Source organism: Coptis chinensis, chromosome 3 (assembly GCF_015680905.1).
Source record: "Coptis chinensis isolate HL-2020 chromosome 3, ASM1568090v1, whole genome shotgun sequence".
Classification (NCBI taxonomy): Eukaryota; Viridiplantae; Streptophyta; class Magnoliopsida; order Ranunculales; family Ranunculaceae; genus Coptis; species Coptis chinensis.
The window spans coordinates 10,946,997-11,019,085 of record NC_141458.1 but is presented as its reverse complement, the minus strand read 5'-3'; the positions used below and the strand labels follow the sequence as shown (position 1 = coordinate 11,019,085).

The following is a 72,089-nucleotide window of genomic DNA, read 5'->3' as shown; positions in this document are numbered from 1 at the left end:
GTTGGCAGTTGCCAAGAAAAGATTCCCTAAAATGATAGGAACAGAGTCGTTAGCGACTTTTATATCGAGGATAACGGAATCAGCCGGATAATAGAAATCCTGAACCTTAACAAGCACATTTTCAACCACACCCTTAGGATACTTAATAGACCGATCAGCTAGTTGCAACATCATTTTAGTAGGTTGCATTTTCTGTAGATATATTTGTTTATATAAATAATAAGGGAGTATGTTAACACTCACCCCCAGGTCTAATAGCACGGTCGTCGTATGGGTATCCCCTAAAGTGCATTGTACAGTAAGACGACCAGGGTCCTTGTACTTAATGATTCTATTATATTCGGATAAAGTTGGAAACTGTTTAGTTAGAAATGCGTCTTTAGGAATATTTATCTTACGCCTAGTAGTACGCAACTCTTTGAGAAACTTAGTATGGTGAGGTAACTTTTTAATCGCTTCAAGAAAGAGTGGGTTTATCGTTAGATTTTTGAAAACTTTCCTAATCTCATCAAAATTCGTATCCTTGGTTAACATTGCTAATCTTTGGGGAAACGGTGGTTTCTCTCTATATTTAGCATATGGATCAACAAGATGTTTAACCTTGGCATTTTGTTTCTTAGGTTGTGGTTTAACTGGTAGGATCTTCAGTTTCTAGTTCGGTATCTAGTAAGTTTTCATTTGTTATGACCACTGGTGGTGTAACAACGGGCATATTTACGGCGTTATCAACCACTTTGCTAGAACGGAGAATGGTGATAGCATTTAACTCATCTACGTTTCCATTTTCATTACTAGTATTACCATTTACCTCAAAGGCTGTGTTTGTTGTTTTAGGATTAGGTATCGCTTGACCTGGAAACACACCTTTTGGTTGTACTTTCTCTTGGGTTAACTGCTGTAGGAAAAGTTGGATAGACTGTAAAATCTGTTGTTGGGTTTGCATAAAGGCGTCGAAACAATCCGGTTGTGGAGGAGTGGTTGTTACAGGTTGTGTGATAGAAACTATGTCACGTTGATTATTAATGGGTGGGTTGTGATAGTTATTATTTACCGGAATGATACCTCTATTAATATTATAATTATTATTGTTATAATTATTATAATTACCTTGTCCTTGTCCTTGTCGTGGTGGAGCTTGGTTGTAATTGTTTGCTGGCCTAACATTTTGATTATTATACCCTAGAGGTGTAACTTGTTGATTATTTCTCCAACTGAAGTTGAGATTTTGTCTCCAAGGGGCGTTAGGAATAGGATAGCTATTAATAGAGCAAACATTATCTGGTTGTGATGGCTGTTGTTCATAGGCGAGAGGACAATAGGAGTCGGCATGCTCAGGACTCAAACAGAAATTACATGGAATAGAGTTGACATTCATGACAGGGGTAGGCTTTTGTTGAACAGAAATAGCTTCTACCTTTTTAGTGAGAGATTCGATTAAAGTTTTAAGCTCAGGATCAGATTTAATCTCAAACATACTGGCAGCCTTAATTGTTGAAGAAGAACTAGCAGAACGGGAAATATCGTCACTACCCCCGCTATTATTATTACGCTTTGTTTGATCTTCTAAAAACCTATAAGCCTCTGAGGCTCCTTTACTGAGGAAACTACCCCCATTCATTATATCAAGGATCTCTTTGTGATGGTGTAAAAGCCCCTTGAAAAAGGCACGAACTAACGTGTATTTCGCAAGGTTATGATGTTGACACTCTATAAGAAGATCAGTGAAACAATTCCAGGCCTCTAAAAAGAATTCATGAGGATTCTAGCAGAAAATATGAATTTTGTAAAGCATTTCATCTGTCTTTAGTGGTGAGTAAAATTATTCCATAAACAATTGAACAAGTTTGGCCCATGAGTCCACAGAATTAGGTGCTTAGGCAGTTAACCAAGACACCGCCTTATCAGCTAGGGTGAAAGGAAACGCCCTCAGTTTAATTTGTTCCATGCCTACCGTAGGATGATGGAATGTGGTAAGAACTTGTTCAATCCTACGTATATGCTGATAAGGCTTCTCATGGTCTAACCCATGAAAAACTGGCAACAAATTAAATATATTCGGGGGGATTTAGAAATCCCCCACTGGATCTACAAGAACGATGCAAGATTTTGAGCTATCGTTCAGGGCTTTGTAAAAGTCAGAGAGAGGAGTCTCTTTTTCTTCAGCCATTGATTCAGGTGTAGTGTGTGGTATACTAGATAGGTGTGTGTTTGTTAACGTTCACGATAGATCACGTTAGTCGTTTTTTCCTTACCTGACCTTAATCTCATACAAGGCTAAGTCCAAAGTTAAAGAAACACGACAACAGTCAAAACAACCCTGATATGCTAGAATAAATCCTCTAACAGGAGAGGCGAGGAGTGGAAGAAGGAGTACCTGAATGTCTCCTTGCTACGTGTTTGAATAGCGTCTTGTATACGCGATTTTAGTGTATTCAAGCAGATAGAAACACTGAATAACTTGAACAAATGAAAATTTGAAATAACTTGTGAAATCGGGCTTATTCAAAAGAGGGCGTGGGACGCGCTTGGAATTAGCCTAAACAGGGCGCGGGGCGCGCTCTTGCCTTGGACGATGTCCAGGCACTTTAGCGTGGGGGCGCGCTTCTTTTTTGTATGAAATAGGCGCGGGGCGCGCTCTTGCCGTGGACGATGTCCAGGCACTTTAGCGCGGGGCGTGCTTAGAATTTGGCTAAAAAGGGCGCGTGGCGCGCTCTTTGTATTTCTGCAGAAAAAAAAAAATTAGTTTATGAGCCAAACAAACACATTTAGAGCCAAACAAAGGTGAGTGGGTTTAATGGGATTTTGGTAGGATTAACAATACTAAAGGAAATTAATTTAAACAAAACTAAGATGGCAACGGTACTACTTGATAATCATAAAAAACTATAATTTTACCTAGACTTAACTAATTAAACTCAGGAATAAGTAAAACGATTAAATTTTACTCTAATGTATCAAAATTCTACTCTCGTTATCAATGCAATATGTGGAGTAGAGAATTCATTCCACTTCTAGTTCGTTTAAGCGTAAGATTTCCTAGTTAATTAATTCTAACAAAATCGATATGAGAGTAATGAAATGAAATTATGCTAAGACGGTGATTTAACTAATTTAAATGTTATGATTTAAAATACGACAATTCAAAACTACGATGTGAATATGCGAATGAACTAGGGGAATTTGATTCCACTTAATAAACTAGCATAGAATTTGATGTAATCCTAATCTTTATGTTTTCATGTAAATGTTGGGTATTTTAATTCCTAATTATTCATGGCAATTTCTACCAACTAATAATTACCATGTGAAGCAATTAAACTCATTCTCATGGTGAACTAATTACTTTCTAGAGTGGAATAGATTATTACAATCATTTCTACGCTAACAAAATCAAGTTTTCATCAAAACTTCATCAAACCCCTTTAATAGAGATTTTAGCCTTGATTCATCAAAGCATCATTCATAGAATAAGAACAATAAGAACAAGATATTATTGAAAGAATAATAATTGCTTTATTAATCTAATTGAAAGAGTCTAAGAATTCAAACTGTAAAAAACTGAATTAAAACTAACTTAAAACTAAGTTTATGGATAACTAACTATATTGTGGATCTAATCTATATTATCTATCCAATCTAAGATGTCTTAAGAGTTTGGCCTTAGTCTTCATTATATAGAAGAGGCTAGGTCTACAAATTCGTGCATGGGCTTTGGAGCCATGTTTTAGGCCATAAAATTGAGCTCAAAACTTCATTACTTCAGTCCACAAAGGGGTTTTCTGCTGGAAAATGCTTTAACAGTCTTTTCTTTCACTTTTACTCCTCCAATTGGATCAAGGCCTAGAAAATTAGAAAGATCTTTCCGAGCCGGTCGTTTTGACATATGGTAGGCCCAATTCTGAGATCTGAGTCCAAAGATACGGCCTGTGGAAGTTCTATTGACTTTTGTGCGCTATTTGTGCCCACGTTGACTTTGACTTTTCAGCTTTGACCGGACTTTAAAAAGGGTTTTTCTCCTTGAATCTTGGCCTTTAATCATAGAACTTCTTAGCAACCAACATTTGCTCCTTTATCTCACAAAAGGGACACATTTTGCCTATAATTGACTCCTGAAATACATAAAAGCACGTAAACAGCACTAACTCTTATTTATTAATCACATAATCGGTCTAAAAGTAATAATGTTAAGGGGTTAAAACTACAATTTTGAGCTCTTATCACCTTCGTCACTCTCTTTAGTCTTGCCCGTGAACTCATTCACAAAAAAAGAAAGTTCAATACCCCCTTTAAACCAATGCTCCGGTCTTATATTGGGCCAACACTCCTATGCGTAATCAAAAGTCGAGTACCAACTTTCTCTAAATGTGACTGCCTGTAACGACCCTACTACTTACACTGTCTTTCCTTTTTTTACGCTCATTCCCGTGACCATAGTGACATCCATTAGAGTGATGTCTATCTCGCATTGCGGAAAGTGTGAGTTGTGTCCCATCATTGCTTGATCAAAGCATATATTAAACCACGGTTGGCATTTTGATAACCGTACCACATCGAAACAATAACCCAAATGGAGATTGCAAAATTTTATTTCGTATGTCTACAAAACAATCTCCTTTGGCAACTATTATTTTCCCCTAAGTGGTCATGGATGCCCAACAACACTGCAATTTCATCTCTCCCACCGCCTAACTATTTATTCAAAATATTTTATTAAAATTAAATAAAATACAAATTAAGATGTTAAAAAAAATCAAATTTAATGATGAAATGTTTACCATGTTTACACTAACACGATGAGAGATGTGTGTTTCCGGGTTTCTAGCCAATGTAGAATGTGTTAATGGATCAATTGGATCCGGAAATGGAAGTATTTGATGATTTTGCAAATTATAGACTTCGTTTTCATTATCATCGTCGTTTAGCGTTGACATACGTTGACTCTTTTGTCAATCTACTAACTGGTTTTCGATTGAAAAATCATTTACCATTGTTACTCATTTTGAGTGGCACCTACAATTCAAACATGATCAAACCCATTACCACCAATTAACCATGATCAACCAACCAATTAACCATGATCAACCAACCAATTTGATATCTAGTTAACTCGTTACCACCACATAATGCACAATCAATTTATTACCACCAAATAATGCCCAATCAACAAATTAATGGAATCACAAACAATTCACCAACCAAATAATTTGAATTTCATATTAAATAGACTATTCTTAAAAAAAAAAAAGTAACCTCAATAAAATCGAATTTCTAAATTATAAAGTCATGCATTGTTGCTATATGATTCGCCCAAGCAAAAATCATCGAGATTCGATGTGGGAACGAAAATTCAAGGAGAGAGAGAGAGAGGGGGAAGAGAAACCGATGAAGGGGAAGAAGAAAATTCGTGTTTTCTATCCGCCGTAGGTGTAATATCTGGCGGGCGGTCAACCGCTGGTCAAATAGTGATGGGGCGGGCGGGAGGGTCTAGGGATACAAATCCAGTGGTCTCCGACGGGGCGGGTTGAAGTAGGGGTGTAATACGGGGAGGGTCGGGTCAACTACGGGTCAAATAGTGATGGGGCGGGGCGGGGAGGGTCTAGGGGATACAAATCCAGTGGTCTCCGACGGGGCGGGGCGGGGCGGGTTGAAGTGTCATGTCTTAGTATCATCACCCGGCCTGTTGGGTCAGCTTACGGGGCGGGTCATCCGGGTCATGTAGAAATTATCATTTTATCCCAATTTCACCTAAAAAAAACTTTCTAATTCTGCAAGTAATATATTTTTAATTCACAATATAGAGAAAAAGATGGAATCAATCAATAAAAAATAAACAAAAATAAAAAAACTTGAACTTGAATCCAAAACCATATCTGCAAATTTGAAACTTCTTTCTCGTGATTTATTTGTAAATTGATTATTTTCCATAGCATGATAAAATGAAGATGAGAGCAAGGATCTATAGTACAAAACAATAAAATATAAACTAAAAGAATTCGAAATTAATACAAGGATGAATAATTCATCTTCTCCAAAATTCGAAAGTTGAATTTGAACTTTTGATATTTGCCCAATGTTCAAACTTGAATATTTGAAATTGATGTTGAATTCATAAGTTTGTGTTCATATCTCCCAAATTTCTACAAAAGTTAAAAGAAAATATAAACAAAATACAAAAATATTAGAGTTAGAGTTTTGAAATTATGCGGGTCAACGGGGTTAGGTCAATAACTTTTGACATGGTGCGGGTCGGGCGGCTTGACGGGTCGGGTTTGAGCATAGAACCTACACCCATAGCCCGACCGCGTAAAAATGGTGGCGGGGCAGGGCGGGTCTGTTTTTGGGTCGGTGCGAGTTTGGGTGGCGGGTGAAGACCGGGTACCCTACCGGATGATGGGTCAACGGTTTTTTTTTACACTCCTACTGCCAGGTACATACAACAAAGTTTATGTCGTTTGTTGCAACTTAAAAGACAGCTTTGCCGTCCGTCCGTCCGTTTCCCGATATTAACAGCTGCTAAAAAGTGACTATTGGAATAGTTTTTTTTGTGTTTGGCCACCCAGCATGCTAAAAGAAAGAGCTAAAACATCCTATGTCGAACCTTTTAGCACCCCTCCATTGTACTTGCTCTAAGGCCCATATATAATGGAATGCACATGGATTTTTATTTAATTTTTTCTTTTATTTTCCTTTGGTACTTCTAAAAGGTATACAAGCCATGAAGCCAATTACCTTTAGCAAATAATAAAGGCTACGCTTTTGAATTCTCACTAGTAACCTGTTGTCTTCAGCCAAAATATCGCCGAGATATCCGATATCTCACTGCCATCTCGATAAATTGGTACCATATTTCCGAGATATATCCAATCAATATTAAACCCCTTTTTTTCGAGATATATCGAATTTCCTTTATATTATATAATCGATATTTCCGATATAATCGATATATATCGGTTGACTTTTTGACAAATAATTTAATATTGAAATTTCTATCCGCTTTTGAATATCCGATATTTTAGAAACTTTGGAGTAACCTGTTGTCTTAAACGAGAACCTTGGTCTTCAGAACCTCGCACCGAAAACGTACTAACTCCCCAACTTTTTAATATGAACTGAGTATGATCGTGTACATAAAAACAAGATTTGGTTAAGTCATAACTCATAAGTGTGGGAACTAGTCAAAAGGGGGAGGGAATAAATTCAATTGGCTAATAATATTCATAAACTTTTCAAACGTCTCTTGCCGACATTAGCAACTAATGAAATTTATACGACACCTATGTTCAACAACACGATCTGTAATGTTGAATGATTGAAATAATGCCAAGCATAACCCTTTCGAATAGGAATAGTCCTGCAACCGGGCGTAGCATTTTATCTAGGATCATTGTTTTTGTAAGACTTTCAATTTGTTATATGGCTAAAAGTTAAAAATTCTAGTATAGAGAAACAATAAGAGGGATCTCTTTTTTGCAAGCAACTCTGATTAAAATGCTAGTTAGCTTCAAAATAATAATAAGAAAAAAAAATGATTTGCAATTCAAAAGGAACTTACAGTGCAGTTTGTAGAGTTCTTGTCCGATGCTACTTTGTATAATTTTATTTTTCTTTTCTTTTTTTTTTTAATAAAATGGACAGTTACCAAAAAAAATAACATATATTTTTGTTTAGAGAAAGAGACTATCGTGGACTCGTGGTATCCAATGTACTATGTTATTTTCTTCAATCTTGCAACGCAATAAAAAATAAAAAATAAAAAATGGTCATAAATTACTATTAATGTTCTCTTCAAGCGTGTATAATTGCAGCACATTCAAGATTCTAATGCAAAACTGAAAACAACTTCAAATTATATAGTTTGCCAACAGGTAACAGCTATATTACTCATAATAATGCAGTTAGAGTATTTTAGTGCTTGGTTAGGTACACCTGCAAGGATTTCGATTTCTCACGCGCAAATTGCTCGAGGACAATGAGCCTTCCATGTGGTGAGAAAGCGGGAAAACACTGTTTTTAAAAGCCAAATATATTATGGAAGAATATTGCCTCTGACTCTCTGAGAATAATATTATACAATTCTCACAACGAGTTTGTCTACTCCGAGGATATCCTTATAGGGACGCCAGCCGAGACCGTTGGATCCGAGATCCAATGGTCCGAAAATAAAAAACAAACTCATATTCTCTCTCTTCCTTTTTGTTTTTGATTTTCGGACCGTTAGATCTCGGATCCAACGGTCTCAGAACACTCATCCCTATAGGGATATCCTCGTGGTAACCCAGATCTTCTCACAACTCAAATTCTTTGCTTTGCTTGCAAACTCATGAACATTTCAAAATATTTACAAGTCACAATCATTGCAATTGTAGCAGTTCCTAGTTGTTACAATGTTAAATTGCAAATAACAATAGTTTAGAACTGTTGCATTAAATTAAAACCTATTTTTTTTTATCTAGGCCTGCTTTGAACTTGTTTTTACATTTGACCATTTGAGGCCTAATTGGAAACTGATTTCTTGATGAAGATATACTTACCTGCTGTATTCCAATCTTCGCTTAGAACTAAAAGATGTTTCGAATACTTCTTCAAGATGATGAAGGATCAATCCCTATATGTAAATACCATTATATTGATCCTTTAGACTCCTTTTGTCTTGAGGAAAATTTTCATGATGGGAACAATATTTTCCAGAAAATAATGTTAAATGTGTTTCGTTAGTATATAAAATGAAAAGTTCGTACCACAAAGACAAAGTCTCAATATCAGAAAAATGTTCTGTTTTTTGGTAACTAATATCAGAAAAATGTTTTTCAAAAACGGAATTCATAGAGTGTATCCAAATTCTCTTGCCATTTGTCGGAATTCGAGAATTCATTGGTTCTATAGCATATCCATGGTATGGTATCTTCAGATACATAACATGTAATTATCGAAAAAAAAAGATACATAACATAACATAGACACTAACAACAAAACTAAAACTTTTCCTCTTTATCAAAGGATGGAAACTAGAATTGACTATAGGGCCCTATCTTGATATAAGAATTAAAAAGTTTGTAATATGGCCGACAAATCCGACAATTATAAGATACTCCATTAATTAACATAACGCAAGCAAATTTGTATTTAGTTTGGGACATTTAACCGTATTTGATCAACTTTCACGCAATTTCTTTTGAGCACAAGATATTTTAGTGGTTGAAATTGCATCCACTTCGTTTGCATCTTATTATTTATTTGTGGTGGAGTTGAACTTGTATTAGCACATAAGCAATATATTGGATAAGCCTAATTAAATCTGTACTTCAACCTAAGGCCAATCTATGAACTCATCAACCTCAATTTGGCCTATATTTTGGGATTTCAGAATTTTCGGAATTCCAATAAATCTAAAAACTGAAATTTATCAAATTTTGATCTCTATTATATTCAGAATTTCAATTGATTTCAGAATAATCAATATTTTAACTTTACATTTGGAATTTTGGTTTTTTGAAAAACAGAAATATTACGAGATTTCGTTTGGAATCACGAATACTGGCCCGGGCAACAGATTGAAGTGACCATACGAGAGGCTTGGCAAGTGAAGCGTGTATTGATCACTTTTCGTTATTTATTTTTGTTTTTTGGTTAAATAAAATCTTGATAATTGCCGGAATATTGTAAAGGAATGGGATTTCTCTTTATACATGTTTCATCTTTATTTATGCATCACTATAATCAAATTGGAGTTCAGGAACTCCAGATGACGAGAAGGCTTATATATCTGGATTTCGGATTCATGTAAAAAGAAAGGTAAACTTCATTGTCCAGTGTCATACTGACATCCTTACCAACTTTTGATGACGGAAAAACCCTGAGAAAACCCTCTGTCCAAAACTCCAAAGTCCAAACTCCAAACCAGTTGAGAGGATCAGAGGCTCAGAGCAATGTCCCTTTCAGAAATCCAAATCCATCCCAAGAATTACAAACAGCTCCTACGCTACAAAAAATGATTTTGATGAGTGCCTAAATTCCAAATACAAGATGTCATGTAGGCCACACAAGATGTCATGAACGTTGCTGATCGCTGATGTGGTGGCGTGGTGCTAGTCCGGGCATACACCTATTAGGCCACATACCCTCGGTTAGGCTGTCCGCTATCCTCACTCCCCACCACGAGTACGGAGTCCCAGAATATGTGCAAATTCAGCCACAAACTCCGTTCTTTGTCAGATGCTAGAAAATTTAAAACTTCCTACACGGTTATGGTCGATCTCATGAACAGTCTACATCTTATATTAAAACTTTGAGATCAGTCTAATCTTAATGCATAAAATCAACTAAACCATCATATGATTATGAAGTTCAATACAAAGGTCACCTATTCGTCACATCACCTAATTTGAATTTTGTCCAAAAAGAGACATTATCCATGTGTCCAAACCTAAATGAAGCTATCTCACATTCTCACCAAATGAATAGGTAAAAATGTAAGATCTACCTTCACCAACTAAACCGGTATATCATTGACACTTGCTTCGATTTCAAAACATTAAACACCACATTTCTAGGACAACATAAATCCCAATCGAACCTACATTCACTCTTGAAAATTGTATTGTTTTCCATTTCCAACTAAAAAAGTACTAAACCATACCACACACACTACACGATCTTAACATAAAAGGGTACGCGTAATACTAAAGTCCATTAATTTCCTAAGGTCAATTACGTCTTAAAAATAATTAGCAGTTTCACTTTCCAGCTTCAAGGACGGTTTACCACGTAGCACGTACTAAAAGAACTGACAAGTTTCTAAACATATTTTTTCTCAAAAAACATTTCACCACCTCCTTGTCTTTCAATCTTCTTTGCAGTTTACTTCACTTGTTTTTTTTTTAATATAGTTTGAGAATCATAGAAGAGAAACAAAAAGACATTATGTTATTTTCAAAAACAGTATCTCTTCTCTTACTTCCAAGTCTTCTTCTTCTACTCATTTTTTCACTTGTTTGCACCTCTTGTAATGGAGTTTCTCAGCAAACTCATCAGTTTGGATTCAAACATGAACAAGGTACAATCTTTTTCGTTTTTAAGAAAAAGGGTCTTTTTATTTTCTCATTTTGGACTTGTTTGCACCGTGCATTGTGTGTTTTACTGTACTTTTTTGGCTTTTTTGAACAGGTTTTATTGATGGGGAAGAGTATGGTGAAGTGGGTATGAGAAGGTTTCTTGCTGAAGGAAATGAAACTACAGAAAATGGATCTGGTTTTAATTCAACGCTTATATTAGCAGCTAAGAGAACATATAGAAGAGACCCTCTTGATAATTTTAAGCGTTACACTGGTGGATGGAATATCAGTGAACTCCATTACTGGGCTGTAAGTTGTAGTTCTTTTTTCATTGAATTATTATTATATTTGGCTTGTGAATTTTTTATATCTGAACAACAGTTTTATTTATATATATGTATATTTTTTTCATCTGGGTTTTGTTAGTCTTTAATGGAGTTGTAAGTTTTTGGAATTTGGGGTTTGGTTCCTTTCAATGATTTGCAGCTTTTAGTCCTAAGTTAGTTTTGTTTATCTTCCTAGTTTGTATCTATTATCCTGAATCAACTTTCGAAGTATGGCCTGTTATTTGTTGTTTTCTGTAAATCCATTTTAGTGTTATATTTTTGTTTTCTCCATGATCTCTGATATGTATTTTGCATCAGTTTTTTTTATTATCATGTTTTGTTTTTTGGGATTTGAGTTCTAGAGTTTAATTTATTTGCTGTTCTTGGTTCTGCATATTATTATATGGTTTATAAAAACATGAAAACAGAAATCCCAAACTTTTACTTGTTTCTAGGATGTGTACTTGGAATGGTTTTGGTAATTCAGCTATTTGTGTTGAATGCAGTCTGTAGGTTTTACAGCTGCTCCGTTCTTCGTAATTGCTTTGGCTTGGTTCGCCATTTTTGGACTGTCTTTATTTTGTATCTGTTGCTGTTATTGCTGTTGCCGACGTGAGCCTTATGGCTATTCTCGAACGGCTTATGCCCTCTCACTTATATTCCTTATACTCTTCACTATTGCTGCTATGTAAGATCTCCCTCACTTTTTTTTCCCTTGTTGATGTATGCTTGGTTGTTTATGATGCACTGCTAATGTTTGATTTTGTTGTTGTAGTGTTGGATGCATCGTTTTGTACACTGGACAGGGTAAATTTCATGGGAGCACAGGAGACACTTTGGAATATATTGTGAAGCAATCAAATGTTACTGTGGATAACCTAAGGAATGTATCAGACTATCTCTCTGCAGCTAAGCGTGTTGGAGTGGTTCGCTTTTTCTTGGGTCCTGATGTCCAGACCAGCATTGATGTAATTGACGCAAAGATTAATTCCTCTTCTAGTAAACTTGCAGATAAAACGAAGGAGAATTCGCAGAACATAAAAGATGTGTTGAATACTGTGTAAGAAAAAGTTTTAAAGGTTTATCTTTGCAGTGATTTCCATTGAGATATATGCAGATTGTTAAATTATATGTGTTCGCGCAGGAGACTATGCCTTATCCCGATTGCTGCTGTAATGCTCCTCTTGACATTTCTTGGATTCTGTAAGTATTTTGAAACCTTGACTTCTTACTGATAGTTTTGGATCAGTCATTATTTAAATAATATATGCCTCTGTTTTTTAAACTGTTTGATTTTGGGGTTTGCAGTATTTTCTATTTTTGGTATGCAATTCCTTGTGAGCATGTGAGTCAAATAACACGCCTCAATTTCATTAATTCTCTCCGATATTTTGTAGAGCACTCTCTGCTCTTTATATGTTTCTTTAAGCCATTGTGATTTTTCTGACCATATGCTTGGTTGCAGCTTGGTGGTTATCGGCTGGGTCCTTGTAGCAGGCACATTTATCTTGTGCGGAGTATTTCTCCTTCTCCATAAGTAAGTCTGATGCTTTAGCTCTTTGGCTTACATTTATAGGAAAAAGGAACAAAAATTGGAATATTGGAGTGTAGCCTACCTATGTATTTGACTATGGTTCTTAATCAATTTTAGTCTAGAATCAATGTTACAAGTTAAACAGTATTTTTTTTTCTATATACCCAAGGTGCTTTCTTTTACGTATGCTTCAGATGGCTAGTTTAACTGTTTAAGTAAAGTATTTGATAGTCACAGTGATCTATGCAGACATTGTACTAGAAGACACTACTTTCTTTCCTCCGAAGCTTATGAGCTTCACACTAAACTATTAATATGTAAAATGTATAGTAGATTGCTGGTTTAGAGGATGATGATGTTGTCACAAATAATTTTGTGATGTATAGTGTTTAATTCAAATGATTAAGTGTTCAGCTCAGTTAGAATGTCTTAAATTTATGATATTATTCCTCTAGGTTGATCGAATGTCTGAACTAGAATTTGTAGTTACACTGTGACACAATTTCTGTCTTTTTGTTTTGTTTTGTTTTTTTTTATAGTTTTTCTGTCCTTTTGTTACTGCCCAAGGTTGTCCTATCATTTTCCTAGTTCTCTTTATCTGTATCCTTATTTTGCTGAAGAAATCCATTTTCTGGAACATTTTATCTTTCAAGCATCAGAAACTTGTTACTATTTTCTAGTACTTCTTGTTGTTTGTTTTGCAACTCCATTCCTTTTGTAAATGTTTTAATGGAAATGATTTTTCTTTGATCACATGGAGCTTTACCTGCTTGCTGATATCGTATTTCTCTTTATGTGAGTAAATGCTACGTTCATAACTTTTTTTAACTTGGAACCTCGTATTGGGTGATCACCTAAGATGCCTGTATAATAACACCGAAATAGACAGACAAAAGGCGGTGATTCAATTGGTCGTTTTGACAAATTCATATTTAACTTTAAAGTCCTTGAAGCAGAATTCTTAAACAGTGGAGCTGTAATATTCATTCATTTCAGCCAGGGTGTTGCTTGAGAAAACCATTCCAAGTTTCTCTTGATGCTCCCAGGAGCAGGGATCTGATTTTCTGGAATTATCTGATTCAAAATATTATTGTGCTTACATTTTTTTTTCTTTACCAGAAAGTCCATAAGTTCAACTAGCATTTAGATGCATCTCACCGGAAACAGGAAAACAGAGGCTTAACATTCCAAAGAATTATCTAGATAGTGCTCTATCCAAGTTGTGCGTATAACTAAACTAGTTAAACTTGATTTTTCTTCCCCAGTGTAGTCGGAGATACTTGTGTTGCAATGGATCAGTGGGTCCAGAACCCAACTTCTCATACGGCTCTTGATGATATACTTCCCTGTGTGGATAACACAACTGCAAATGAAACTTTGTTGCGGAGCAAGCAAGTTTCGTTCCAATTGGTCAACGTAGTCAACCAAGTCATCACCAACTTATCTAATAACAACCTTCCGCCTATAGTAGGACCTCCTCTTTATTACAATCAGTCTGGTCCTCTGGTTCCCATACTCTGCAACCCTTTTCATGCGGACTTGACTGATCGAAGTTGTGCATCTGGTGAGGTGGAATTTAGCAATGCAACACAGGTAAACCTAGAAACCCTCAGAACTCTGAGAGGAAAGTGGAGACCATCTATTGAGACATTGTTTGCTTTCTTGCAGGTCTGGCGAAACTTTGTTTGTCAGGTTTCATCAGCTGGGATGTGTACGACAGTGGGTCACCTTACACCCGATTATTATGACCAGATGGGTGGTGCTGTTAATGTGAGCTATGGGTTGTATAATTATGGTCCATTCCTTGTTCACCTTGAAGACTGTGATTTTGTGAGGGACGCATTCACAGAAATCTCAAAGGATTATTGCCCTAAGCTGAAGCGTTATTCAAAATGGATCTACACGGGATTGGTGATGGTTTCAGCTGCAGTGATGCTCTCTTTGATCTTCTGGGTAATTTATGCAAGAGAGCGACGACACCGTGTGTATACCAAACATCTCATGCGCGGTTATGGTCAGGGTCCTGAAGAAAACAAGGGGATGTAGGAAATATCAAGTTCAGTTATATTGTCTTAGGTAAGGTTTGTCTGTTATTTAGATTTGCATTGAGGTCATGTACAATTTGGTACTTCACTTTTGTAAAATATGCTAGTTTTTTCCCCTCCATTAACCCAGAGTGCACTAACTTATCCAATGACATCATTTAAGACGAGACAATGTAATGGATTTGTGATTAGATATTACTGAAAGGAACATCTGTATGGTGGTTTGCTTTTTAATAGACAATGGCGTTAACGTATCTGGGCTTTGTTTGGCATTGCTGAATGTAATTTGCTCTTTCCTTTATTTTGTACCTTACTAAATTGCATACCATCTATAACTGAACGCAAGTGTGTAAGTTCCATTGAACAAAATAAATGAAGAAGCTTGAATATTAATCTTTCGGCTTATCAATTTGAAAACAACATTTCAGACATGTTTGGTATGTTAAATGGAAATGGTGATTGTATTGCAAGCTCAAGTATTCCAGAGACTAATTACCAATTTGGTTGAGACAATAGGTAGTGTGGCACTGTGGCAAGAATATATATGATGCTTTGCTTACCAGTAGACAAAGACATTAGCTGATGTGGTTATTAGTGACTAGTGAAACTTTATTAGAGAAGAGTAAAATACAGTATATTTATTTCTGACAAGGAAACAAGGGTCACTCCAGAACTGGATTCTATTTCAGTTACTGTCAACAATGAAAATTTAGTCATTTTCGTTGTTGGTCAGTGTTGAAATTTTGTTCTCACTAATAATTATAAAGGTCGTAGTAATATGCTATTAACCTGCTATCCTGTTACTCTTCATCTCTTGGAATGAGAAACCTCTTTTTCATTTACAGTGTAATTTCACTAATTTGTAGCGGTAACTGACTAACTGTTTCTTTTATAAATGTCGTTTTAGTTTAATCCATTAGAGACTTTTATTGATAATAATAAAGAATTTTATAAATAATTAGGACAAGCGTGCAACAAGTTGCACTGTAAGTCATTTCTGAATAGCAAATCCTATTCTTCTAAAAACAAACTCGTTAGAACCAGCTGTCATAACGTTATTGTCCATAACTTTTTGAAGTCTCTTGAGAAGTTCAACAGATTGTTGTTCAAAGAAACCGAAAGTGTCGAAACTAAACAGAATGAAACAATGTTGGTTAGCCGTGCAAGTTTCGTTATGCTTCTCCATCTTTTCTGTCGCTGCTTTTTTAGCTGTTTCTCCCACCTCAAAGACTCCATTCCCAAGCCCTACCAATGGAGAGGCTCCAGTTACATCAACACATGCATGTTTCCCCTCAGACCAATCAGAATCAATACATCCGCAGTCGGCGTAGATCTTCCCTCATTCGGATCGATTGAGAAAATTCACGGGAGCCTCCTCCTTTTCACTTGTACCCCAGTCCTCCAAAATGCATCACATAAAATATCTCTACATTATCATGTCGATGTCGATATTTGAAACCTGAAAAATGTCGACAATGTGCTGTATGGTCCCTAAAAGCATCTAGTCTACTATTTTTGCAAACAGGGCATAAACCACCATCAGAGTACAAAGAAATCATGAGACGGTACCGGAGAATAGAACGATACTCTACCGGCGACATACGCTGTCCAAGTCCCTCCATCGGAATAGCAAGTAGAAAATCATTTGCGTGTTCTGACTGCAAGTATCCAATGACTGCTTTCTAGCGAGCAGATAACTCAAACTCCCTCTCAAGACCAACAACAATCTTACCATAGAACGCTTCCGCCAAAAAAATTTGTGGTTTTGAAGGGACGGTAGCATTCACAACCAGAGAATTAAGGTCAAGATCAGGTAGATAGAGACTCAATGCACTGCTAGTAACATCAAGAATCGCATAAACAGGCACTGGCCCACAACTCCTAATAATGTGGTTCTAAAGCTCAGAAGTCTAACAACGGGAGGCCACGAAAACAAAAGTAGAGATATCATAGGCACAATAGATACCTAACCCACAAAGACGTAATGGGAGTGTCGATAAACGCCACTACAGATCACCGAAGTCAGGACCATCAGAAACCACAATACCCTGGAGAACATTGCAGAGATGTCGATCAAAAGTCTTAGCTGTCTCTCTGAAAAGCGATGGTGGACAAGTACTAATCGCAAAAACCAACTTAGAGAGCCTAACACAAGCTCGTAAAAACGCTAACTCACACTGAGGATCTTCCAACACAGCTACAGGGTCCATCAAAGTCATAACCTTTGCAACATGCTTTCGAGCAAGGCCCCTGACAAAGGATGGATCAGTGCTAGCCGCACCTCCATGCAACCTGACCACTGTTGAGGACGGGACAGATCTGAAGGAAAGAGACCGGGAGTGGAGCAACGTGGATCCAGTGATGGCCAAAATACCTCAATTTTAGCCACATTAAGAACCAGCCCATAAGAAGGTCCTTCTTCCTGAATCATACCCAAAGATGTCGCCACTGCTTCAGATCTCCGACGAGTCCCCATCATCTAGGTACCAACTCAGTAGCAATAACTCGACAACCGGATCGATCAAGAATCGAGAGAATGCAAACACCGGCAAAGAGAAGGGGACCCAAATAGTCGCCTTGTTGGACCCAGTAGCAAACCATATGTAGCCATCTCCCAAATATAACCTTGCAGGTTGACAATACAAATACTCAACCCAAGGGGCAATAACTTGGCACCATATACGAACCTCTCTTAACATGGTAGTCCGATCAACCATGTTAAAGACATTCTGAAAATCTATAAGCAGCATCAAAAGAGAGGTATTGTCCCTATTAGCATACATTATACGGTTAACAGCGTGTAAAAGTGCTTCTGCTCCACCAGAAACACCAAACCCATATTGAAAATCTTTTAAGTACTCTACCACGTCTTTGGAAACTCCTTTCATTGCAATCTTGGAGACCAGACGGTGCCAAACCATACCCACAACTATAAGATGAATACTATTATCCGGCTTAAGAAGTGGAGTAAGCGGAGCACTCGCAATGAACTTTGCTAACGGCTGTGGACGTCGTCCTTGTAACCAAAGATTCACCACAGAGTCAATGCATCTAGTAAATCAGACAATATAGCTGCTGCAGCACCACTCATAGCATCCAACAAGTGTTGAGCTCGAAGACCATCATGACCACAAGAAGTACCTTTTGAAAACGACCTAATACATGATAATAAGGCGTCTCTCTTTACCACTAAACGGGGATAAGCAAAAGGAACAGTTGGTCTTACAGGTGGTTGTCGCATCGGGTGCTTCTCCTCTAATGCACATATGGTCTTCGCAGTATTGGAGGCAACTCCTAATGAAGTCAACACTTTTACCGCTGCAACAAAATGTCCATCAACAACTTTCTGCAAGCATCAACGCACATTCTGAATGGGGACAGATCTTGGGGGTGGCTGGATTGAAGGAGACTCTATTACAGACTCTAAGAGACAAAATATTCCACCAGGCTCATTCTGTGTCATCAAAGCATGGAGAATCTGTTTCTGCTTAAGGTTTTTTCTAGTACCAGAACGACGTTCCTGACGATTCTGTGGTTGAAAAACTTACAGAGTACAACGCGGTAGAAGAAAGAGACAAACCCAGGGCATAACTGAACTAGGATCAGCCGTAATATCCCAGAGGGTAGATTTCAGTGCACCAGGAAAAACCAAATGACAAGTACGTGGTATACTTTTCACAGTACGAAAAGGTATACGGAATGCACTATCAAGTAACGTCTCATCAAGATGCGAAACATTACCAAGCTGATTAGGGGTATCACCGTCACCCTTGTGTGTCATGAGTGTAAGATCCGTAGTGTTGGGCTTAGAGGGCGGCTGTGGTATGCCCACAATAGCACATGCGGGTTCTCCACTCTCCATCAAAGTAGGCGGTTCTATGGTATCATCTGGATAACGACACGGTATCCCAAGTGCATGGATGCAAAGACAAATGCCACAAACCAATTTGTCTAATGACCTTAAGGAGTTCTCTAGTGACAAATACAGTTCACGATCATCCTTAATTTTATCTCGTACTCTATCGATACTCAACTGGCAATCCAAATATCGTTTAACGAAATGTGTGAAAATGTAGGGAACAGTAAACCCACTACCGTTCACTCCATTGATGCATCCATGATGATCCCGGAAAGGCCAATGGACACGTTTCTTAGGGGGTGAGGCACAGACTCCCGAAGAAATAACTGAGAGGGCGAGACCTTTCTTCCCTCTCATAGCCAAATCCCGCAGTCAGGTTAATAAATCATTTGCGTGTTCTGAATGCATTATTATTTTATTATTATTATTATTATTATTATTATTATTTTAGCAAAAGGGAAAGTTCGGTTGTTAAGTTGTTTAGGCATGTAACATTTTTCGACTGGTCCAATGAACAGCACAGTGTAACCGGATCAGTATAGCACATAGATCAGACACTAGATCGACTAGTTGAGTTGTACTCTCACTGGGAGTGAAGCAAAAATGTTTGAGCGAGCATAACATTTGTTGACACATGTCGTATTACAAATGATGAATGAGTAGTACGGTCTTGCCAACATATAGGATCTGTAATTTGCTGATGTCGGAGTTCCAGACTTCTAGCATTCTAGATATACACGACAGAAATCTAAGATTGGCAAACCGTCGAGCAATGACAAACATTAAGTAAGTAACAACAGAACAATTCAGAATGTTCGTGGAGACCCTTTTTTTTTTTGTTCGATAATTTGTGGAGACAATCATAACTATAAATTTTTTTTGCCTTGCTAATTAAAGTTGCATCAATTCACAATCCAAGTTATCTAAGTTTGCAATCTAACTTGCATCACATTGGAAGAGGATCCATCGTCTGTGCCTAGCTAGCAAGCTCATGAGCCTCCGAACGTCACTGAAAGAGTGAAAGACCTACTAATCCAATGAAAGAGAGAAAATATATGACAGACGACTCAGTCTTAATCCTACAAATAGCAAGTCTTTATATGAAAGCTTATTCTAAGTGCCAATGCAAGTGCCAAGTGTCAAGGATGGCTTGAATAGCTCTTTCATGATCTCATTCTGTGAGGAAACTGTTTGTTGCTAGTCGCCCACCCAACTGCACAGTCGTCTCTACTGTCAGGAATTCAGCTTCTACATCGTACAGCATCACTAGCTTTATAAGTTATGAATTCAGCAGCAACAGTTTGACCCTCCATATTCAAGCTATAACACTTGGTGTTCCTCTATCTAGACCATTTTAGAATATTGATATAATCCATATCATCCATTTCTCCAATAATACTTAACGCAATCATCATTAACTGTAGACGAATTCTCAAGCAGCTATGTTAGGAGAGAGAGAGTTTGAATTAGAATTTCAAGGCTTGTCCTTTACTCGAATGCCTCAATGCATTTCAATCGTAGCCAATGCTCGACATTCCTGTTTGGGACTCTCTGAGTAAGGCCCCCTACCCATTACCAAGTCAAGACCAAAGGCCCGACTAGCGACGGGCACGGTTCGATCCTAAATGATTCAACCACAATCAAACCCAATCGGCTTAACTTAAAATTAAAGCATTAAAGCCTAATAGCTCGGATCCATTGACAAATAGGTTCAACCTTGATTATATGGACAAACATGGAATAGCCCAAACCTAAGTCTAGGTGCATTAGGCTAAGTCCAATGGTGCAACAAAACACCAAATATGTCGGAAATTGTGATCCAATGGTGCGTCAAAATGCTAACCCGTCAACGCTATCGGTATAAGTTTACCTATCTATATTGCCAGTTTTAACGATATAGCGTATGGTCTACATGCCAGTAAGAACGGCGACTAGAAATTTTTTTGTACACTAAAGAAAAAGGGTAAAATGGGAAGGAAATAAAAAATTATTTCACATACGCCTTTGGGAGTGGCGGCTAGAGAGTTGTGATTTGTTATTTTTATTATAATTATTTTTTTGTATGCCATTGTCAAAGGCGGCTAGGGAGTTGATTGATTTTTGGTTTTTTTGTATGCCATTGGAGAAAACCATTTGGGTCTTCAGACGCTATCCCACTAACCCTATACACTATTCTATTGTGGTTTAGTGGCGATGGGGTCCCAAACCATTGGATTTAGCCTTACAAACAAAAATAACCGACCTTTTGTACCAGTTAAGAAAGATATGTAAATACCGATTTACTAGTTTAGCATAATAATAACTAGTGAATGCCCGTGCCAGTCGGCACTCTAGACACATTGTTTTTTAGCAACACCCCAAGAGATCATCTCTATGGTAGCATTGGATCGATGATATAACCATTTCCAATAGTTTTATACTTCATAATCATTTCATACACATACTCAATTGAGCTTAATGATTGCAATTCTATGCATTTCATTTCTCACAAACTAACTCATTACATATACCCTTATACATTCAATTTATTAATTCAACACATATCAGAATGAGAATGAGGAAAATAAGGGGAGAGAGTCTTCAATTAAAAGCATCATCATTTTTAAAAAAATAAAATAAAAAAATCCAGCAGAGTCTCCTTTGTATTTTCAACATTTCAAAAACCTAAATCCTGTCATAACCTGAAAATCAAACAATACAATTCTCATAGATCAACCATACCAAAATTTATAACTTCATATTTATACGTAACACAAATTACTTCTAAAACTAAAAGCAAACTTATTAAACATTAAAGAAAACTTTGCATAATTTTTCACTTGGGGCTAATTTTAGTAACGAAAGGGAAAAATAAAATAAAATAAAATAAATACTCCATGCCCACTGATCGAGTTCCTCATTTCTCTTATTCTCCCCTCTATGCATACTGTTCACACCATTCTGCTACCATATGGATAAATGCGCTATGGAAGCAATGATTGCAATCAGGTCGCTGAAAAATTCTGACAATTTAACTTGGTACCTGCAAGCAAACCACATACACATGATTTTTTTGGACTTGATACATTTAGCATATTGTTTACAAAAGAGATGGTTCTCAAAATGAAATAATCTCTATTCTTACTTTTAAGTATCCATGCTCTCATAAAAAATAAAAAATAAAAAACTATCATAAAAACTTACATAGCATATATATAGATACAACATATTGTTTAATTTCTAAACCAATAAAAGTAGCATTCTTTAATTTCTTACTCACCTTTTCTCATTGGGATGTCCTTAGAGAAGAACTTCTGGGTATACGACATTTGTGGTACAATTTCTTGCATTAGGTGGAAGAAAAATGGATATTCTTTTTGAAGAAGTACATCTGGACATGGCCACATAGAGTTGTCCATGACTGAAAACCGGGGTCCTCAAATCAATGCCAATATATTTCACTGACTGACCTTGCAACTTATTCATTGTCATGGCATAAGCTAGTCGAACAGGAATTGTCACCTTAATAGTTTGAAAGGCAACTCTGAATTTGAGGGAGCCAGAGATATTCTTGGGATGAGTACCGGATTTCCAGCTTTCTCTCCAATCAAAATTTTGGCTTGAAGGACTTTACTCGCACATTGAAGCACCATAAGTCGTGTCCTATTGCAAATGCCATCTTTAGGTGCTATGTTCCTGAGCAACATTATAGGGCATCCAGGTTTTAACTTGAGATTAAAAGGTGGTAAGCTAGAAGGGTCGAGGGAGTTGAGAAACTCGGTGGGATAGTGAGCCCCACTTGGATTATCAATATCATCTTCGATAATTTTATCTGCATCCAAATACTCGAGCGCTTCACCAGGGAACAAATTCAGTGCAACCTCATTAATTGCACTCACATCATCATTACGGGCAGCAAGAATAGTACGATCACTTAAGAAAGTTGGAAACGGTGTGTCCATAACATCGAATTGGGGATAGACAAAGAAGATGAGTTTTTTGGATATTGGTACACTTGCGGATTCCATTCGACAATTGTACGCATTCTTTGGGATTCAAACCAATCTAAATGAATCAAAGCAAAAAATGAATTCATTAGTTTCTAAAATAGTTCGTTTATATATGGAACTAATAGAGAAAAAACATTCTAATTAGAAGGTATTAATAGCACACCTTCAACAAAAAATTGGTGAATTCGACATTCTCGGACTCCGCCATTTCAAGCCGCATGTTTTGTACCAAGTGCAAAATTTCTAAATAACTCCAAAGGAAAGAGCGTCGTAATGATGCACCAACAAATTGCTCTCTCTGGCCTAACAGTATAACAGGTAGTGTTTGTCGAAAATCACCACCAAGAACTGTAGTGATACCACCAAATATCTTCTTGTTTCCGCAAATATCTTGAAGTGTTCTATCCACAGCCTCAACACGGTATCTATGTTGCATGGGCACCTCGTCCCAAACAATTAGTTTTGTTTCTTTAAATAGGTCAGCAAGGTCGGAATGTTTAGCAAAGCCACAAAAAGTGGTATCTATCACATCACTTGGAATTTTAAATGTAGAATGAGCAGTGCGTCCACCAGACAATAACAAATATGCAATTTCCGATGATGCCACCATGATGACAATAAGACCCATGCTGCGGCAGGCCTTTGCAATTGTATTATACAAAAAAGTTTTCCCCTCATACCACTGCTCCATTCAAAAAGAAAAGTTTGCCCTTGTCACTATATAATTGAATCAGTCACAAGCGATTAAGCATGAAGTTGTTAAAGTCATTAAGACGACTCACATCAACTGCAGCTTTTCTCCTATGCCTTCATCTTTGAAGTTGGCGATGCTCCCAAATGAGCCTATTGCCAACAATTTTGCTCCAATCCTCCTTTTGCTTTGGCATGGGCGGGAAATCTTCCAGTGTCTTCCCAGATTCTAAAAGGATTTGTTCCACCAGATATAAGCCGTAATATGTTATTTGCTCATCAGTTGGATCTGGGATGTCGTGCCTTTGTTCGAAGCCGTCCAAGATCATCACATATACTCGATGCAAATTTGCTCCAAAGTAGATCTGGTCGTAACGGATGACACTCTAAAAGAATTACACAAAACAACCTCTCGCAATTGATATCCAGTTTTCATTATCACCGCCTCTTCTAGGCATTGTATCCACTCATCATCAACTTCCAACAGCCCACGGGCAATACATGCTTCTTTGTATGTGTTGTACATGATATCACCGACTTTATAAAGATATGCAAAGGAGGTAGGCCCTTTTACAATAGTAAGTAGCAAGCGTAGATAAAACCTCTCCCCAACATTAGGGCTTGCAAAATACATCCTACCAATGGAAGGTCCCTGAGTCCTAAGAGCTAGTCCACTCTTGAGAGTCTTTGTGGAAAACATAGTGTCGTAGAAATTCTTGATAGGTATATGCTCGTGTATCTGGATCTTCAGCACAACATTTAAAGAAAGTTGTCAGTGTTGAAGTTTGGTCTCTGGCTCTGGCAAGAATTGCATCCATAAGCTCTTTGCTATTGAAAACAACCCTATACATGCCTTCCAAATAAAGCGCCAATCGTTGGACACTTGGAAACTCTTTATGCATTGGATTTTGAAATAGATGTCATGCAGCTTCTATTGGTCCAATGTACCTTGCATCGATATATTGCTGAATCTCATCATTTATTCCTGCCGCCACCACTGTTGCTTTGTCATAGCCTTTGTAGATGTACTTGTTAATATATTTAACATCTTGACACGATGCACAAACTTCAACATTGATATGGCAGTCAAACATTTCAGACAGATATGCATTGTAGGGAACAACATCTATCTCCATTATCAACTTTAACCATTTTATTCTTCCTCTTCACAAAATATTTTTGCCGATTAATGTCGTCGCCCGGTAAATGGAGTACCCTTTTTATCCATAATTGTTTCCTCCACAAACTCTTTTGGATAGGTTTTGGTGCATCGACCATTTTTCATACATGAAGCACTTTCGGATCTCGATCACCACAGGGCCATGAACCATGCACTTCTTCACTGTTTCAAACAATGCGAGGGGTGGGTGTCGGGTCCGGGAATTCAAAGACATACAAATTTATCCACTTGCTCACTGTTTCGATCTTGTCATCATCTTGCTGAAATAAAATGCAATGCATGTGTGGAAAACCGCATTTTTGAAATTCAATGGTATAGACATATGCAACCACCCGGCCGAAGATATCATTCTTCAAGATTTCTTTCATAATTGCTTTTCGTTTTAGCTTGAATACCCATGCAATTATTTCAGGTCGAAGTGTCAAAGTTTGGTGTTCCTTGAGTGCATATTTAATTTTCTACCAATTAGGATTTGCAGTCACCGTAAGAAAAATATATGGGTGTTTATAGTGCCGGGTGATAGCCATTGAATCCTGAAAAATCTCGTACATGTGCCTTGGACTTCCAACATGCGAGGAAGGCAAAATGAACCGTTGGCCAATTTGATCAGGACTTAATCCCTCAAGTGTAACATCTGTCAAGCACTTGTACACATCCAAACGGATGGTGTCTTGATTTAGTTTAATGTATCGTGACCGGTTCTGTTCATATGCAGCCCAAACATCAACCAAAAATTCATGCAACAATTTACACCTCAGCAAGATGGATGAGTACTCTGTGGGTCGTTCAAACAAACGATAGGCGTAATACAATAATTGGGTGAGTCTTGCATTGCTTGGAGCATTTCTCTTGACATCCCACAACTTCAAATCAGGTGACCAACCCAAATCCCCATAAGAAAACAAAAGAACATAATGCAAATGCAAATAAGCGGGATGACATTCACTTATCCGTTCCAACTCATGCCCTCCTCTCAAGCGAAGTACAATATCACGCATAGCATCAACCTTACTCCCATCTCCACGCAATATCACTGCGATCTCATCAATTGTCGGAAGATTGTACCTTCGTCTATCTGAACGTGGATCATAGTGTAGATGGACCGGAACATTGTTATTCTCAGAAGCATTTTCAATTAAAACCTCAAATGCTTGCTTATAGATATCACAAAACTTGTGGGTCTGCAAAAGTGTTTCTTGTACAGTTTTCAACACTTCCCTTGACAAATTCAGGTTGCTATTGTGGCGGGGATCCAAAGCAGCTAGGGGATCATAAATATAAAGTTGTGAAAACTTAGGTTCCATCCCCAGATCAGGCAACAATGAACCAATTTGGTGCCACAACTCCCCATGAACAGTGAATGAGGTAGGGCAACCTCCATGTAACACACGATTGTTAAATTTACAACCAAGACTGGTAAAGGCATTACACACGTTGTATTGCCGAATCTGTTCACAGAATAATCTTGCACGTTTATTAGATCCTTGGAATAAAGATTTAAGTGTCGTAGGCAGTGGAGAAAGAAGCGGTAGCTTAACTTTTCCTTGTAAACAGCAAGTTCCAAATAAAGGTCGGTTGCGCCTTAGATTTCGATAACTGTTCATCTTTCCAATGAAGGGCCGAACAAAATGGACAAAGAACATCCATCTTTCCCAGAAAGTGGCGGCAATTTGGAACTGGAAACGCATGACCTCTATGAGGATTAAGAATTTCTTCTTCACTTTCGTCAAATCCAGTCATATCATGATCACTGCAAAAATAGACCTATGATATATCACGCTTTATGGTATGTTGAAACTTAACATAAGAGTGAGAATTTAAGCACTTGACTTACATAGTGTTATCCTCACAACTTTGCATTGTTACATCTTTTGTGAATGGAGGCTGATTTTCTCTGTGAGAGATATCATACATTGATGAAGAGGACCCAACTTCATACGTTGACCTCGTCTTCTTAAAGGAATCTGCTATGTAATCAGACATAACATCTTTTTCTCTCTGTCTCCGATTTTGTTGTGCTATAGTCATTTGATCGTGATCTAGAGGCACTTGCATTTCCCTTTCTCTTCGAAGACGTTGTGCAACAGATCTCCGATTAGAAGGTGCAATAGATCTTTGACTGGGAGGCACAACAGATAATATATTGGGAACCGCAATAGAACTTCGATTAGGAGGCACAACATATAGCCTAGTGGGAACTGCAGTGCATCTTCGATTAGGAGGCACAACAGATAGCCTATTGGGAGCTGCAGTAAAATTTCGATTAGGAGGCACAACAGATAGTCTATTGGGAGCTGCATTAGATCTTCGATGAGAAGGCACAACATATGGAGAAGGAGTAGATCTTCGATTATGAGGCACAACATATGGAAAAGGAGTAGATCTTCGATTATGAAGCACATCAAATGGAGAAGGAATAGATCTTCGATTAGGAGGCACATATACCAAATTCGGGGGCATAGCATATCTTCGATGGGGAGGCACATATATCGGATTGGGAGGCGCAATAGGATGTCGTGTTGTGGAATTGACTGTGTGAATTAACGACTCCTTTCCTCTCTCTTTCATTTCTCCAGTTTGTGGTAATTAAGTCACGACCTAAGATACGTCCGTTAATATGTTGATATAGTTGTACTCGTAAATAACAAACAATCAATATAATGATATATATGTAACTGGACAAATATATATGTGTGATAGATATTAAAGTGGTTATGACACAAAGTGAAATCACATAATAATATTTCATACTGTTGCAATTCGCTATTGTACAACCTGAATTCGCTCTTTCACCATGATTGCCTAGGAAGGAAATTATGCAGAAAGTTAAATGGTATAATAATTGAAATGATGGTTTAATAAGGGGAGTTCTAAGAACAAAAGCGGGTGAAATATTATACCTGGAATATTGGTTTAGGGGAGCTCTAACCAACTTATGTGAAACTCAAGAGAAGCTCGTGAATATCCTCCTGAACAAAAAATCAAATTAAGTTCAAACAATGTTGTAATAGACTTATTCTCACGATAGACAATATTCAAATGGCATTTCGATTCCCGTTAATATGTTGATATAGTTGCACTTATAAATAACAAACAATCAATAATGATAAATATGTAACTGGACAAAAGGGGTGAAATATTATACCTGAAATATTGGTTTAGGGGAGCTCTAACCAACTTCTGTGAAACTCGAGAAGCTCATGAATATCCTCCTGAACAAAAATCAAATTAAGTTCAAACAATGTTGTAATAGACTGATAGATTGATTCTCATGATAGACAATATTCAATTGTCATCGAAAATCCGAACTACACATGGTCATCAATCTAGAGAACTTGCTTATTGGTAAGAACATTCATCCATCTTTTCCCAGTTGACAAATCTAAGCACGAAACAAAAAGATTATGTTCATCTAATTTGGATATAAGAGAATCTTATAAAACGACTCATTTTGAGGAAAGTGTAGATGGATAATTGAAATATCTTTCGACGTATTGTGAAAGTGCAGCATGAAAATCTATTGTTTAGAACATTGCTTGGAACTATATTTTGCTAATATTTTCAGTTCCAATTTAAAATAATAACCTGGGAAGAAATTGGTCGCCTCTAATGTGAATGGTATGCAGGCATCTCCAGCAACAGAAGATCTCAATAACTTTACTCAGGTGATAAACATTCCACAATATGGATAGATCAATATGATCCTCTATTTTTTATTTCTTCCTTGATTATTACAGTTGTAACACTACTGATTGTCAAATTTGCAGAGTTACTACATGAATGATACACAACCTTTTTCACTTGTTTCTCCTACCCAGCTTCTAAAACATTTGCCATATTTTAATTCCAAATATTCAACTTGTAGGCCAATTAGAAGGCAGGCTTGAAACAGAAGATGGAAATGCTGGAACTGTTCTCTTTTTTGGAAATTCTACTATTTGTATCGATTATCCAATTAAGATAATTTTTTGTCTTAAAAGAACTCTTGAGTAACTAACTAACTACATACATATAACAGATGCTATGAACTAAGGATACAACTTTTAACACATTACTGAAAAGGAAGATGGTAGTACGCATATGCATATGCAGCATTATATTGCTATGAACATTGCTTCGGATCACGCATATGCAACATTATATTGCCTCAATCAGCAATAATTTTGTGAAAAGAACTTCAAACTTGATGATGAACAAAAATAGACACACAAAAAAACCAATACACCAACAATGAAGTAATGGACGGCTACCACCATTAAAAGTTGGCAACTTTAAACGAAATATTTAGACAACAACAACGATGATAATTGAACAACGAAATTTAGACAACAACGATGATAATTGAACAACGAAAAAAAAATCACAACTTTAATTGAGACAGAGATAAAAAGAACCTTTAAGATATGCAAATCGACTGAAACTGTAGAAAGGAGGAACTGTGTTGGCGTACCAATGTTTTCAGCTACGGTAGAGAAAGAGATGCATTGTCTACGAAGTACGAATCAAGCCTTCTTTGCTGCACTCAACAACCGTTGTATTGTCTGCGAAGTTTGTTGGGTTTTTCGAAGGTTTGGGTTTCTAATTTCGCAAGTGGTCCGCACACAACAGCCGTTAGATTTTCCTAAAATAGATCTGGACCGTCCTTTGTTTGTAATTTTGTCCTGTAGTGCTAAAAAAAACCTTAGCTTATTATATAGATAGAAGGATTTAATCCAATCTTACCGTTGAAGCATGCAAGATTGGGACTGAATAGGAAGTTTTTCTGTTTCATTAGAACTCCTCCATACGGTCAAAGTTCTCTATAAATACATGAGAACACACCCTATCCGAACTACACAAACAAGATTGATCATATTTTCATTTTATTTGAGACTTTATCACATACTAAAGGGTACGTAGGCAACTCTCCAAATTCCAGTCTCACTATCCCAACCTCAACCTCCCTCAATATTCACCTTCATCGAGTTTAGGTAAATGTATCATAAACAAATTGGTGCACGTCTATAGGTCTTTTCCACATACAACTTAGAGCCACAATCTCTCCAAAGCTACAAACCTGATATTTGTTTAACACAAATCAACAAGCATGTGTAGATCAACTTCCAATGGAATGGAATATGTGATTGTATTTTGTTACTATCTTTACAATTATGTACATATTGGAAGATTAATCCATCGTGCACACTACTGTACACAAACAATTATACGAGACCTTGTATCCGTTTTATTTTTTCATAAAGCATTAATTTGTTTGCTGATATAGTTACAATTTGTATAGATTGTTTTAGGCGTGGAGAAGTGTAGTTGAAAACCGACCAATATCTAAAATTGGTTAAACATACCAAAATTCTTATTACATGTATATTTTTTTTCTCAAAAGTACATTTCATTTGATATCCAAAATAAGTATATATATATATATATATAATAGATTTATAGGTCAAAACAAAACAACTTAATTGGGTCATTGCATTGCAAGGCCCCTCAACAACAAAAGGTTAAGATAAAGCGGGGGGCATCAACAATGCTACTAACACTAAATAGAGGGCCACGCCAAGATTTTTTTGAGAAAGGGGGGGCTAAGATAAACCTCATAGATCCATCGAGATAAAGGACAAACATGATGTTGAGGACCTCCAAATGAGGGGTTCTACGATGCAACCTCTAAAAGTAAGATTAAAATCGTGAGATACTCTATCATAACAAGTTCTATTGTTTGGGTCTTGAGTTAGTTTGGGAGTGAGTAGGTTGTGAGTTCGACTCGTCCCTTAAAACAATCGGTAGGAATGAAGATATATTTGAAGGATGGTATTTATAAAGGCCTACATAGGGGCTGCATTGGAAGTCCATTGTTATACTTGGTCTCTCAAATTTAAAGATAAAGTTCCATATGAAGGCCCCATTGGTGATGCCCTTATATTAGAAAATTGCGATGGTGGCAGGGTTTGTTAAAGTAAAAGGAGGTGGTTTCTTCATATTTATTTCCATCAAGTGTCCCCTATTTATTGATAGACTCATTTAAATATAGTGTTTATAACACAATCATTTTTTGCTGAACCACAAATGAGACATAAATAAATGTGTAGTTGGTTTTGATTTATAATTGAGTTTGGTAGTAAACTAGTAATTAATCATTTTAAAGGAATAAGTAATAGATATAAAGAAATTTTTGGTTAAAGGTCATGATTTTAAACTTTTGTAAAATCATAAATTTATTTCTATAATAGGCTTTATTTGACCTCATGATTCAAGACACAAAATGAAAATATTGCCCCCAACACCGATTAAAGGGCATCTCAAATGTCATTTTTCCGAGGTGTAAAATTACAAATGTCCACCTAGGCTTTAATGGTGTGGGAAGCCATTAGAATTTTACACCTCTAATTGTATAGTATAATTTATAACTCATAAATATCCACAATAATAAGTATACTTTCCAATGGAAGAAAGTGTAAAAATTTATATTTTAAACTCGGACGTCACTCCAAGTTGACGCCCCTTTTTATATAAAACAAGTTATTGGCGTCACTTGGAAGTGATAAATTACCGAAAGTTTTAAAAAATAAAACTAGTTGGAAACGCGTGTGTGTATTGAAGTGGCGTCCGAAGTTTTAAGTTAAACTAGCGCTATTTTAAGTGGCGTCCGGGCTTTTTATTAACTAATAGCGAGGGGGGGTCGCTTAATTCTCCACCCTTTTTTTTTAATAATCTACACTATTATCCATCAAACCCGAACAGGGCAGTTTAAACCCCAAGGGAGAGAGTTTTTTCATATTTGAGGTGTAAAATTTCCCCTATTTATATAGAATCATTTAAATATAGGTTTATAACACCCCTCATTTTTTGATGCCCCACTAATATCATAAATAAATGGGAAGGATTATGATGATGACGTCACATAAGTACACAATTGTATTAAACTCCGAATCCCACGTTGATTGCCCAAAAACAACTAATGTATTATTGATATGGTAGTCCACGTTTTTACTTCATTTAATAGCACTAGATCGTAAATTTTACTTTCCTTAACAAGGTCCCAAAACCTCCATTGGCTTTTATTTGGGAAAATAAAATAAGAAAATATACAAGAACTTCGAAAAAAAACAATTGCATTCGTTTATTGGTTTTATAAATTTGTTGTCCATATGTCCACTATATATTGTAGATTAACGGCTACCAAATATGGGACCTTTAAATATTGGGGACGTGCCATCATCAACAAACTAGGATTAATTAATTGTTGGAGGAGCGGGAAACACAAACCCACTTGATGAGCATCATGAAATGTGTGTGTTCTTTTTTTACAGTTATTTTTATGGAAAAACTATTCCCACGGCCCTTACACACCGGAACATAAACACACCTTGTTGTTGTTTGTTTGTTTTTGTTTAATCATTGCATGTTGATTTAGTTATAATTAACATACTTGTGTGTGGTGCAAAAAATTGCATAAAATCCGATTAATCTATATAATAAAACAGTTTGGTTTTTTATGCTGTTATATCGAGCGGTTGGGGTGAAAGTAGTTTTGAGACGATCCTATGGTGATAAATCAGTTTCTTTTAAGAGTCCTGCTTGATATAAATCTTATCTAAGTTGATTCCATTGATATTAATCCTCATATATATATATATATTAAATTATATCTGATATCTATATAAATCTAATCTAAGTTGATTCCAATTAGAAAACTACAACTCAAAGATACGGATTGATCCAACGCTATATAAATCTAATCCAGATTGGCTGACATGTGGTAGAGTTTGTAAATTAGAATCAGTTTCTTTTAAGAGTCCTCCTTGATATAAATCTTATCTAAGTTGATTCCAATTAGAACTTGATATTAATCCACATAGATATATATATTATGATATTATCGAACCAACGCTATATAAATCTAATCCAGATTGGTGACATGTGGTAGAGTTTGTAAATTAGAATCAGTTTCTTTTAAGAGTCCTGCTTGATATCAATCTTATCTAAGTTGATTCCAATTAGAACTTGATATTAATCCACATAGATATATATATATTATGATATTATCGAAGGCTATATAAATCTTATCTACATAAATCTAATCCATATTACTACTATATAAGAGTCCTACTTACTCTAAACTAAACTAAAAATGAATAAATTATTATAAAGGATAAAAACAACGGTCGGTTTGAAAAGTCCTACTTAAACTAAAGATGAATAAACTATTATAAAGGATAAAAACAATTTTATCTTTATCTTTTAATACGTCTTGATTCCATTGATATTAATCCTTGATTCCATTGATATATATATATATATATATATATATATATATATAAATTATATATATATATAAATTATATCCGATATCTATATAAATCTAATCTAAGTTGATTCCAATTAGAAAACTACAACTCAAAGATACGGATTGATCCAACGCTATATAAATCTAATCCAGATTGGCTGACATGTGGTAGAGTTTGTAAGCAGTTACCTATTCAAGCATTCAACTTTGTACTAGCATATCAGCATATGCATGTTTTAATTTGTGTTTTATGACAGGGTAGATTTGATATGATTTGTAGTGGAAGGGACAAGATTGAAACCCCATAACAGGTACTTTTTCAACAATAGCTAATTTTTGTCTCCAAGCAAATAAGCCATATTTTTTAACGTGTGAATTATTCAACCAGATATTTCTGTAATTTAGGCTGAGGACCACATCATTTGAAAACTGGTGTATCCTTGAGTTTACGAACTGGTGGTGAAGATTAAGTTTTATGATGCTTTTAAAAGTGATGGTTATTATGATACTCTAGTTGTGGCTGGAAAGGACAATGAAGGAAGCTTTCAAGGTGCTTGCTCAAGAAAGAAGAAGGCTAATACGTCTGCATAAGCAAAATTACTAGATGTTGAGCCAGCAAGGGAATTTTCACACCAGAAACAATGGAGCAGTATTTTTTATGAAGGGGATGCCAAGCAAGTTATAGACGCATGTAGGGATGGAGTTGACAATGCACCATGGAGATGAAAACTAGTGCTTACAAATATATTTTGTTATAAATCTTTCTGTAATGAACTTTGTTTCTTTTAGACATACCCTTAGAGCATGTAACATGCTTGCTCAAAAACATTTGCTGCTTAGGCAGCCAAAAGTGGACCTGTAGAGTTATTTTTGTATTGTAATGACTTCTTAATTTTTTTGATAAATGAATGAATTTGATGCATATGTTTATATAACAAAGGTCATCTTAATCCAAAACAATCTAAGTAGCATACACCCTCCATAAGCACTCAATATTAATTTTGTAAACAATAGTTATTAGATTTTTGTGTTTCTTTTGCAGCTTTTAATTTAATTAATAAAAAAATAAATAACTTTATGACTCAATTTTGTAAATAATAGTTATTAGATTTTTGTGTTTCTTTTGCAGCTTTTAATTTAATTAATAAAAAAATAAATAACTTTATGACTCGAGTGGCGTAGCCACGGGTTAATTTCTAGTATATATACAAACAGAGAAAGAAAGTCATATGCAACTACTAATTTCATGAGTTCACGAATCATTGTCTTAAGATTTGAATGTATTCTAAGTAATGTTCACTCCACGAAAATCCAAATGCAATTGTTTAATTTGGAGTTGTAGTTAGTAATTCCAACTCGCAAAGCAGAATAAACAAAATTTGCCTTCACTAGATGCAATTTTTGAATTTAATTTTAAAAATGAATTGACTAAAATATTTCACACCGTCTAACAAGTTTTATTTATTTTTTGTAATAGATGCATAGCTTTTGAACGATGAGTTTTCTCCGACCCATTTTTATTTTCATTTTCACCTGTATCAGATTAGGTTGTAAGATGGATGCATGGCTTTAAAACCGAATTTTCGCCGTCTGTCCAATACGTATTCTTCCTCCACCCTTTTCGACCTCGAGTTGGCAATGTGTCAAATTAGGTTCGGCTAATAAATACAAAAGAATCTTTTTAGTAAACAAAATTAATGTGATTACAACTTTTTAAGATTATAAGTAGGGGCAATCAAATACTCAAATCACAAATATTTTATTTTCACACAACACACTATGAGAAAAAACAGTACAACAGAACCCACTACTACTCCGTTCTCCGTAAGTAAAAAAAAACAATTTTCTCTCTCTTTCTTTATTGCTTAGTGTCCTGAGTCCTGACCCTTTAGAGGGGTAGAACAGGTAAGTAAGTGTTTAACAGATTAACAATAACTCTTCATTACTTTTTTTTTCATTGTCAATCAGTCCTTATTACTTTATTAGTGGTAGATCTTTTAATCTTCTAAATATTGATTTTAGTATAAATATCTCTCGAAAAAAAAACATTTGATTTTTAGGGTGCCCTACTTGGGAAATTGATTTTTAGGGTCTCCCTCTAACATCATATATTAAAGTTGTTTCAATTGTTAAGATATGAATTTGATTTTCTGATATAATTATAGAAGAAGAAAAGACAAATCAGTAGAAAAAAGGAGGAAGAGTTGAGTTACTGAAAAAAAATTGACACGTGTAGAATAAATAGGGCAACAAGTAAGTTAATTTTTTTTCAGGTTTCATTTTCATTTTGGGAATGGCGCCAAATTTACTCACATTTTCCCGCCACTTGTGTTCTCTTTAAAACCCACCAAAAGCACTCAAAATCTCCAAACCTAAAAAGAAAAAAAAACTAATTTTTATTCTTAAATTTTTTTGTTGGGTTTTTTCTTCATCCACATTTCTTGATTCGTTTGAAATTTTGTAGAAAATGGGGTCAGCTGCTGTTTTGGCTTCGGATCCATCGACCAAGGAGAAACCGCAAGGTTCTGAAGATGGAAAAGGTTTGGGCTTTACTTTATTAATCTAATTTGAAGTGGGATTTGTTTTGATTCATCTGATTGGTTGTAGGTTGTAATGCATGCATGTTTAGATTGATAAATTGTGGTTGTTGGAGTACTTGCATGTGTTGATTGTAAGTTTGTTGTGAAAACAAATAGATCTGGGATAAAGATTTGATTTTTAGTAGGAATCTATGTTTTGATTGATATATGCTGTGGATAGAAATGTAGATTAAATGGTTCATTTTGAGGTTGTTCGTATGAATGCATGTTTGGATTGCTGTAAAAAGGAATTTAGGTTTTATAGAGTTTTGACAAAATTAGGTCTTGGGCTTGTTATTGGATTATAATTAGGGAGGTAGTTAAACAATGTCAGTGGTTTATATGGAAGAACGTTTGATTGGGGGATGTAATGTTTTATTAACGGCACATTTTATTTTTAGCAGTGTTGTCTGTTTGTTTTTCCAAGGGTTCGTGGAGAGGTGTTGACGTGTTGTCGCCATGTATTGTGTTTTTGGGAGATAAAATAATTAGGGAATTTGTCTGTTGTTGTTGTTTTTGTTTTTGTTTTTGTTTTTTTTTCTGTTAATTGTGAAATTTTTTGTTGGAATTTTAGTCTCTAATTTTTTTTTTTAGTTGCTGCACTTTAACAGTGCTGCTAATTTTCGTGTTCTTAAACTGATTTTAACGTTGATGGTTTTTTGGTCAGTTATATTTACTGCACACGATTGTTAATTGAATATAATAGAGTTATGCTAATTTGGTATTTCTGATAATCAATTTTTTTTTCGCTAATTACATTATCTTTTGGGATATGTTAGTCAAAAAATCTATGAACTAAATCAGAGTGCACCAAAGTAATTGGGGTTTGCCAAATGAATGTTGTAATAAATGTTCTTTTGAATTATGACGTTGTTAATATTAATATGTAATATGTAATATGTAATCCACGTACTTCGTAGTTGCAGTTTAATATAACAATGGAAGTGCATGTTATCGAAAGAATTTTTTCAATGTCTCAGACAGCTACACCAGCGTTGATACTGAAGGACATAAGAACACATAATTCCATTTGCACAGTAACAATTACTGTTGATGTTGCTGTTTTTCGTTTTTTCATTTTTTTTGTTCTGAAAAAAAATTGAATTTAATGTTTACTTTTGTAGTTGTATCCTCAATTATATCAAACTATGAATTTTCTCACTTGTTGAATGCTACTAAGAAACACATTTTAAGTAGTGTGGAGTTTTGTTATAGCTATTAAAGTAATGTTTGTGAAAACTAAAAGGTCCCTAGCTTCGGTTTTGCACAGGAGGGATTACTTGAAAGCGAGCCCAAGCGACCTAGGTGGAAAGCAATTACTTAACGATGCTTTATGTTTACGTTAATATATTGTAATATAATTATGTAGCCATTTTTGTTTTTCTCTTCTTTAATATTTTAAAAGATCTTTAGTCACTTTAAAGCATAGCTAGTAATTAGCGAATTATTCAATTTAATTATTCGTTGAATTAATAAGGTTTGGCTATAACAATAAACAATAATTTTTTCAATGTCTCAGAATTTTTGAATGATACATGGTTTAATTCCATTTGCACAGTAACAAATTGGTTGGGTTTTTCGTTTTTTATAATTTTTTTGTTTATTCGTGAATTATTCACGAATTATAAGGTTTGGCAATTAATAAAATGACATTTGTATTATTTTTTCATGAATAAAATTGTAAAAATAAAAATAAAAACGTTATATACTTATATATCAAAATTTTAAATGTAAAATATATAGCCGGTTTTAAAGAAATATATTACAGATATACCCGTTTAAAAACACGGAAAGTATTATTTTTTTACGTTAGCGTTTTATTGGACCTAATATTTAAAAGTATTATTGTTGAAAATTTGAATCTTAGGCTTAATTGACGTGCCGAACTTTTTTTATCCACGAAAAGACTTTAGCTATGCTTTAAAGACATCAAGCTATTGCTATAAGATCTTTAGGTATGTTAAAATGAATGAGGCATTTTGTGCATGGCTTTTAATGTTAAAAAGTCAATAATTTTGTGTATTTTTTGAGACTCGGTGGTTGCAACTTATGCTAAGGTATTTAGTTGATGTATAATAGTTTGTATATTTGCTAAGTAACATAGTTACAACTCTATGATATGCCACTTTCATAGTTATTTATTTGCAAGGCACTTTGTAAGTCTTGAGCCTAAGAAGTAGTTGTGTAACTAAAGAACAATAATTTTTTTTAAAGATGTTGTGTCCCAGTGTCTACTTAATAAGTTAATATAGGTTGCTGTGTTGAACACCGACACGTGTATCCGTCAATGTGACTGGTATATTTGTATTTGGTGGTTGCATGGTTGGTAATTCAATTTTTACATGCTTTTTCATTATATCTTAAATCTTATCCTGAATGTTCTGGTGGATTAGATGGTTCTAAAAAGCCATTTGATCTAATATTCTTATTATTGTTATTTTGATAAGTAACCCTGCTGTTATTATAAACTATTATTGTTGCTGGTGTTGTTGGTTTATTATTATTATTATTATTATTTTGTTACTATTATTATGATTAGCATTGTTATTATTATTGGTGTTGTTGTTTCTTTATCATACTTAAAGTTGTTAATTTCATTGTCTTGTGGCTTAGAGTGGTAAGTAGTTGCCTTGCTTCCTGCCTTAAGCATTTTTGCATTAATTACTTTGTGTTGCTTCTATGTCACCTGGGGCTGTAAATTTGGAGGTTATTGTTGACATACTGTCCCTCCAGATCAGTAGGTCATAGCTTGATGGACCAATTGCCCAAAAATCACAGCATTTGTTGGAAAGTCTTAATACCAATTCCGATGTATCACTTATTTGATTTGTGGTGTGTTGGTCCAAAGAAGTACATTAAATATTAGATTCCCTGGGTGGCATCATAAGAACTTTTTGAATGTCTTTCTTATCAGCATTTATCTTCATTTTGTTTCTCTGTTTACCATATCCCTTTAAATAGAGAAATGACATACCTGTTATGAAACAAGTAGGCTCATGAAATGCCAAATACTAGAAAAAGTAAACTATGTTGGAGGGTTAATGGAAATTTCTTGTTCATGTCATAAGAACTTGTCCCACCACATACTATTATTGAAAATAAATCTCATATTGAGATCATGGAAGATTAATGAATGTAAGGATTGTGACAACTCTAGTCTCTTGGGGCATGAAAGGGTCTCACATGTATGAATATACATATTTAAGTATTTATTAATTTCATCCAGCCGTATTTCCTCTTTGGGTTGGTCCGAAAACTCGGCTTGTGCTAGACATTGACGCACGTAACCTTGTATTGTTGCTAGTGGAAGATGCGCTAACTCTCCTATTACTTAGGTTTGATATATTTCCTTTGTATGAATTTTTTATTGGAATAATTATACTTTCCCACTTCTCCTAATGGCCCAACTAGTTCTAATTAACTCCACCATTGACCTTACTGAATCCTGAGTCTTTTTTCTATGGTGTAAAATAGTCATTCTCGAGAGGCTATTATTTGTTTTTGCTTTAGTTTCCTTAATCTTTTAGTTGCCTTTGGTTTTGTCTTTTTCCTCAATTGCATATAACCAATTCTTTAGGCGGAGTCTAAGTTCTTCAATTCTTCTTGTCCTTGTTAGACGATCCTTGGTTGATTGAACTGCGAGTGGACCTTCATTAACTAAAATGATCCAATTAAATGTCCACAATAATATATTTTTGATATTTTTCTGCATGGTTGTTAAGGATGTGTTGAAAGGAGATACCTCAATTGGGAGCATTGGTAATTTGCTCCCAAACTTTGTCTTACTACACCATAATTCGTTTAGTCACTAGACTCTAAATTTCATCTGTACAAGATTCTTTTTGCTTACTTGTTTTGATATGCTGTATAATCATTGATCAAGTTCTCCTTTTCTTTTTACTGTTAGTTTTCTTTTTGATATTTCCTAATTCTTGCACTTGTTTACCTTGTTTAGGAGAAAAACGCAAAGGCAGAGGTAGACCCAAGACTGTCCCGTCTGATGGTGAAAAAATGAATGTTGATGAGCAGGCGAAAACAAACTTGACAAAGAAGCAAAATGTCTCTGAAAATAATGTAGAGCCTGCTAACTCTCGGAAAAGGCCAAAACGAGCTGCTGCCTGTTCGGATTTTAAGGAGAAATCTGCTCGTATATGTGAGAAGTCTTCCATTATTGAAACACAAAAGGAACATGTGGTTCAGGAGGAGATAAGTGCCATACGGCTGACCTCTGGGCCTGATGATCCTCGAGCAAATAGAAGACTAACAGATTTTGTCTTTCATGATGTCGATGGAGTTCCACAACACTTTGAGATGTCAGAAATCAATGATCTGTTTATTTCTGGATTTGTATTGTCGTTTGATGAGAACTCCGAAAAAAAGAAGGAAAAGGGTGTTAGATGTGAAGGGTTTGGCCGGATAGAGGAATGGGCTATATCTGGTTATGAAGATGGGTCTCCTGTCATTTGGGTCTCCACTGATCTTGCAGACTATGACTGTGTTAAACCTGCAGCTAGTTACAAGAGGTATTATGATCTTTTCTTTCAGAAGGCTCGGGCAAGTGTTGAAGTTTTCAAAATGCTGACCAAAATTTCTGGAGCTAACCTTGATATGAGTCTTGATGAATTGCTTGCGGGGGTAGCCCGTTCAATGAGTGGAAGTAAGAGCTTTCTCGGTGGGATGTCTGCTAAGGACTTCGTTGTCTCGCAGGGTGAATTCATCTATAACCAACTAATAGGTTTGGAAGAGACGTCTTTGAAAAACAATCTGGCATTTGCTGATATACCTGTGCTTGTTGCCCTTCGAGATGAAAGTAGGAAGAGAGGGGAGTTCAAATTACCTGAAATGGTCTCATCAGATGGCAGCTTGAAGATCAAAGGAGATGCATTGGGTCAATCTTGTCCACCCACATGTGTGGTTGAGGAAGTAGAAGACAAGAAGTTGGCACAGTTATTACAAGAAGAGGAATATTGGAATTCAATGAAACAGAAGAAGAATAAGCGCCAGACTTCTGGCTCCAGCAAGTTCTACATTAAGATCAATGAAGATGAGATTGCAAATGACTATCCTCTACCAGCATATTACAAAAACACTCTTGAAGAGACAGATGAGTATATTGTCTTTGACAATGATATCGGCATATGCGATCCTGATGATCTTCCTCGAAGTATGCTTAACAACTGGGCACTCTATGATGCAGATTCTAGGCTAATTTCTTTGGAGCTCCTTCCAATGAGATCCTGTGATGATGTTGATGTGACAATATTTGGGTCTGGGACTATGACTGCTGATGATGGAAGTGGATTTTGTCTCGATGTTGATTCAGTTCAATCTTCTTCAGGTGTTTCAGGAATGCATGATACAGATGGTATTCCAATTTATCTGAGCGCAATAAAGGAGTGGGTGATTGAATTTGGATCATCGATGGTGTTTATATCAATTCGAACGGATATGGCCTGGTACTATGCTTCTATTTTGAAGTTAGAGTTATTTGAATTTGTTTTTTTTATGGTTCTTTAATTGTTTTGAGTATGGTTTACCACAAGTTATTTTTAACTATTTTGTGTAGAGTAAATTGTGATAGATTTTTTTAAAAATAATTTGTCAGGTATAGGCTTGGGAAGCCATCGAAGCAGTATGCTCGATGGTATGAACCAGTGCTAAAAACTGCAAGAATTGCAATAAGCATCATCACATTGCTAAAGGAACAGAGCCGAGTATCTCGGCTTTCTTTTGCCGACGTCATCAAGAGAGTGGCTGAGTTTGAGAAGGATCATCCTGGCTATATTTCTTCAAATCCAGCAGCAGCAGAGAGATATATAGTGGTCCATGGGCAGATAATTTTGCAACAATTTGCAGAATATCCTAACGAGACTATCAGGAAATGCGCTTTTGTAACTGGTCTTTCTGACAAAATGGAGGAAAGACACCACACTAAACTGGTAATGAAAAAGAAAGTTGTGCTCAAAAGTGAGGCAAACCTGAATCCTAGAGCATCAATGGCTCCTGTGGTGTCGAAAAGGAAGGTAATGCAGGCCACAACGACAAGGTTGATCAACAGAATCTGGGGGGATTATTATTCAAATTACTCTCCAGAAGAATCTAAAGAGAGTGATGTGAAGGAGGAGGAAGACGATGAGGAACAAGAGGACAATGAAGAGGAGGAAACCGACGAGAAGGTGGTCCTTGAAGAGCATACAAGTAAGTCTAATTCAGCCTCTAAAGTGGTTAGAACCAAGTCCAACCAAAAGGGAACCAGTTGGGAGGGAGAGCCAGTAGGCAAAACATGTTCTGGGGAGACTCTTTATAGAAAAGCAATTGTTCAAGGTGACGTGATTGCTGTTGGTGGTGCTGTGATGATGGAGCTCGAAGACTCAAATGACATGGCCCCCATCTACTTTGTAGATTATATGTTTGAAACATTAGATGGTCGAAAAATGGTTCATGCAATGGTGATGGAAAGAGGATCTCAGACTGTTTTGGGTAACACTGCCAACGAGAGGGAATTGTTTTTGACGAACGAGTGTATGGAATTTGAACTGGAAGATGTTAAGCAAACAGTGGTTGTGGATATACGTTTGTTGCCTTGGGGACACCAGCATAGGAAGAATAATGCCCTTGCTGATAAAATTGATAAGCAAAGAGCCGAAGAGAGGAAGCGGAAAGGATTGCCTACAGAATATTACTGTAAAAGTTTGTATTGGCCTGAAAAAGGTGCTTTCTTTGCTCTTCCAAAGAGCAGTCTAGGTATTGGAAATGGTTTTTGCTATGTTTGCAAAATAAAGGGAATAAAGGAGGAGAAGAAACTTTTTAGTGTGAATTCTTGTAAGACAGGTTTTATATACGAAGGAGAAGAGTACTCTGTCGATGACTTTGTCTATGTGAGCCCTATTCATTTTACAACAGTTGTAGAAGAACATGGGACTTTCAAATCTGGGAGAAATGTTGGGCTGAAGTCTTATGTTGTCTGTCAAGTGCTGGATATAGAAATTCCAAAGGCTTCTAAACAACCTACTCCAGAATCTACACAGGTCAAAGTCAGAAGATTTTTCAGGCCCGAGGATATTTCTTCTGAGAAAGCATATGCTTCTGATATCCGAGAAGTAAGAACTTTAAGAATTAGTTCACATACTTGCATTGTCTCTTAGTTTCAATAACGTTATACCTATTTATACTTCTACTTGTATATTTGCATGCTTTGTAACTGCATGCATCCCAAACCATTTTGAAATCTAGCTTTAGCTTCTACTTTATCGAGTAAATAAACACTTCTGTTTCTTCTTGACTACTATCTAAAGATTCTCCATTGGTGTTTAATCCCAGGTCTATTACAGTGAAGAAGTACTTACTCTGCCTGTGGAAACATTTGAAGGAAAGTGTGAAATAAGAAAGAAGCATGATCTTCCTTCTGTTATTGACCCTGTTATCTTTGACCATATATTCTTTTGTGAGCATCTATATGACCCTGTTAAAGGTTCCATAAAGCAGGTATTTGTCTGATGCTACCTCAAACTGACTCCTTATGTCCTGAGTTTGTTTTTTGTTAGGTAGACTCATTTTTAAATTTACTTTAGTATACTGAGTTTGAACTTACATATTTTATAGTTAAAGATTGAGTTTGAAGTATTTTTCTATGGACAGTTGCCAGGTAATGTCAAGTTAAGGTTTGCAACTGGGAAAACGGTACCTGATGCAGCATCTAGAAAGAAAAAGGGAAAGGGTATTGAAGGTGAAAGTGAAAGTGATGTTGTCGATAGTGACAGACAAGAGGTATCTGTGGACCGCTTGGCTACTTTAGACATTTTTGCTGGTTGTGGTGGCTTATCTGAGGGATTGGAAAAATCTGGTAACTTACTTTTGTCTTGTATTCCATTATCATCATTCAGATATAGAAAGTGTGTGCTTGAAAATGTCTCAGGTCAAGAAAATTGACCATTGCTGCTCTCAATACTTGCAGGGGTTTCATCTACCAAGTGGGCTATTGAGTATGAAGAACCTGCAGGAGAAGCTTTCAATCTCAATCATCCAGATGCTTTGATGTTTGTTGATAATTGCAATGTGATTCTGAGGTAAATGCTTTATCCATATGATAAGATACATCTGTTTTAGTTACGACTCGCTTCATTTATCTGTTGTGCTTACAAAGAAGTTTATACGCTATCAGTGTTCTTGAAATTTGATATGGTTCTATTATATCTCAAGTCCTCTTGTAATTAGCATTTTATCACCATTTGGTTTATTAATCAAATACAGGAACAAGGTTCCGAAGTGTTGTTTATGTTGGAGTGTTCATCTTATCCCTCTTCAATGTATTGTTTTACAGGGCTATAATGGAAAAATGTGGGGATACAGATGAATGTATCTGCACTTCTGAGGCTTCAGAGTTAGCTGCAAAACTTGGTGAGGAGAAAATCAACAACCTGCCAATGCCTGGCCTAGTGGATTTCATCAATGGAGGGCCTCCATGTCAGGTCTGTATAACCATTCACCATGACATCATTAAGCCATATTATTGCATGATTTGCATCTCATTGTCAAGTTTCTTTGCAGGGATTCTCTGGAATGAACAGGTTTAATCAAAGCACATGGAGTAAAGTTCAATGTGAGATGATCTTAGCATTCTTGTCCTTTGCTGACTACTTCCGTCCAAGATATTTCCTCCTAGAGAATGTAAGGACCTTTGTATCTTTCAACAAAGGACAGACGTTCCGTTTAACTCTGGCTTCCCTCCTTGAAATGGGTTATCAGGTAGTTTTTGGTCTGTTACACACAATTGTACTAACTAAACTATTGCTTACACACTGATCTGACTTGATTGTTTTTGAGTTTAGGTGAGATTTGGTGTACTTGATGCTGGAGCTTACGGTGTTTCTCAGTCCCGGAAACGGGCCTTCATATGGGCCGCCTCTCCGGAAGAGAATTTACCTGATTGGCCTGAGCCAATGCATGTCTTTGCTGGTCCAGAGCTGAGAATTGCATTGCCAGGAAATTCACAATATGCAGCTGTTCGAAGTACTGCTGGTGGAGCACCTTTTCGTGCAATAACTGTAAGGGATACAATTGGGGATCTTCCACCTGTTGGAAATGGGGCATCTAAGACCGAAATAGAGGTGACCTTTTACCCCACCCTTGGATTAATCAAAGTACTACTACACCCTCTGCTGACTCATTTTACGTTGTGTTATATCCTCTTAATTCTTTTCACAGTATGGAAATGAACCCATGTCATGGTTCCAAAAGCAAATTCGAGGAGACATGATGGTCTTGTCTGATCACATTTCAAAAGAAATGAATGAGTTGAATCTAAGGCGATGCCAACATATTCCGAAGCGTCCTGGTGCTGATTGGCATGATCTGCCGGATGAAAAGGTACTAATTTACTACACTGTCGTTTTTGGCAAAACAGAAATGCTATCATGCATGTACAATTCTGAACTTCTTTTATGCTCATCTTAACATGTTTGAGTTAAATGTTAAATGACTCTTTTGAAATGAAGGTTAAACTCTCTACGGGACAACTGGTGGCTTTGATACCATGGTGCTTACCGAACACAGCCAAGAGGCATAACCAGTGGAAGGGACTGTTTGGTAGGTTGGACTGGGAAGGAAACTTTCCGACTTCCATCACAGATCCTCAACCCATGGGTAAAGTGGGAATGTGTTTTCACCCTGACCAGGACAGGATCATTACAGTCCGTGAGTGCGCCCGGTCCCAGGTTAGTCGTCATTTTTTTTCTCCTAATCGGCTCCCTCTTAACACTAAGTATTCAAACGTGTCATGGCTCATGAGTAATTCATAGTTAATCGTAAACATGTTCAAGCAATGTGTTCTAAATCACTTTGAAAGCCTCTGTTCATAAAGTTTCCAAATGTAATTGTTTAAACTTTTATGTTTTTGCAGGGTTTCCGAGATTGCTATAAATTTTCTGGTAACATTCAAAGTAAGCATCGCCAGATTGGGAATGCTGTTCCTCCTCCTTTGGCATATGCACTGGGGAGGAAACTCAAGGAAGCCGTGGAAAGAAAAAGCAATCAGCATGAACTATGTTGAATACAGCCAACATTAAGGAACTGCGCCTGTGATGATTCACCGAAGTGGTGAACAAGTGAGAAGAAGCTAGGGATCTAAATGCTTGATGAAGTGGATTAAGCTGATTCTGGAGAGCATTCAGTTTTGTTTATTTGTATATCCAAGATTGCATTTTAAAAAAGGAAATCCCATGGATCAAATACTTTTGCCAGTACGCATGTCTGTATACTGATTGAACTAGAAATGCTTTCTTTACTTCATATAGTAATAGTAATATTACATATGTTGAATACCGTGTATCATTGGTTAAAAAAAAGGCCATATTTTAGGCAGTTAAACTACATGTATCAAGTAGTTACTTCTGCTGTTTAGCATCATCATAATATCCATAATTTAGTCTAGGAAGGGTTGGTTTTCATATAAAACCCGTTATGCAGCAGTTGGGCCAAGTCTGGAACTATTAGTATTGCCTGTGCCTTAATCACATATAAGACTAGGTGTTTACCGAGTGCTTGAGTTTTCGTGTATAACCTACATGACTTTCAAAATAATAACCTAGTAATGATGTATGTTTTGGAAAGATTGGTTTAGAAGCAACTTTTAGGTACTCTAGAGTCTAGACCTTAGTCACCGAGATTACCGGGCACGTTTTCAGATCAGAACAAAAGTTTAGAATGAGCTGGACTTCTGAAATGGATACGGGCATATGGCTTTGATTGATTCGGAGTCTTTCTTTAGGAATATACGGTGTTTCCCCGGTGAACACAATCACATTCATAATGTCTACGAATGCTGAAATAATGCAGCTTGAAAAGAAGCTATACACTTATTCCCTAATCCCTATTAGATGCGAACATACCTATATGCTTTACGTTGAAGTCTTCGTTTTCAGTTGTCATGGTTCAATATTTGTCGTACCAAGCTAAGAACTTAACATTCAACCTCAACTTCAAATCCTTAATCACTTCTCAACCCTTTCGGCGCCATGCATATTTGAAAAGGAACACATTACATATTCGTTAATGGGTGCTCACTTGATTTTCATTCTTCATAATTCGGTGGAGGCAAACTAAATTCAGTGGAAACTTTCCAATCTAGCCATGTGGAAACAACTTGGCTTCAGTGCCATAATTTGATTGTAAATCCTTGTAACTAGACATAGCTAGACGTACATCTTAAATTATATATATATTTGATAATTATTTCTTATTTATTAATATCAACAAGATTTACATTAGCATTGTTCTGCTCCATGCTATTTTCCAGCCATATTGGAGCTATACTTACCCTACATTGATTATCTATTACAGAAAGTCTATCCCTTTCCAAAACATCTTGTAAAAGGTGGAGGCATAGCAAGCCATTCCACAAAAGTAGGGATAAATTTACAAAGCAATCTGGTGTGCTACCTGATTACCGATCTATGCACCCATTTACAAGAAACAGTCCCAAAAGTGGACATAATAATTAATGCGTCATCTAATATTAACATAGAGGTCCAGTCTAAGTTAGATTTTTGCTGCTTTAGGTAGTCGATTGCAGCTTTAGACATTGGAACTGCCTACAGCCCTACACCATTCCAGCGCTTTGAGGAGTCCTTTGCATTCGGCTTGTTCTGCACTGCTAGTTCTATCTCCAACTGCTCCTGCACCAATAAAATAATCTTTTGAGTCTCTTAATACAAACGCAGTTGAATCTTAAATTAACATATGATCTTAGCGTTATCATCATAACTATATCACGTACCAATATTCACACACAATCAATATCAAGTACATAAATGGATCATGCAATAATGGATCATATCAAGTTATTTTATGTTATTATTTATTTTATTTTATCACCTTTGTCATCAACCAAATTGTTTAATCAAATCTTATCTATTCGGCAGCTTGGTGAGCAATACTTGGGTTATGGCCCGCGAGACCTTGAAGCGCCTGCGGCTACCACGACGCTCGACTTGCACTTTTGGTACGAAACAACTCGTCTCTCGCCGGGCGGTAAAGTGATACAGCGCGCCGGTGAAACAACAACAGCACAAAAAACCCAATCAAAGCCAGCCCAATTGCCCATCGACTTCGGCGCAAGGCGTACACATAAAATGGATGGGCCCTTTGGGCCCCCTGCCTACCCCCACTATTACCATTTTTTTTAAATTGAGCCCCGGCTCATGTTTTCACGCCCATAAAAAATTGAACTTATAAAATTTTTGTCTAATGTTGACTTTTTTGTGTGGGGTGGGTGAGGTGAGAAAAACTGTTTCTCATCCCATAATTTTTTTAATTCACCATCTATAATTTTTTAGTGGCTATGGTTAGAGGGTGTGTCGACCATGTCTCACTTTATGACCTGAAATCTGTCCTCCTACTCTTTTCTATTTTGTTAGATAGATCACCCATCTAACTATCCAAATAATCAGTTATCTTGAGTGTTGACTTGCAAGTAGGATGACATGAAGATAAGGGTAGTTAACACTTAAAAAATGTTTCAAATAAGGGAATATAGCATGAGTATGTTTGGCTTAATTTATGTTATAAAAGTAGGGTTAAGTATTACACCCCCACCCCTAGGGCTGTAAATGGGTTGGACCAGGCTCGAAACCCGATTGAATCTGAACCAATAAGATAGGAACTTAGATATTAAATATTATTATTGGGCCAGTTCTAGATATACTCTTGTCCGGTCCGATAATAGCCCAGTCCGAAAACTAAAGTAGTTTTGTTAGTTTTTTCAATTAAATACTAGTACATTTTCAACTATTAATATAGGTAAAAAATTTGAGGCTTGTTGGATTAGTGATGTAGTGCCATACATAAAATATAGGTTCGACTTGTTATACACAATTTCTCATTTTTTTTTTTTTTTTTTTTTTTGAGAAATCACAAAAAAGTTAACTATTTCCATATAATTTTATCATACCTAGGCCAGGCCCGAATCCGATCATGTTCAACAGGACCTAGGCCGGGCTTAGACCTTCTAAATGTGAATAGAATTGGGTTGGAACCTAGACATAGATAAGTCCTATTCAAATCCGGCCGTTTGACAGCCCTACCCACCCCTCACTAGATGTCAAATCCGGTCCTTGACCGTGTGTTTTTTTTTCCAAGTAGAGGACCCTAATTTCCTATCTAGGGGGTTTCTAATTGGCTCATCTCGGGTAGGGGTGTACTTAACCCATAAAAGTATACAGTTTAGAAAAACATTAGTGATGCAATAAGGGTTAAAACATCATCAAGTGGAGATAATCAGATTAATCTGCGCCAGACTATAGGGAGTAGGGATATAGGCTAAAATAGCAATAAAATAAGTTTCAATAATATCGACTTCAATCAAGGCCGGGCTCAGAGCTGTACATAGTTAGTTGGGCTATGAAGCGAATGTTTGGAGGGAAAGAGTCTACAGTTTCTATTCACAGACGAAGTTCTATTTTTTTTTTTTCATACTGTACCCCAATGAGATCGACCAATATCTTTCATTACTATGATGGTCCTTCCAAACAGGCATAAACTTATGTCAAAATGCATTCTATTATCACGAAGACTGTTACGGCGGTTGCAAAGCTTATTCAGGAGATTAAGTAAAGAATACACCTCTCAATTTGAATGGTAGTAATATATTGGTTCTTCCTGGTAAACACATGCATAATGTCTAAGATTTATTCTGAAGCAAAGTAGGATGAAAATGAAATTATACCTGACAAAGTGCTATAAGTATCGCTTGTGCACAGACCTAAATATTTGGTACATAAGTACGTAACCATCGTCATCAGTGAAGAACATAATTGCACGCTTTAAGAGTCTCATGCTTTAAATTATTGAAGTCAGCTCAGTGTTTGTACTAAATAGAACATTCAATGTCAAATCCTTAGTTGTCCACCCAGCTGTGTACTATATATATATAGAGAGAGAGAGGGAGGGGTTTAACACGTAAACAAATTCAAAATTATTAGGATATTTATAAAGTTTGGATTAGACTAATTTTTTGTAGATATGATTTTCTAACTATTCTAAACATTGTCACAAGTAATAAAAAATTCAATTTACCAAATGTAGTTAATAATTTACAAAATTTGGCTAATTGTAGAGAGTTCATTTTCATCATTTTTTATATTATATTTGGCAAATTTAGAAATTTTTGATTTTTTTGATTATTTGTGATAATGTTTAAAATAGTTAGGAAATCATATCTACAAAAAATTAGTCTAATCCAAAACTTATAAATGTCTTTACGATTTTGAGTTTGTTTACGTGTTAAAATAAAATATGTCCCTAGAACCCTTCCCATATATATATTCAATGTACCGGTTACTAGGTTAGTAATTAATTGTGTGGGATACTGAAATCGCTTAATTTTCGTTGTTCATATAGTTTGATCGAAGGACTTGAGGCAATATTCTGTTGAAACTTTCTGAATCTATGCATCAAGGGAAGCTTTCGTTCTCAATTGCATAATTTGTGGTAGAGACGTAGAGCCTGCAGGCCTTATATCTAGTCTAGAATTCTAGACCTATTACAAATCTAGAGATTCTCTTTCATTAACAAGGGACTGATCAATTTTGATAACAATTTGAGGCATTTACAGAAAGTATATATATGAAAACGTTAACATAATCAAATTATTTTTTTAATCATAATATATTATCTCCAAGTTCAAAATTTCAAATTACTTGTTCTAGAGAGTTGCCTTGTTGTGTACTTGTGTCAAACATGCATTCCTAGAATTCACATCAGTTCACACTAACAAATTAGTAAAACATACGGCCGCATGAGCGCCACAAGTGTTTGTTATATTAATTTAAACTTTTTTTTGTAGGTGTTAGATTATAAACAGTAAAAATTAAACTGTGATGTTTAAAAATAAAAATACAGGTAAAAATAAGATGGCTCTTTTTCTATGATGTTTGACAATGCAGATTATTGACCAAATATTTGAACGCGTAGTTCTAAACGATGGTGGGCTGAATACTTGGAGGTCACACTTTACGGGATAGTGGAATAGAATAAATTTGAACAATATATGAAGAAAAGAAAACTCACAATGCTGTGTTAATTAATCTACATTGGAGAATGACAGCCAAAAAAGGGGCGCACCTCAATAATTATATTGTTTTGTTTTTGAATTTCTAAACGAAAGTAATATATAACCTTCAATTTCAACCGTGTTAATTGTATAGAGGTTTTGCCGTGATGTTCATGTCAGACTGTCAGTGTTTGTGCATCTCTGATCTCTTCTTCAACATTCCAATTTTTCGACCTGTCTAGTATGTTTACCAAAGAGACCAACTTTGTCCACAAATTAACCACCAAATGTTCTACAAACAAAACTGAACGCAATGTTGAACCTTGAACCATACCTAATATAATGTCTTATATAAAATCTCGTTATAAAAAAATTGTTCTCCCAAGTGAAATGAAGAAAATAAAAATCAACGTGATTGACTGATTGAGCTTGATATTAATTGTAATAATGGTTGCAAATTGTTCAATGGGAATTATTGGCCCAATACTGCAATTGTTTGCACCCCACAACTGGTGGTATTTACTGGGATTTAAAAATAAGATTACACCAAAAACTAACAACCATAACAATTCTTTACTACTTTTAAACAAAGAAAATTAAGACCAAAAAAAAAAGCACTACCAAACAACCTGTGTCCTATTCTGCTCTTGTCAAATGCAACGCAATTACCATAAATAATTAAACTACAATAATCTAATCTTAGTATATTTTACTTCGACATTCTATTAATTATCAGTACATAATCATATAATATATTTGATATCTGTTTTTAGAACATATTAAGTACATAAGTCAACATTTTAATATCTGAAATCTCTACGTCTATGCTCAGTTTAATATAGAGAAGCTGGAGATAGGTGGAATGGTTGACCCATATGTTAAGGCCGTGGTTTCTCTTTCACTATGGGACCTATGACCTATCACATATGACAGGCAGGTATTTTGAGTCCATCAAAGCCTCCTTTTGAATGCTTCTGTTAAGGTTAAGAAAAATAAAGTCCTGTGGGTGCTATGGTATTGCTTGGTGCTTGGGGAGTTGGGGACCATGCAAGAAAGTTCTTTTTCTTTATGCTTTGAGTTTTCATCTGCCGTGACCGTGATACTGATACAAGACTATTGGCTTAGTCTTCTAGTTATACTTCGAACTATGGAAGGCTAGTTTGTGTGTTAAGACTTAAGACTATTGACTTCGAACTATGGAAGGCTAGTTTGTGTGTTAAGACTTAAGACTATTGACCCATGGACTTTGAACTTCATGGGTTTTTTCTTCAGTCAAAATATTGAGTAGGATTTTGGGCATAATTTCTAAAAAGAGTAACAATTCATTCAGAGATTACGGCCCAAGGACAAAGTCCAATAATAATTTCGCCATAAGTCCCAAACCAGAGGACATCATCATTTTTTAGTTATAATTTCAATTTAAATATACAAATTTAAATTTACATAGTTTTATTTTCACATGTAAATTTAAATTTGTATATATATATATATATGGGGAGGGATAGAGCCACTCCCAAAACATACAAAACCATATCTCTTTTTACCAATTAAATTGAGGGCTTATATTTTGTAGATATAATCTCCTCACCATGAATAACATGCTCACAAAATTTTGGCTCATTCAAATATGTTTAACCTAATCAAATATTATTATAAAATCGAAAAATTCTGGACCGTTACATAAATGTTCAAAATTGAACACTAGTTTTCATAGGGTTAGACATATCCAAATAGAATGAAATTTGTAGGCTTATTATCTATTGTGAGAACAGTATATATATATATATTTGAGAAAAAGATTGGAAAATTTGGGATCTCAGCCCAATTACTTGCAATTTATTATGGTGTGAAAGGTCCATCAAACCTATAACAAACTTTATAACAAAATACAAACAATGTAACCAGCGGAACAGGCACGCATCATGAACAATCCAATACCTTAAGCGTTAAGAGAGACAGTCCAATACCTTTAGTCCTTAAGAGATAATACGTGAATAAGAGACAGCTAAATCAACTGGAGCACGACATTGAAAATATTGTGCTGCAACTTAACAACCTTTTGAGTGTGTATGTTTTTATTTCCCAAAGTTTTATTCCATCGTCATCTTTCGAATGCTTACATTTGTATACTCCTAAGCGGCAGAGTTACAAATTAAACTACGATTTGTGCTTGTACTTGCAACAAATCATTTTAACGGAGTCAATATATACCTACACCATCCTCATGTAAACAACGAGCTACATAGGAAACTAATACTCCAGATTTGAACACGAATATAAGCAGAACCCTTGAAACTTGAAAGTGTGGAACACTCAACATGCATGACAAATCAACCAAGTAACTTTTTTTTCGACTTTTTTTTCATGTCTTTAGAATGAAACTGAGTTTCCAGTATGGAATTCCAAATAGTGACTTGCTTGCTCATCACACTTAGGGGTCGTTTGTTTTTCTGAGCCTATGAATCTTTGAATCTTTGAATCTTTGAATAGCTCATTCTCGAATGCTAAAATCTTGATTCTTTGAATTCTAAAAACATGTTTGTTTTCTCTTAGAATAACCCAGCTCTGAAGAAATTTGAATATAAATCATTCGGACAATTTTACTCATGCTATCTATTTTTAAACACTAACTTGATTTCTTGTTAAACAAAATATATATTATATTTTGAGGAGAAGAGATGGATTATCGAAAAAAATAAATGATAAATAAATTTATTTAAAATATGTTTTCACAAATATATTTTAACGGTTTATTTTCATATTTTGTTTATTTTCAGAAATATATATATGTAATTCTATTTTTAACAAAGTGGATATCATTCACCCAAAAATGAAAAAAAAAAACCGTGTGACGCCAACATCAAATTTTTGAAGAACTTATTTTGAAGCCCATAAAAGTCAAGGTAGGAAAGTAGATGGGTTCTTAAGATTGGGTTCTTAAGAAAGGGCAAGAAGGGACTTTCTTGTTTCAAGTATTAGAATTCAGCATTCAGAAGAAATTTTGGTGCTGAATGCTGAATGCTAAAAGTACCACTGAATGCTTAAACTACTTAAAAAAAACAAATAAGTTTTGAGCCTCTGAATGCTTAAAACTTAAGTTTAAGAGGCTCTGAATGCTGAATTCAAAAAAAACAAACAACCCCTTACTCCTCTTCAATATCTATTGAAATCTTATTAGAGTTCTTCTTGACTTGTATCGAGTCTGTTTTATTAAGCGATGATATGATTCAAGTCATTCAACCATATAACCCATTGATAACGATTTATCACCCAACCTATCAAATCTCTAGTAATGATGCAAAGTGTGATGGAACTTCTCCTTAATCTAATTTAGAAGAAAATATCTCAGAAGTCACATTAGGTATGATCTATAGAAGATCGATGGTCCCCATTACAATTTACGGCTTTTCTTATGATATTTGATTACGAAGAACAAAAACTTCTTGTATACTTTGGCTAATGAAACCCTCTAGAACTCAAAACCTATACATATTTAGAGCAACTTCAAATTGGAACTCGACAACATTAAATTAAGTGGTTTACAGATTAAGGAGTTGTATCGTGCCACTTGTGGTTTTTATCAACATCCTCTTTTTTTTTAACACCAACAACAATGCAACTACAACGTTATAATTAAATGAGATTAGTATGTATTTTTTAATTAATTAATTAATTTATCTATTTTTTATTGGTTAGCTGCCTGTTTTAAATGAGATTAGTATAGTAACTCTTTGATAGCCCCAAACATATGATATCATCACCCAAAGGTTTTACAAATTTTGCTAGTTGGCACTTAACATCTATGTATGTTAATATGAATTGATCAACGCGTCAATATTTTCTATATTTAAATGTGCACCAATGCATCTAAATTTATGTCATTGCCTACTCAATCAATTTCATTCACTTTGTATGACTCGGAATGGCATTGGTAATCAAGTTTAATACTTTAGAGCATCATCAACGTCGTTGCTATAAACCATTTCTAATGAGATAGGTAGCAATTTATTTGATAATTTGGGTTTCCAATGTGTTTCTATAACCACGTTTCTATCCCAACAATTGTTAAAATCGTAACTATTTTACTCACAATTATAGAAACGGTTCGGACAGCTAAATTTAGTCATCCCACTCTCCCACTATGGGATGACTAAACTTCGGGTCTGACATAAAAAGTTTTTATTTTTAGTGGGACGCCTAAAGTTTAGACATCTAAATTATTTGAATAAGATTAAAAAAAAATTGTTTTTTCAATGTAAAAATCAATATAAAAATTATTTAAAAAAAAATTAATTGGGACAGCACAAGTATAGTCGTCCCATGTATAGAAAATGAAAATTAACAAGATAGGTGTTGAAACATAAGTCATTTTTGGCAATTTTTTATTGCTTAATTTGCTGGTGTGTCACAACCAATTTGACAATTGCATTGATGATGCTCTTATAGTGGTGGTCGATCTAAGTAATGTAGAAATTCCATGAGTCGTGCTACGGGGACAGCTACTAGTTGTTACCTAAGTGACAGACCAATGACAAATCTCCACGTGAATGTTGTGAACGAAACTGGATACTGGGTTATTTAAATAATGATGAAAAGGGCGAAAACATAAATTAAAGAAAAAGAAAAAAGTGAATTATGGAAAAATAGAAAATAAAAGGGAATCGTAACAAACAAAATAAAAGCGCGGGATTCTGCCGCAGTTCCCGCTGTCTTTCGGCGTTCCTTATTCTTCCAACCATTTTCTTACTCTTCATTCCTTCTCTAAATAACCAAATTTTAAGATTTAGAAATGGAAGATGTTGAAGGTGAAGATTGTGAAGTTCTGCATTCTACTCTCAGCAGCAAGAACAATATAAACAATGTGGAACTAAAACCAACACTTGGTATGAAATTTTCAAGCTTTGAAGATGCTATAGACTTTTATAATCGTCACGCTATGCAAAAGGGGTTTGGTACAAAAATCAAGAATTCGTATAACAAGAAAAATACTTATCAAAGGCAATTCATGCAGTTCTCGTGTTCTAAAGAAGGATTTAAGGTTGAAAAGGAAGGAGTTTTGTACAAAAGGCCAAACTCAATGGTTGGTTACAAAACACATGAAAGTAAAGTTGATGGATTCAAAAATATGGGAGGTGATTAGCTTTGACTTGGAACACAATCATGCATGTAGCCCTTCAAAAGCGCGAATGTTTAGATCACACAAGCACATGGATAGTGGTATCAAGAAAATATTAGAATTACATTGTGAATTGGGGATAAAGCTAACCAAATCATATCATAGCATTGTAGTTGATGCAGGAAGGCATCAAAATGTTACATGTGGGCAGAAAGAAGCAAGGAACTATGTTGACAAGTACAAGAGACTAAAGCTAAAAGATGGAGACGCAGAAGCAATGCAAAAATACTTTACAAGAATGCAACATACAAATCCAAATTTCTTTTTCAGAGTAGATCATGATGATGATAGACGAGTACGAAATGTATTTTGGGTTGATGCAAGGTCGAGAGCTGCTTATGGTTATTTTGGGGATGCAATAACGTTTGATACAACATACTTAACTAATCAATACGATTTGAAGTTTGCTCCATTTGTTGGAGTGAACCATCATGGTCAGTCTATGTTGTTTGGTTGTGGGTTACTTGCCGATGAGACAATTAAGATATTTGAGTGGGTGTTTAGGGCTTGGTTAGATACAATATCTGGACACTCTCCTAATGCTATAATCACCGACCAAAGTAAGGCAATGGCAGTAGCTATAGTCAATGTTTTCCCTAACACTCGTCATCGTTTATGCCTATGGCATATAATGAAAAAGATTGGTGATAAGTTAGGAAGCCTAACTGAATACGAAGCAATTAAAGTGGCAATGAATAATACAGTTTATGATTCTCTGAGGATCGAGGAATTTGTAGACGCTTGGAATAAAATGATTGAACAACACAAACTTCAAGAAAATGTATGGTTGGATACATTATACAGGCTGAGGAAACAATGGGTTCCAATATATCTCAAGGATGTTTTTTTTTGCAGGTATGTCTATCACTTAACGTAGTGAAAGTATGAACCCATTTTTTGATGGTTATGTGTATGCAAAAACTTCTTTGAAGGAATTTGTAGATCAATATGAGGCAGCCTTGAGTGATAAATATGAGAAAAAGAGCCAAGAAGATTTTGTTTCATTCAACTCTACTCCTTTTCTAAATACAAGGTGTGTTTTTGAAAGACAAATGGCTAATGTCTACACTAGAGCGATGTTTCTAAAGTTTCAGGAGGAAGTTTATAGCATGCTTTCATGTTCGAAGTCGCAAGTTAGAATGGATGGACAAATCACAACATTTGAAATTAAAGAATGGGTTGTCGATAAGGATGGAAAACTGCATACTCCAAAGACTTATGAAGTTCTTTTTATCAAGGCTGAAACTGATGTCGATCTATTGTATCTGTCGCCTATTTCAGCACAAAGGGATTTTATGTAGGCATGCTTTATATGTTCTTAATGAGTTTGTGGATGAGATTCCTTCTCACTATATACTCCCAAAGTGGAGAAAAGATTCCAATCGTAAATATGTTGAAAGTTGTGAATCACTTAACTTTGAAGCTAGTAACCCAGTTCAACGATATGGTATTTTATATCCTTGTACAATTCAAATTCTTGAGGAAGGGGCATCATCAGAATCAAAGTTTAAGACTATTTTGGGTGTGCTTCAGGATTTGAAGAGAAAACTAGTAGATGAAAGTAATAACTTAGAAAGTGTTGAGGATGAATTGGTTGGAACTCATCCAAGTGAGTCGCCTAAAAGTGTGCAACCAGGGTATGTGAATTTGAAGTTCTTAAATCCACTTCAAGCAAAACGAGTGGGGCGACCAAAAGGTAGATTGTTATCGAAATCGAAAAAGAACTTGAAATCCACCACCAAAAAGGTACCTTCATTGCCAATATTCTTCTTGGTTTATCTTTTTAGACTGTTATAAATAATTATACTTTTGTTGTTTTGCATCAAAATGTTCTTCCTACAGTAACCGTAGTTCCCAAGTCGAGCAACCACAAAGCAACCAACAAAAATATATCAAGTCATGACACTTGTGGCAATGAACACAACATAACAAGCAACCAGTTTCAGGAAAACATGAGTATGGTATGATTTTTTTTATGTGATAGTTGAACAATTAATTTCTTGTACTGTCCACACTAAACTTTGATTACAATATCAGGATGGTACTTTTGCTAGTTACCTGCCTGGTTTCTTCACTAGCCAACTACTTGAACCTAGACAACTATACAATGTAAGTGGACAACATTATTTTTCTCAATTATTTCTACCAGAACAATGTAGCACCACATGCTTTTTCTAGCACAAAAAATGATGGAGCAATACCTTTGAGTAGCCAATTTGACTTGAACAAATCTCAATGGGTATGTGGATGATTCTTTAGTGCCTAAATTGTTTAAGATATTTCAGTTGGATTGCATTTCACGTAAGTTTTATCTGTATGTTGCAGGTTTCAAGCGACAACTAGTGATCAAGGACTATCAAGTTTTCAGTTGCCCTGTGTTTTGGATTTTTTTTTCTGTGAAGTTTAATTGGTGAAGGGAATTGTCTCTTTTATTCGTGGATACTTATGTAACATCTCTTTGGTATTTCATTCATGGATACTTATGTAACGTCTAGACTTGATGAGAAATATTTTTACTGTGTTTGGTTGTCTAAGTATACCAATATTGAACAATAGGTACTTATCTTTGTGCTTAATAAAAAAAAACTCATAGTAGGTTACTCTACATTTAACTGTCTTCATTTCTTTCTTATATTGTTTTATAATTCTTATCATGCAAAAAAGTGCACTAAAGAGAAAACAAAACCACTTACAACTCTTATCAAGCAAAGAAATGCATTAAAGAGAAAACAAAACCACTTACAATTCAACGTGAGCTATCAAGAAGCACAGTCCCTAGCTCCGCGCCTTGGCTAGTTAGACGATCTTTCTACAAATCATTAAAGGATCTTGGTGGAATTGAACCACCATCTCTTGAGATATATTGGAGACATGGTCCAATTCTCAAGCGCTTTTTCCATTTAAACTAAAGATCCATTACACATAGTTGTTAAGCACATAATTATAACGCTACTACGGCATTTACTATATTTTGTCTCATAGAGGAGAATGCCACTCTTTTCCAGAATATTTCCAGACCTCATTCAGGCACATGTTTGACTTCTAAACGAGCCCTGCAATCATAGTCCCCACAATTTTGATTATACACATAAGCTTTTATTTCTACTAGAAAATCCAACATTTAAAAACTTAATTAAAGACATTGCACCAAAATTGACTATCTACAACCTATTAAACTTCCAACAGTCCCACTTTCAATTCACCCCCTTCTAGTAAAAGAAACATGTTTGAGTTCGTAGTAAAAAAATTTGAAAAAAAAAAAAAAGATATAATTCACGAAAAGAGTTAACTGATAGAGGAAAGAGAGTTGGAAGAAAAAGAAAAAATGAGGATAACATACCAGTAGAGACAATGATTCTTTGTTTTTTTGAGAAAAAAAAAGTGAAGAACGAAAAGAATATTATTCTGTGCTCGAGACGTCAAATTTTATTGTTCTTCAAGATCAGTTTCACTATTCGGTTAGATTTTGCTTATCTCTTTATTCTTTTGTCTTTTTTTCTCTAACTTTTTAAGAAAACCGGTGATAAGGGTATCCAGTTTCACAGTAATGACATGGCAATTGGTCATTGGTATATTACTTAGTTAGCAGCCAGTAGCTGTCTCCGTAGCATTTTTGAAATTCCATTTACTTCAACCAAGCCCCCTGCCGGCCTAAAGAAGTTGATCCACGTACACTTCACTCCAAATTATTTCTCATTAATTTCGATCAACGTAAAAAATTTCTTGTTTATTTTTACCGTATTTGCATTTGAATTATCCATAGATCCAGAAACCAAATTTAGATATTCAAGCAGGAAAGGGTTTATATAGTTATTTAGATCATACTAAAAGGGAAATATATGTGCGAAATGATCAACTAAAAATTTTGATCGCCGAGGTTGATGTATAATATGATTTCTAATGAATAACATTAGGAGATAATATAAAACTCACACCAAGACAAGCTAGGTGCAGCTGCTTTCATGAACTTTCAACTACTAGCTAGTTAGTTAAACCAACTTACCAACGTAACTAGAGCACTATTTTTTTTCGTTAAGTGCTAGAGCACATTTGGTGTCCCGTGTCCCTAGCAATCCAAGTATCCAACAAGGCAACAATAGATGAATAAGAATAATACATTAATACCTACCCTTAATAATCCTTCATGTTGTCCGCTTATTGAAGTGCCATCCACGTGAAAGGCTAACATCTGAATCATATAAAACACTTTATTCAATCACAAACATAGCATGATCCCTAATCTCCAACAGCCACTCTTATTCAATCATTTTTAAAAGAATTTTCTCAACTACCTACCTTAAATCATGGAGATTTAATTTATTATTATTACTATTATTTTTTGATAACTTTATAGAGATGAGAGTAAAACTAGATGGGACGCAAACTAGATATTGGCTCTTTCTAGCTCCAACTAATTCAGTATTGTATGTTAGAAAATTAATACTTGTAACTTTTTAAGATCACGTAGTCATGTAGCATATGTATAGGTGTAGGAACTAGGAAGTAGGAACTAACGTAAGGTGTTGCTAGAGCCATGGTCAATTGGTCGATGGTCCCAACTTTTGCAAGAAATTAGAGTAAGTAGCACACTATACACATGATTTTTGTATATGCATTTCAGACGACTGAGATAAATACCGAATTATCGTTCATTTTGTTAATAATTTACTTTTGTGTTTCGATCTGCTGAGCGGAAATCTAAATGGAATTGAACATGAATGAAATTACTGGAATGAATGTAGTTGTAACTTGTCCTGTACATTATCCATATAAAAGCCAAATTAGTACTCTACAGCTAAAGAGAAAAGGAGGTGGGGATGGTATATTAATTGGTACGTATATACTAGTATTTGCCCTAGTATTTATCGCCCTTTAGTACCCCGACGTGCATCTGCCCCATTACAACACATATATCGCGGCTTTTCGGTTGCCCCCACGCATCCGCCTCCTCAGTATATACCCCCGGCAAGATCCGCCCCACTATATATCGGCGTATTCGCCCCCACTTCGCATCCGCCCCGTCACCACGGATATATGCCTCCCTTGACACACATTTGCCCCCGTACTAAAAAAACTCTAACCGAAGTCCGACTAAAAAAACTCCAATCGAAGCCCATTAGAAGCCCAACAAAAAAGCCCAATCGAAGTCCACTAAAAATCCAGCCACATTTGTTGACTTCAATAATTATACAACACTCTTGTTCCACAGTATTAAACAACCCACACCTCATAAGCCCTAGGATTTGCCATCTCATAAGCTATATCCAAAGGTTAGGGGGTGGTGCCCTTCTTTGTTATATAGATACTAGTGTATGCCCGCCATACGGCACTGTTTCAAAATCCAGTCCATCCGACCCAATTTAAATTTCAGCCCAGCACGCCAATAGAAACCCAGCCCCTACAGTTGCTTTTGTTGACTTCTGTTGCTTCTTGATCCACTACACTTGTTGCTTCTTAATAACCTGTCCACTCCCCCACTATCTTTTAGATTTGCCAAGTCATATTTTAGATCCAAAAATAAATAGGTGGGTGTGGAGAGCCCACACCGTTATGTTTTATTAGATAGATGGCTGAGGCTAAGTTAAAAAGGCCCGGCCAAAGCTCCAAAAAGAAAGAAAAGGGAGATGTCCCGCCGTACACTCCTGCTACGACTTCTGAGTAGATTTTTGCCAATTTCCGATTTTTCGAAATCCGAAGACCGAAATTGGTCCGCTCGGGTGTAGTTTTTTTCATGGGCCGATTTTCCGATTTTCGATTTCGAAAATTCGAAAAAATTGGATCGGTTGGATATAATTCTAAAATCCGATCCGATCCGAAAATTCCGAAATTTCCGATATTATTGCCAATTTCTTCCGAAAATATATACTTCTCTCACTATCCACTTGATTAGATCTCGACCGTTCATTCATTTTCTAGTTTTTTACTTCCAAAAATAAAACAAAAACATAACCTAGCCGCTACTTTCCCAAATTGGACCACTCTACTTTGTCATTAAAACCATAACAACAATGATATGAAAAAAAAATGTCATTGAGTCATTGACTTCGGACCAATCAAAAAGCCAAATTCCAATAGATATAATATTATGTAAAGCTACTTAGAGTCCAAGACCATAATCCATTATTTATCACACTTCATGCTTCAATTTCCACACACGAAAAAAAGATTGAAACATTACAAATACCCGGACCTCAACGAGAATGCAATGCTTGCTATTGGTGGCTTTCTTTTTCTTTTTTTTCTTGGATCACTTGTTTGAATGAAAATGGGTTTTCTCGATGAAACAAAGTAAAGTTGGTACATTAGTGTTGTGGACATGGTTTTCTCCCCAATGAACATTGGCGTATTTTCTAAAATAATTGAAAGAAATAGATCTTTGAAAATTTACCAAGATTACTGGCGGAAAGTTCTAAATATATTTTGAATCAAAAAAAAATTGATCGGCCAGCAATTAGGTTCAAAAAAAAGGAAAAATTCGAGATGTCCTGATCCGCTCGCACCCCTGCTACGAGTGATACATTTGTTATAGGAATTGATGTAAAGCTACTCTGAGAAGCGCAAATGAGATGTCAGATACTAAGATACAGTTAAAAGGATCAACTACCGTCCTGCCGCACCACCAGTCCACCACATTCTTTGTTTAAGTATTCGCATCCATCTATCGAGATAATCCTTCTACCTAGCAGTGTTTAAGATTCCGAACGGAATGTCGAAATTCCACCGGATATTTCGGTTTAAAATACAATATATGGTCGAAATATAAATCATTTTGGAATCTTATCGAAATCAAAATTTGACATAAGTTGAAATATTGTTAATTTCGATTTTGGGATTTGTCAGAATTCCGAGAATTTCAAAATCCTAAACTATGCTACCTAGGCGATAAGATGTCAAAAAACATACATGTGATTATCAAAATTGAGAAGGAGCAAATTAGATTAGCAACTAGAGCACTTTCAAAAACATTATAATGCGGAGCTACCCTCCAAAATTCAAAACTCTTTGTCGATATGTATGACTTTGCAAGCAAAAATAGATCGATTACATAACAACCTCCTTCCCAGAGATAGCCACTATACTTAGTTTTCTTTGGGCAAATATATATTTTGATGTCTAGCCTATAAATAAATGTATTATATATATAGGGAAGGGTTCTAGAGATATATTTTATCTTGACACGTAAACAAACTCAAAATCGTTAGGGCATTTATAAGTTTCGGATTAGGCTAATAATTTGTAGGTATATGATCTCCTAACTATTCTAAACATTGTCACAAATAATCAAAAAAATGAAAAATTTCTAAACTTGCCAAATATAGTATCAAAAATGGTGAAAATAAACGGTCTACAATTAGCCAAATTTTATAAATTGTTAACTACATTTAGCAAGTTTGGAATTTTTTGATTTTTTGAATATTTGTGACAATGTTTAGAATAGTTAGGATATCATATCTACAAAATATTAGCCTAATCCGAAACTTATAAATGCCCTAACGATTTTGAATTTGTTTATGTGTCAAGATAAAATATGTCCCTAGAACCCCTCCCATATATATATATATATAGTTTTTCTCTAAAAAAATAGCTACTTAAATTAACTTAAGATAAATACGTAACTAAAACTTCATCTAGAAAATGAATTAAAATCTAATTTTTTGTGGTTATGAAGCACTCACCATAAAAATTATCTCAACAAAATTTCAGCTCATTTGGAAACCTCTAACATAGATAAAAATTGTTGTCATCATTAAAAAGAAATCTAACAGTAAAAAAATGTTGAGTTTTTGCAATCATTTTTTGCCAATGCTAGAGGTTTCCAAATGAGTTGAAATTTTGTGGAGATGATATCCACAAAAAATTAGGATTCAATTCATTTTCTAAGTTAAGTTTTACTTATGTACTTATTTTAAGTTAACTTAAGTATCTACTTTTTAGAGAATGACTGTATATATATACAGCCCGATTCCTAAAAGGACCTTAAATAAGTACCAAATCTAAAACAACCCACAAATTTTTTTTTTTTTTTTTGGTAAGCGAGGTTTTTAGAGAGGTCCCCTACCCCTTTTATTAGAAAATAAGGTTAAAGTTTGTTACATTGTCACATGTTTCTCACATACATTTTGCCTCTCGCATCCTCATGTATAATTTTCATTACATCTTTTGCAAATGAACTTGGAACTAAATCTAAATAGCTAGCTGTAGGGATATTTGCTGCTATTACATCTGCTAACTTATTTGCTTCCCTGTATACATGATTAATACTAAAATGTTCAAACATCCCCTTCATGCGCTCAATATTCCTTATCATGCTTTCTGCTTGCCATGGATGCTAACACCTTTTTGGCATAAATGTTATTACACTCCTCGAGTCAGTTTGCGCTTTCAGTCTTCTTATTCCATGTCGTGCTGCCATCTCCATCCCCTGTTCTACTGCCTACAACTCAATTAGGTCGATGGATTGTTTGTTTGATTTCTCATGACTAGCCGCAATCACCTCTCCATCATTGTCTCTTATAACTGCTGCCCATCCCCCTAGCTGCCCTTTTAGTGATCCGTCTAGCTGCCCTAAACAACCCACAACTTCACCTACAAAATGATTTAAAACCTAATTTTTTGTGGATATGATCTACTAACCACAAATAATATCTCTACAAAATTTAATTTGTTTGACAATTTTTAACATTGACAAAAGATGATTGCAAAAACTAGACATTTCTGGACCGTTAGATATTTTTTCAAAAGTGGACAACAATTTTTATTTTTCAAAAGTGGACAACAATTTTTATCTAAGTTAGAGGATATCAAATGAGTTGAATTTTTGTAGAGATTTTCTTTATGGTTAGTAGATCATATGCACAAAATATTAGGTTTTAAATCATTTTGTAGGCGAAGTTGTGGGTTGTTTTATATTTGATACTTATTTAAGGTCCTTTTAAGAGTCGGGTTATATATATATATATGACTTACACAATGAACTAAGGGTTGATTTTCTAGGAATATGTTCTCCATACAATAGATCAAGATAATCTCCACAAAATATCAAGATATTTGAACGTGCCTAACCTTGTCAAAAGTTGTGTTTAAGTCCGATATTTATCTAACGGTCAACAATTTTAGCACTTTTTTTAATAAAGCTAGACATATCCAATTGAGACGAGTTTTGGTGGAGATTTTATCCATGGTAAGAAGATCTTCTTTACCAAAAATCAGCCCTTAGTTTAATGTGCAAATTCATTTGTAGGTTTTGGATGTCAAAATAAGGTGTCAAATTATTATTATTATTATTATTATTATTACAAGAAATCAGTTCAATGGACCAATTTTGGGCCAAAATCACTCTAGAGGACAAGGTTTTTTTTAAATCACTCACAAAACCAAATTCTACATTTTAATAATCCACGAACCTAGTGTTTTAATTAAAATAACCCTCAATAGTAAAATAAGTTGGCCCGGTCTTTTTTTCTTCTTCTTAGATACCACTTTTACCCTTATGTGTTTTATATACAAGAAATCACACACCCTACACTGCTTTATATAGAACAAAGTTGGAAAACCAAATTTTGGGTGAAAATAACTCGTAAGAACAAATCATTGTTCATACCCCAACACAAGTATGAACAATGGTCATAGCTCATGTTGAGGTATGAACAGTGATTGTTCATACTCCAATAAGTACGTGTTCTTACTGATCATATATTATGTTAAGGTATGAACAATGATTCATACTCCAATATGTGTTCTTACTAATCATACATTATGTTGAGGTATGAACACTAATTGTTCATAGCTCATGTTGAGGTATGAATGAACAATGATTGTTCATACTATATATACACCGAGTCGTTTCTGTTGGGCAGGGCCGTTTATTATTTTGCGTCAAGGGTAAACTTAATCTTTCATCTACCCAATCCGTTTTTTATTTCGCGTCAAGAGTATACTTGAGCTTTCATCTACCCGGTCCTTGTAAGTGATTAAACAAAAAAGGTTTTGAGAGTGATTTTTTCAATCGATTTGTCCTTGAGAGTTACTCTTTATTATTATTATTATTTTATTTTTGGGTAAAGTTTAAGTAATTATTAAAACCACATAAATCTCAATCTTAAACTTAATCACGCGAGATTATATTATCTGTTAAGCAGACATGAAGCAAGAATATTCTAATGTTAACATTCTTTTAATTTGTAATATATTTATTATTAATCTTTTTTTCCGGCTTTCATCCTCAGCCTAAAAAAACACACATGGGAGCCATTCTTAAGCAAAGCCTAGCCTGAAAACTAATCTTCCATGCACTGAATCCCCTGATTGGTTCTTAGGAACTGAATGCAAATTGAAAGCTAGTGCAAATGCATCTTAGTAGAACATTTATTAATAAAAAGAATTGTTTATTACAGTGTTTTTCAAAGTAAGGTTGCATCTATTTTCCAATGACTTCCACTAAGAAGCACAATGGATCATAGAGTAACAAACATAACCTTTCTCTCTATTCAAATCTAAAGTAAATGCATTGATCAGCTCCCAAATGTGTATTTTATTATCTTTATATTACTGCATTACAACCATTCTTATGCATAATAAACAGACAACTCATAGACATTACTACCTTTTTCAGGTTATAAACCATTTATCATAAAAGCTACATTTTAGTGCTAAAAGGAGTCTTATTAATGCTTATTATGAAGACTCAAGCTGATATGAAAAAGTATTGAAAAAATCAACATGAAAGGTTAAAGACTCAAAACCAGATGACTGAAAGTCACGTCTTTAACTCAGAAGACTAGAGATGGATGGTCTTTCTACAAAAGAAGATTTGCTCAAAAACCTAGCTTGCTCAAGAAGATATGAAAAAGCGAAAGCAAAAACAAAAGCATAAAACAACATAGTGAGGTGTTTTGATTGTAGAGGGAGAGGGCAAATTAGTCTTTGGCAAAATGTGTAAAATAAAAGCCAAAAAGTAGGATGAGAGAAGACACCTAGACTTAATCTATGGTTATGTATGAGTAGAGTAGATTTTAATTTCAAGTCTTTTATATTTTCAAGTTTTTATTGCTTTATTTACTTTTTGTTCTTTAATTCAACTTTTCAATTCAAGTTTGTTCTTCAATCTTCAATCCAAGCTGTTTTTCAATACAAGTTTATATTCAAGTTTGTCATTCAATCTTCAATACAAGTTTTCATTCATCAATACAAGTTTTTCATTCAAGTTTTAGTCAAGTTTCAATACAAGTTTACATTCCTTCAAAAACAAGTCATGAACTTTAAGAATACTACCTTCCCATCTTCATAAACTCCCATCAATCCATCTTTAAAAATCTATGGTGAACCTCAACTAATCCCTTACCACTATACAACAAACTTCATGCATCTTATTGTATTATTGCATTGCATGTAATGACTAGTTAGGTAATTCATTTGTCGTTGCTTGGTTGACCCTTTGCAAAAGAATGCAAATAAACATTATGTTATTGGTTCGCTACGTGCAATACAAATAATATTATTATATATTATTGACGAACTGAATAATTTTCTGCATAATATAATTCAATCTCACATTATAGGTTTATAACATTTCATTGCACCCGTAAGTGCTAACTCTTTTTGGTTGATAAAAACTTAGTTTGTTGTTTTTTTTCCTCATAATAGAGTAAGAATCCTCAAAATTACATTAATTATTTCTGAAGAAAAGTGTAATCTTTTCACATAATGGCCAAAATATCAACCTATATATACCGAGTTTTTCAGATTGAAATTTTAACAATATCATCACTTTAATTTGTAATAAAGACGGTTAAAATAGATTTCAATTTGATATACATTAGTTTGACATTAAATAAGCAAATCACATAAATTAAAATTGTTACTTCATTTGAACTCTAGTGTTTGATTTGTTTTCAGGTAAATCCCTCATTTGATTATTATTATTAATTATTTCATTTTATTTTCTGATCCGGTAAAAAAGTTGATATATTTATGAAAATCATTAACTACAAAGTATAGGATATATACACTTTTCCTTAGAGGAGACACTTGAGGGAGGTCCTCAATTACAATCCATTACAAATACAACTAGCTAGCCATCTCTTGTGAGCACCTTCTACCACATGAACTCAAACTCAAATTAGAGCAGTGAGAGTCCCAATTCACAATCCATCATGTCTGTGAAAGAGAAGTTTCTCTTGTCCTTGTGCGCACTCTCATCCAGAACCATAGAATACCTATGATAGCCTGAATGATTCTATCAACCATTACACCACCATTGCAAAAAACTACATACATTGTTCTTTGAGTTTCATATACCCCATATGATGACATATGGTAGTAGACACCATAACTGAGCTTTGAATCCATTAGACATTGGATTATGAGGCCAATTTATAATCCAATTTTTGAGCAGATCACACAATGGCTTAAAATGGGAAATAGGGAAATGGGAGAGAGAACTCCAAACTTGAAAGGACACTACGCAAAGGTAAAATAGGTAATTGATAATCTTCACTAATCCAACACAATGCACATCTATTAGGGATAGGCAAACCTTTGTTTCTCAAGTTGTTAACCGTAAGGATCCTTCCCCAAAGAGCACACCAAAAGAAGAATTTGATTTTTGAGAGGACTTCAATTTCCACACAATCTGGTATGGAAATGGAGAGGTGGCTACCACCTCGGCTCTACTAGCTTTAACTAGTTGAACATAGAAAGATTTCACTGGGAAAAATTTAAAGTTTTTATATGTGCTTCAGTGGACTGTATATGGAAAGGAAAGAAATGCTAGAAGATTTCAGCAAACATCTAAACTAGTTTCAGTTGTCTTTAACAAGATGGAAAGAGATATCAGGAACTGCTTGCAGGTGCTTAAGCCAAAGGTGAGGGACACAGGCCCAGTCAGAAAACTTTTTTGAAGTCTCAACATTGATGTTCACTTTAAACAGCAGGCCAACACTGAATGCACTTGGAATCCCCCTGCAAGTGACAGAGTCAAAGCTAACACAGATGGTGCACTTAACAATAAGGGGCCAAGACATGGAGGGGTTATAAGAGACGGAGAGGGGAGAGTTCTTGCTAGATTCAATGGTAGTGGAGGCCGACACTCAGTTATCTTTCAAGAGATGAAAGCAATTGAAATTTGCTTAGACCGATGCATCAAAGCAGGCTACAAAGAGGTTGAATTGGAATCTGACTCCTTGAGAGCAATCAACGCAATCAACAAGCTGGAGAAACCACCGTGGTATTGTCTAGATGTGCTTGTTGCCATAGAAGTCAAAAAGTCAAAATTCAGTTTCATCTCTTTTTTGCATGTATTTAGAGAGGTGAACAGAGTTGCGGACTACCTTGCTAGTCTTGATCAGCATGTTAATTTCTCTACTCTTCATTTTGTTCCTCCTATTGATCATGATCTTCACAATATTGTAAATGAGGATATGGGAAGGAAAATCTATGTAAGAAAATCTTAGTTTTTATTAATACAGGCGGCGGTCAGCCTAACCCCAACTTAATTTGGAAAAAAAAATATCTTTAGACAACCCCCACTCCCATTTATATATCATCACCATTGTGGAGGTTAGCGTTCACCATAGAAGTGTTCAGGGCATCAAGAGAGTTAGCCTTGCTCTCCCTGAAATTGTGTCTCCTCAAGTGAGGATTCCAAGTCATTGTGTTGCTTCCAATGGTCATGTGATTCTCCACCACACTATTTTTATTCAGAAAAAACTTTGGTCCATAGCGCTTAGGACTGAACTCGTTCCTAAGCGTCTTCACACCACAAGATTTTCCTAGATTCACTACACTACCATTTTGGCTTAACCATGGTTGTTTATATCCAAAATAAAAGAAAATAAATTAGTTTAAAGTTAAATAAGGAAAAAATAGTTACCATAAAAACAATTGATCATCTTTTTTCTCTATTTTTTCTATGCCACTAAAATAACATAAAATTTCTCCAAATTGCACATCCAATTTCAAAATTAAAAAATGACATGAAAAGAAAGCAATTTTACATTTTTATGAACTCTTTACTCATTTATTATCATTATTTTCATTTTTTTGCTCATAATTTATCCCATAAAATTTTCTTTGAGTATATTAGCATTTAGCAATCCATCCCAAATTCAATAAATTTAATTTAAATATAATTACATCTAGAACTACACAAATATCTAATATCCAATTGTCTAATTTTATTGGATCAATTGTGATGATAAAACATTAGTAATAATTTTTGCTTGATCGATATAAAATTGAACTCTTAGCAAGAGAAAAGTGTGCGTGGCAAAAAAGTTGGGGTTGTTATTGTATGTTAGATAATAAGTATAATTGTATTTTAGATTTTCTTATAATATTCAAGTAACCATAGTATAGCCAAGATAGTTGTGTGGTGAATCTAGGAAAATCTTGTGGTGTGAAGCCACTTAGGACCGATCGAGTTCGGTTTTAAGCACTATGGACCGAAGTTTTGATCATTTTTATTAGCAGCGTATCTTTAGAAGTTGGGAAACTTTACTGCAAAAAGATATCTCCACACCATTTGTCAAGCCAAAATTGAGTGTTATTACTTATTACCCCTCATTTGATTTTGAGGAAATTTGTCCAAACCCTCACTTTTGTCAACACTTTATAATAAATCACCCACATTTGTAAACATCACGATTCCCTCCCCCTCCTGCTCCGTCTAACTTCCATCCAAGTTCTGTTGGTATTTCACCTAAGAGTTAATGACTATTTAGTACCACGAATTTTCACATTTTTTCCTAAATGGTACCCGAACGTACTTTGCTTTTCGCCTATTCGTACCACGAAGTTTTAATTTAGTACATCAGTTAATTTTCCATCCAATTCCGTCCAATTTAACTAACGGCGTTAGCACTATTCACATTACACTATTCACTTGAATAGTGTTTTCACTATTCACGTGAACAATATTTTTCAAAAAATTCAAATTTTGAAAAAACAAAAAACACTATTCACGTGAACAATGTTTTCACTATTCATGTGAACAGTGTGTTGCTTTTTTTTAAGAATCTTTAATCAATCTTAAAAATTAATTCTTTAATGAAAAATAATAATAATAACACTATTCACGTGAATATATATTTTTTTTTGTAATAATCTAATTTTTAAGATTGATTAAAGATTATTACAAAAAAAAAAAAAATGTTCACGTGAATAGTGAAAACGTTGTTTATGTGAATAGTGTTTTTTATTATTTTTCATTAAAGAATTAATTTTTAAGATTGATTAAAGATTATTACAAAAAAAAAATTGTTCACATGAATAGTGAAAACGCTGTTTATGCAAATAGTGTTTTTTTATTATTTTTCATTAAAGAATTAATTTTTAAGATTGATTAAAGATTCTTTAAAAAAAACATTGTTCACGTGAATAGTGAAACACTGTTCACGTAAATAGTGCTAACGCCATTAGTGAAATTGGGCAGAATTAGATGGAAAATTAACTAATGTACTAAATTGAAACTTTGTGGTACGAATAGGAGAGAAACAAAGTTCAGGTACCATTTAAGAAAAAAAGCGAAAGTTTGTGGTACTAAATAGTCATAAACTCTTTCACCTAATACCAAAAGTACCCCTAAAAAAGTGCCGTTATCAAATTTTGTCTTTGTCCGAAAAAAGACCAGCTATGAAATACCCATTATAACCCTTGGTCCATCCCTATACATATTTGACCATTCTTTCACAACTCATCTTTCTCGTTTTTTTTTCTTCCTCGTTTTTTTAGAAGCTTTTAGTTCTAGAGTAACAACGTTATTGTCATGATGGGTGGCGGTGGTGATGGCTCAAACAAGGTTTGATAACGCCTAACTTTTCTTCTTGCTTAATCTTCCTAAATTCTTGGGGATTTATCTTCAATTATTTATTCTTCTTGATTCATCGTCTGTTGAAAACACATTTTGATGGGTTTAGAGTCAAATGAAAACATTTTTATAGGGTTCTTCTTGCTTAATCCTCATAAATTTTTGGGACCCCTAATTTTTTTATCTTCGATTCTTTACCCTTATTCTTTTTGGTTCGTCGTCTGTCATCTGTTGAAAACACATTTTGGTTTAATAGGGGTAGAGTCAAATGAAAACATTATATTAGGGGGTTTAGACAAAATGAAATACTCTTTTAGGGGGTTTAGACAAAATGTAATCCATTTTTGGGGGGTTTAGACAACGATGTGAAGTTGTTTTAATTTGAAAGTTTTCTGCTTTCAGGGACAAATGGTACCATCAAGTAGCACATATGGCCCTTGTTTTAATTATGGAGAGTGTGACCATTGGAAGCCTGACTGTCCTTGACTACAATATCCTTACGTCAATGGTTGTGGACAAACCATG

At 35.2% G+C, this 72,089-nt stretch overlaps 3 protein-coding genes and 2 long non-coding RNA genes across 10 annotated transcripts; 3 read left to right on the top strand and 2 right to left on the bottom strand.

Moving 5' to 3' along the window:
• The first annotated feature begins 10,611 nt into the window (after positions 1-10,611).
• Positions 10,612-15,210, top strand: LOC147507896 (plasma membrane fusion protein). Its single transcript, XM_086600557.1, has 9 exons — positions 10,612-11,053; positions 11,164-11,360; positions 11,884-12,065; positions 12,153-12,437; positions 12,522-12,580; positions 12,686-12,722; positions 12,843-12,914; positions 14,177-14,504; positions 14,580-15,210. Exons 1-9 carry the CDS (start codon positions 10,921-10,923, stop codon positions 14,955-14,957), a joined length of 1,671 nt encoding a protein of 556 aa, XP_086456683.1. The 5' UTR covers positions 10,612-10,920; the 3' UTR covers positions 14,958-15,210.
• Positions 15,211-25,132: 9,922 nt separating this feature from the next.
• Positions 25,133-26,362, bottom strand: LOC147507895 (uncharacterized). Its single transcript, XM_086596561.1, has one exon. It carries the CDS (start codon positions 26,360-26,362, stop codon positions 25,133-25,135), a length of 1,230 nt encoding a protein of 409 aa, XP_086452687.1.
• Positions 26,363-33,064: 6,702 nt separating this feature from the next.
• LOC147507894 (uncharacterized) lies at positions 33,065-33,897 on the top strand. Of its 3 annotated transcripts, XR_015216260.1 has the most exons (3): positions 33,065-33,135; positions 33,216-33,269; positions 33,364-33,897. It is a non-coding gene; the product is annotated as an uncharacterized LOC147507894 (long non-coding RNA). The 3 variants fall into 3 exon arrangements; XR_015216258.1 differs by having other exon boundaries at positions 33,074-33,269; XR_015216259.1 differs by having other exon boundaries at positions 33,074-33,269; positions 33,347-33,897.
• Positions 33,898-34,706: 809 nt separating this feature from the next.
• Positions 34,707-45,854, top strand: LOC147507893 (DNA (cytosine-5)-methyltransferase 1B-like). 4 transcript variants are annotated; one of them, XM_086600553.1, is made up of 13 exons: positions 34,707-34,782; positions 35,423-35,498; positions 39,493-40,993; positions 41,143-42,637; positions 42,858-43,022; positions 43,176-43,380; positions 43,492-43,603; positions 43,858-44,005; positions 44,085-44,282; positions 44,366-44,644; positions 44,742-44,903; positions 45,032-45,250; positions 45,436-45,854. In XM_086600553.1, exons 1-13 carry the CDS (start codon positions 34,738-34,740, stop codon positions 45,583-45,585), a joined length of 4,755 nt encoding a protein of 1,584 aa, XP_086456679.1. In that variant the 5' UTR covers positions 34,707-34,737; the 3' UTR covers positions 45,586-45,854. The 4 variants fall into 4 exon arrangements, with proteins under 4 accessions (XP_086456679.1, XP_086456680.1, XP_086456682.1 ...); XM_086600554.1 differs by having other exon boundaries at positions 34,726-34,863; XM_086600556.1 differs by lacking the exon at positions 34,707-34,782 and adding an exon at positions 34,920-34,946.
• An 897-nt stretch (positions 45,855-46,751) lies between these two features.
• Positions 46,752-49,413, bottom strand: LOC147507892 (uncharacterized). The gene is made up of 2 exons (XR_015216257.1): positions 49,258-49,413; positions 46,752-47,209 (listed from the first exon to the last, which is right to left on the bottom strand). It is a non-coding gene; the product is annotated as an uncharacterized LOC147507892 (long non-coding RNA).
• Positions 49,414-72,089: the final 22,676 nt, after the last annotated feature.

Excerpts from the sequence above, each read along its gene's own strand:
- LOC147507896 (XM_086600557.1), top strand. The coding sequence starts at position 10,921 with ATGTTATTTTCAAAAACAGTATCTCTTCTCTTACTTCCAAGTCTTCTT. Across the intron at positions 11,361-11,883 it reads GTGAACTCCATTACTGGGCT|TCTGTAGGTTTTACAGCTGC; the intron begins GTAAGTTGTAGT and ends TGTTGAATGCAG. Across the intron at positions 12,066-12,152 it reads CTCTTCACTATTGCTGCTAT|TGTTGGATGCATCGTTTTGT; the intron begins GTAAGATCTCCC and ends TTGTTGTTGTAG.
- LOC147507895 (XM_086596561.1), bottom strand. The coding sequence starts at position 26,362 with ATGCGTTTCCAGTTCCAAATTGCCGCCACTTTCTGGGAAAGATGGATG.
- LOC147507893 (XM_086600553.1), top strand. The coding sequence starts at position 34,738 with ATGAGAAAAAACAGTACAACAGAACCCACTACTACTCCGTTCTCC. Across the intron at positions 35,499-39,492 it reads AGGTTCTGAAGATGGAAAAG|GAGAAAAACGCAAAGGCAGA; the intron begins GTTTGGGCTTTA and ends TACCTTGTTTAG. Across the intron at positions 40,994-41,142 it reads ATTCGAACGGATATGGCCTG|GTATAGGCTTGGGAAGCCAT; the intron begins GTACTATGCTTC and ends ATAATTTGTCAG.